Source organism: Amblyraja radiata, chromosome 6 (genome assembly GCF_010909765.2).
Source record: "Amblyraja radiata isolate CabotCenter1 chromosome 6, sAmbRad1.1.pri, whole genome shotgun sequence".
Lineage (NCBI taxonomy): Eukaryota > Metazoa > Chordata > Chondrichthyes > Rajiformes > Rajidae > Amblyraja > Amblyraja radiata.
Genome location: NC_045961.1, coordinates 54,663,200 through 54,735,288, shown reverse-complemented (window position 1 = coordinate 54,735,288; position 72,089 = coordinate 54,663,200). Strand labels below are relative to the sequence as shown.

The 72,089-nt window shown below is 44.4% G+C and overlaps 2 protein-coding genes across 5 annotated transcripts in view; one reads left to right on the top strand and one right to left on the bottom strand.

Moving 5' to 3' along the window:
• The window catches only part of stard13 (StAR related lipid transfer domain containing 13), a 363,098-nt gene extending 352,634 nt beyond the window's left edge, over positions 1–10,464 (top strand). For all 4 annotated transcript variants that reach the window (XM_033022887.1, XM_033022886.1, XM_033022889.1 and 1 more), the window contains 6 exons: positions 1,725–1,935; positions 3,445–3,559; positions 4,831–5,052; positions 6,238–6,455; positions 7,946–8,122; positions 9,159–10,464. In XM_033022887.1, coding sequence (XP_032878778.1) covers positions 1,725–1,935; positions 3,445–3,559; positions 4,831–5,052; positions 6,238–6,455; positions 7,946–8,122; positions 9,159–9,276 — 1,061 coding nt within the window. In that variant the 3' untranslated portion in view covers positions 9,277–10,464. The remainder of the gene's footprint in view (positions 1–1,724; positions 1,936–3,444; positions 3,560–4,830; positions 5,053–6,237; positions 6,456–7,945; positions 8,123–9,158) is intronic.
• Positions 10,465–18,295: 7,831 nt separating this feature from the next.
• kl (klotho) lies at positions 18,296–59,709 on the bottom strand. Its single transcript, XM_033022890.1, has 5 exons — positions 58,558–59,709; positions 32,701–33,217; positions 31,637–31,905; positions 20,800–21,940; positions 18,296–19,004 (listed from the first exon to the last, which is right to left on the bottom strand). The coding sequence occupies exons 1-5, from the start codon at positions 59,275–59,277 to the stop codon at positions 18,694–18,696; spliced, it is 2,958 nt and encodes a 985-aa protein (XP_032878781.1). The 5' UTR covers positions 59,278–59,709; the 3' UTR covers positions 18,296–18,693.
• Between the last annotated feature and the right edge of the window lie 12,380 nt (positions 59,710–72,089).

Sequence of the window (72,089 nt, the reverse complement as noted above, 5' to 3'; positions counted from 1 at the left end):
CTGTAGTCCGCAGAACTGCAGTCCGAAGAAGGGTCTCGACCCGAAATGTCGCCAATTTCTTCTCTCCATAGATACTGCCTCACCCGCTGAGTTAGGTCAACGTCTCTGGATAGGTGGTGTTTTGGTTCGGGACCTTTCAGAGTCTAGGTCTGCAGTACATCTCGAACGGTGTGGTGAAATGATGGGCTCCACCCTCGTTCAATGTTCAGTAAAGAATGATCCTCATTGAAGAATATGCTCCCTGCCTCGATTTATACCATTATCCAGATGTAATGTAAACAGACCATGTTCTCCAGAGATGCCGTTCTTTCAGCACGGGTTATTGATAGGGGACGATCAGCCATGATCACAATGAATGGCGGTGCTGGCTCGAAGGGCCGAATGGCCTCCTGCACCTATTTTCTATGTTTTCTAGGGTGCTGCCTGACCCGCTGAGTTACCTTAGCACTTTGTTTTCTTTTGTATACCAGTATCTGCAATTTCTTGTGTCTACAAGGCACAGAGGTATCTTATTATTAACAATGCCTTCATCAATCACACAAATTGATCCCCAACGCCCACCTCGGTCTCTCCATGACCTCCGTGACATTCGACTTGCAGCCATTGTAGAGTTAGCACAGGGTTTATAAACAACCAAACTTCTGCTGCAAAACCTGCCCATCAAATTTATGTGACCCTTCATAAAGAGCTGACCCCAGAGTTCGGATCGAGGCAGCCCACTGCATCTAAGTGCTTTTACAAGTGTGCTGTAACATAGGGAGGCACAATGGCGCGGCGCCAGAGATCATGGTTCGATCCTGACCGCAGGGAATATCTGCGAGGTGTTTGCACGTTCTCCCTGTGACTGTGAATTTCCTTCAGTTTCCTCCCACATCCCAACGACATGTGGGTGTGTAGATTATTTGGACTCTAAAATTGCCCCTGGTGTGTAGGGAGTGGATGGGAAAGTGGGACAACGTAGAATTCGTATCAATGGGTAGACTCGAGGAACTGCTGATGCTGGATCTTGAGTCGAACGCAAAGTGGTGGAATAACTTACTGGGTCAGCCAGCATCTGTGGAGGACATGGAAGGGTGACATTTAGGGTCGGGGAATTTAGTCTGAAGAAGGGTCCTGAACTGAAATATCGCCATCCATGTCCTCCACAGATGCTGCCGGACTTGCTGAGTTACTCCAGCACTTTGTGTTCTGGTGTGAACCAGCGTGGACACAGTGGGCCGAAGGGCCTGTTTTCATGCTGTATCTTTCAATCAAACACCAGGACTCTGTTCCTTGGAGCACGGGAGGATGAGTGGTGATCTTATAGAGGTGTACAAAATCATGAGAGGAATCGAGGTTAGACGCACAGAGTCTCTTGCCCCGAGTCGGGGAATTGAGAACCAGTGGACATAGGTTTCAGATGGGGGGGGCGGGAGAAGATTTAATACCCCTCGGGTAACTTTTTCACTCAAGGGGGTTGGTGTATGGAACGAGCTGCCAGAGGAGTTAGTTGATGCAGATATTATCGCAACGTTTAATAAACATTTGGACAGATACATGGATATGATATTTTTAGAGAGATATATGGGCAGGTGGGACTAGTGTAGATGGGACATGTTGGTCGGTGTGGCCGGTTTCCACACTGCATGACTCTATGACTATGACTCTATGACTGACTCAAACAAATTTTGTTCTTCTCAAGCAGTCTTTCTTCTCTAACAATGTCTGTTGGCTTTGCCGTGCAGATGTCCCCAGAGAGCAGAGGCTCCAGGCGGTGCAGGCAGCCAGCATGCTGATGGCCGATGAAAACCGTGAGGTCCTGCAGACACTTCTCTGTTTCCTCAGCGACGTTACGTCCGTAACTGAAAACCAAATGACTGCCATGAACCTTGCCGTCTGCCTTGCTCCTTCCCTCTTCCACCTCAACTTGCTAAAGAAAGGATGCGCCTCGCCAAGGTAGGCCTCTCACATCCTGGATACCACAAGTAAAATCGGAAATTAGGCATTTGACATGCAGTTACTTTTTCCGCGGTTTAATAACAGCGACTGGGGCTAGATATTCTTTCACCCAGTGAGCTCCAGAGGGACATGTAATTAATGGTCTGATCTTAAGCAGGAATTGCAGGGTGTATAGATTTGTTCCATGTGTTTCCTATGCATCATGAGTATGGCACAGTGGTCAGCAGGGATGCAGAGTGATATCAAGTGCAATGCAATGAACATATTGATGCCACTCGGGCATGCATTGCCTGCGAGCACCATACCCCACTCGCGCAGAAGCAAGAAACTGTCAATCGGTCTTCTTTTGCATTATAGAGTTAAAGGGTCATACAGCACGGAAACAAGCCCTTTGGCCCAACTTGCCCATGCCAACCAAGATGCCCCATCTAACCAAGTCCCATTTGCCCACGATTGGCCCATATCCTTCCAAACGTTTCCTATCCATTTACCTGTCCCAATGTTATTGTACCTGCCTCAACCACCTCCTCTGTCAGCTCATTCCATGTAACCACCACCTGTTATCTGGCTGCAAAATCCAACACATTGATCCTCCTGCAGGCTTATCCAATGGGATGTGTGCCTCAACCTGTGCCCCCTACCAACCACCCTGAGATTCAACTGTCCCCTATCCCACCCCTTCTTAGACTTCCAACAATCACACACCTGAGTAAAACAGCAATGTTATATAGGGAGAAAGAACACAAAGTGCTGGAGTAACTCAGCGGGTCAGGCAGCATCTTTGGAGAATGTTGAGTTCCTCCAGTACTTTTCTTTTGGTCAAGGTTCCAACATCTGCAGGTCTTTGAGTGTGCATTATATAGGGATGTGCAAACAAACTGCTTTAACACCTAGTTCTCAACATTTCATGCAATTAATGTTTGGGAATCATTGCTAAATTTCACAACAGTTTAATTTCCTTAGGAGATCTGCACAGGCAAATAAGCAGGTTGGACCAAAATACTTGTCAGGGTAAATTAATGTAATGTGTTGGAAGTAGTAGACACAGGAACTGCAGATGCTGGTTTACCAAAAAAGAGACAAGTTCTGGAGTGGGTCAGGTAGTATCTCTGGAGAACATGGATAGGTGACATTGTGTGAGCCATAATGCCGCCTAATCATTGTCTCCAGAGATGCTGCCTGATCCGTTGAGTTACTCCAGCACGTTGTCTGTTGGAACTAGCAGCCTTGTCTTGGTAAATTGGTACCTTTTTGTAATTTATTTTATGAGTTGGGATATAAAATAGCTTTATCATCCTCACTTCTAATACTATAGCAGCGTCTGACACCCACAAATCATTCTCCATAATTAGCTAATTAGTCTGACGCTGCCTGAGTGACTTACTGAGTAAAAACCAGAAGGCCCCCTAATTGGCAAACAATATTTTTAGGTGTTCTTTGTGTGTGCCTAATCTTTTCCGGTTATCTTTGATTGAGAGCTAACTTTTCCCTGTTTGATTGTAATAGGGTAATGCAGCGCAAGTATGCAACAGGGAAACCTGATCAGAAAGATTTGAACGAAAACTTGGCAGCAACTCAGGGCTTGGCACAGATGATTGCAGAGTGCAACAAAATTTTCCAGGTGAGTCGGTTCTCAGTCCCTAAACTGAAGAATGTTAAATCTGTGACACTTTGGAGAATAAATGTTGATAACAGTTATCTTGAATGACCTGCATAATTAATATACAAGTGACGTAAAGTGCTGGAGGAATTCAGGCAGCATCTCTGGAGAACATGGATAGGTAATGTTTCTGGTCAGGTCCTTTTGACTGAAAAGTCACCTATCCATGTTCTCCCAGAATTACTGTTACACCAACACTTTGTGTCCTTTTTGTAAACTAGCATCTGCAATTCCTTGTTTCTACCATAAATGTTATAAAGGTTTAGGTTTATTATTATTGTGTGTGCTGGAGTACAAAGCCTTGTTTTGCATGATAACTAGTCAAATAAAATATAACATATTGTAAACAATTCAATAATAAGTAAGGAAGTACGCAGTATAATGCAAGAGGATGTGAATCTTAGAATTGAACGATGTTGCTCCAATTACGTAGACCTCTGGAGAAACAGTATCTGGGATACTGTGTACGGATCTGATATCCTTGCCCGAAGATGGATACGCTTGCGATGAAGGATGTGCAAGCAAGGTTCACCCGATTAAATCTTGGATATGGGAATTTGTTCATTGAGGACAGATTAGGTAGACACCAGGTCCATACACCTGAATAATGAGAACTGGATTCATAGAACACTGAAGAAGGGTCTCGACCCGAAACGTCGCCTATTTCCTTCGCTCCATAGATGCTGCCTCAACCGCTGAGTTTCTCCAGCAATTTTGTCTACCTTTGATTTTCCAGCATCTGCAGTTCCTTCTTAAACAGCAGAGGAACAGGCTCTTTGGCCCACAATGTCCGTGCTAAACACGATGCCAGATTCAAGTTAAACTAACGATGTAGAAACAGGAACGTGCAGATTCTGGTCTACAAAAAAAGACACAAAGTGCTGGAGTAATAACGTGTCAGGCAACATCCCTGTCTTTTTTTCTGCCCCAAGGTAAACTAATCTCCTCTGACTGCACATGATTTACAACGCTCCATATCTTGCACATCCATGTTTCATTCAAACATGTAATCCTAGGGCTATTACAGATCCATCACCAATTTTCTAACATCCTTAGTTCCAGACCATTTCTGGATTATCCATTTTGTCGGACCAATAGAGATCACTGCCTCAACTACCTCTTCCGGCAGCTTGTTCCATACACCCACCCCCCTTTGTGTAGAAAATTACCCCTCAGATTTCTATTGAATCTTTTCCCCTTCGCCTTAAACCTATGTTCTCTTCTTGGAATAGATCCCTCAGGATGTGATGACACAATCACGGAACTCCTACATTGAAGCTGATGCACACCCTTTGACTCTGGAGGAACTGGGCAAGCACCTGGAAGATGAGGGGGCAAACTACCAGACGTACCTGGAGAATCTAATACAGAACCTTCACAAAGAAGCCAGAGAGAAATTTAAAGGCTGGATTTCATGTTCATGCCTTGACAACATTGAACTTGCTTATAAGAAGGTATGTAAATTCTTCAATTAATTTCAATAATTTTTTGATTGTGTAAATACCTTTTTGACACCTAGTAGTGCCGCTGTCTCACAGCGCCAGAGACCCTGGTTCGATCCTGACCTCGGGTGCTGTCCGTGTGGGGTTTGCACGTTCTTCCTGTGACTGCGTAGGTTTCCTCCAGGTGCTCCAGGATCCTCCCACATCCTAAAGACGTGCAGGTTTGTAGTTCAATTGGCCTCTGTAAATTGCCCCTAGGATGTGGGGCGTGGATAACATAAAACTAGTGTGAACGGGTGATCGACACTCAGTGTGTAATCGATGGGCCGAAGGGTCTATTTCCATGTTGTATCTCTAAACTAAACTAAACTCTTCATATATTCAGAGTCTCAATATTTTCAATAGTGTTATACTCAGCAGTGTTAGCACATGTTTTTAAATACCACATCCTCACCAATCATGTGGCCCGTGGGGTGACATTCCATCCCTTGTTTGAGGCGTGTCCCCACCGGAATCTGCCTCTCAATGTCCAGCAGCGGAAGGACCTGAGTCTGTGGTTCTCACCCATAAATTGGCAATTGCTCAGTCAGTGCATTGGAATGTCTCAAGGTAGAAGCAAGGAACCACTGTTGCTGTGTTACAAAAACAGACACAAAGTGCAGGAGTAACTCACCAGGTCAGGGAGCATCTCTGAAGAACAAGGATAGGTGCGGCTTTCTGTCAGGATCCTTCTTCAGACTGATTGTTGGCATGGAGTTTAAGATGCCTTTGGACAGGCACATGGAAGTGCAAGGAATAGAGGATATGGATCACATCCATGCAGATGAGAGTTTAACGGCATCATGTTCAGCACAAACATTGTGAGCTGAAGAGCCCATTCCTGTTCTCTACTATTCTATGTTCGATGTTCTTGAGTGTTCACAAAGTGTTGGAGGAACTCATCGGATCAGGCAGCATCTGTGAAGGGAATGAATTGAAGAGTTGCGAATTGTGAAGCCAGAGGAAAGAATATGGGGTGGGTGGAGGGGGGGGGGGAGAGGGGAATTCTGAAGAAGGGTCCTGACCCGAAACGTCACCCATCCATGTTCTCCAGAGCTGCTGCTTGACCCACTGAGTTACTGCAGCACTTTGTGTCTGTCATTGGACTGTCTCCCTGCGTGTATGTAAGTAATGCATCGGTGTGTTTCCTCTGCACAGGTTGGTGATGGTCACCCTCTCCGCCTGTGGAAGGTGTCGATTGAGGTGGAGGCTCCCCCCTCGGTCGTGCTAAGCCGGGTGCTGAGAGAGCGGCACCTTTGGGACGATGACCTCCTCCAGTGGAAGATCATCGAGAGCCTGGACAAGCAGACAGAAGTCTTCCAGTATGTCCTGAACAGCATGGCCCCTCATCCCAGCAGAGACTTTGTCACTCTGAGGTGAGCTTTTATTATAAAAGCAACGCTTGCCAGACATTAGCCTATGAAAATGAGTCATGCGCCAATAATCTATCTCCAGTTGCAATATTACGTGATGGATTGTACAGGGTCTTGGTGAGACCACACCTGGAGTATTGCGTACAGTTTTGGCCTCCTAATCTGAGGAGGGACATTCTTGCCATAGAGGGAGTAAAGAGAAGGTTCACCAGACTGATTCCTGGGATGTCAGGACTTTCATATGAAGAAAGTCCGGATGGACTCGGCTTGTACTCGCTAGAATTTTGAAGATTGAGGGGGGATCTTATAGAAACTTACAAAATTCTTAAGGGGTTGGACAGGCTAGATGCAGGAAGATTGTTCCCGATGTTGGGGAAGTCCAGAACAAGGGGTCACAGTTTAAGGATAAAGGGGAAATCTTTTAGGACCGAGATGAGAAAAACTTTTTTCACACAGAGTGGTGAATCTCTGGGATTCTCTGCCACAGAATGTAGTTGAGGCCAGTTCATTGGCTATATTTAAGAGGGAGTTAGATGTGGCCCTTGTGGCTAAATGGATCAGGGGGTATGGAGAGAAGGCAGGTACAGGATACTGAGTTGGATGATCAGCCATGATCATATTGAATGGCGGTGCAGGCTCGAAGGGCCGAATAGCCTACTCCTGCACCTATTTTCTATGTTTCTAACCCATAAGGAAAACTTAAAAGTAAGAACAATCTGAACATTTCTATCATAGGTGCAAACTAGACAATATCACACAGCTTGCACTGTATGCAGCGGTTTAGTTTTCCAACTTCAAATCAAAGAATAGTTTAGCTTGGAGATGCAGTGTTGGAACTGGCCTTTCGGCCCACTGAATCCGTGCCGATCAGCCATCATCTGTAAACTAGTTCTATGCTACCTACTAAGGACAATTTTCAGAAGCCAATTAACCTACACATCTGCACTTGTTTGGAATGTGGGAGGAAACCAGAGCAACTGAAGAAAACCTAAGCGATCACAGGGAGAATGTAGAAACTCTTGGATACATGGATATGCAGGGCGTGGAGGGGTAAGGACCATGTGCAGGCAGATGAGGTTATTTTAACTTGTCATCATGTTCGACATAGACATTGTGGGCCAAAAAGTCTGTACCTGTGCTGTAATGTTTTGTGTTCTATGGATGGTGGTGATAGGGAACGAGTTGCCAGAGGAGGTGGGTGAGGCAGGTACTATCACAACTTTTATAAGGTACGTCAATGGGCCTGTTTCCACGTTAAATTAAAATAAACTAAATACCCCACTTGTTACCTGTTCTAATACTATAGATAAGTTTAGGTAACGCCAGGCAGTAACAGAGGGGAAAACCCGTGGCACAGGCGTTGATGAATATTCGTGGGTAGCTACCTTCGCTGCTATGTTTTGCCAAGACTTCAAGTTTCAGGCCTCTCATTCTACTTTTCTACATTTGATTAAGAAGGGAATAACCTTCCTCATCTCTGATTTTTGTTTCAGAACGTGGCGGACGGATTTACCGAAAGGAACCAGTGCCCTGGTAGCCATCTCTATAGAGCATGACGAGGCACCCCTGGTGGGCGGAGTGCGGGCCATGGTCATGGACAGTCAGTGTCTGATTGAGCCATGTGGCTCTGGGAAATCCAGAATGACTCAAATCAGCCGAGTTGATCTGAGGTAAATAAAATCCTATGCTCATGGTGTTTTTAATACGTGTTTTACACATTGTACCTTTACTACTTCAACAAATGGCCAGTAACGTTTTGGGACTATGCTTGTCCTTGAAGAGCTACCATATTATTTACAGTTTGGACAGGTACATGGATAGGATAGGTTTAGAGGGATAAGGGCCAAACTTGGGCAGGTGGGACTAGTGTAGATGGGGCATCTAGATCAGCATGGGCAAATTGGGCCGAAGGGCCTGTTTCAATGCTGTATGACTGTGACTCTAAAATAGTAAGACACGATCCAAGAATCAGATACTAACAGCTGAAAACGAGAGTTCATTGAGTTACACAGCACAGAAACAGCTGGTAGACATTTTGCATCACAGCGCCAGAGACCCGGGTTCGATCCTGTCCTCGGGTGCTGTCTGTATGGAGTTTGCACATTCTCCCAGTGACCGCGTGGGTTTCCTCCAGATGCTGCGGTTTCCTCCCATGGGTTTGGAGGTTAGTTGGCTTTTGTAAGTTGCTCCTAGTGTGTAGGTTCAAATGACAATAAACGGTATTGTATTGTAGGATAGAATTAGTATGCAGGTGATCGATGGTTAGTGTTTACACGGTGGGCCGAAGGGCCTGTTCCGCGAAACTAACCTAAACTAAACGCTTCTGAAGAAGGACCCCATCAGTCTGAAGAATGGTCCCGACCTGAAACATCACCAGTCCATGTTCTCCAGAGATGCTGCCTGACCCACTGAGTTACTCATGTACTCTGTGTTCCACACAAGATTCTGGCATCTGCAGTTCCTTGTGTGTACTGTATGCTCTATGCCCAGATGTGAATGCACACTTATCTCAGATTGCTGATGTCCATTCGCACTGATATCCAAAAATCTGATGAAATATCTCGACCCGAAACGTGGCCTAACCATGTCCTCCAGCGATGTTGAGTTACTCCAGCACATTGTGTTATTTTGTGTGTAAACCAGCATCTACAGTTCTTTGTTTCTACATCTAAAAGTATGTGTGTGTGCGTGTGTTTTGTTTTAAAGGGGTCGGACTCCAGAATGGTACAACAAAGCCTTTGGATATCTCTGTGCCGCAGACGTTGCTCGAATTAGGAACTCATTTCAACCTATCAATGCAGAAGGGCCAGAAACCAAGATCTGAAAAGGCAAAGACTCCGGGAGGAAAATGGATGTCATTTGACAGGATACGTACACAAGGAAATGGAGAAAGGGACGATGAAGTGATTCACACTAATGATGGATCGTCTGGTGAATAGATTTGTAAAATTATCAAGCGACTCGCCTGCTAGAAATCTCGCAGTGCTATACGGTTGCCATGGTATTCCTCGGGATTATTGACACAGTGGTGTTGAACTACATTGTATGTGGTGAACGTGCCAACATCGCCTCTTTGTCTGTGATTCGAGCTCTTAAAATCCCTGAGCCCGTTGCTGAATCGGTTTCTAAAAGATCACGCCAACCAGAGCTGTTAGGAAAGCTATTGTTTCAACATTTCTTTTTCGTTTTTAATTTATCCATGTGGGCACAGTGGGCTCTAGGTCGAGGACGTTGTAATGGGGCTCCTAAATAATAAAATCCACTAAACTACACACGATTTTAATCTGTGCCTTGCACAGCTTTGAGGAATAGATGCTTCTGAGAAGCATTTTCATTTATATAGATATATGTGCATAATAAATATATATATATATATGTAGATAATAAAGATATCTATGAAGAATAAGCATAAATATATATAAAACTGTATCCAGATTTTAAGTCTTTAACAATCAGCTGTTGTGCTGGCTAATGAGCTGATGTTCCTGTCATTATGAACCCAATATCTTGCCATTGAATTTGATGCAGCATTTTCTGTACATGCCTGATGCGAGGCCAATTTGGCTGTGACCTTTATCAAGGTCAGATTTGCATTTGATACGTTGCCGTTGACTACCTGTCATGAAAATAGTCTGAAGAAGGGTCCTGACCCGAAATGTCGCCCATCCAGATTCTCCAGAGATGCTGCCTGACCCGCTGAGTTACTCCAGCACTTTTGTGTTCTTCAGAACCATCAACAGACCTAGAAGTAATGTGCATGTACAAATAGAGTAGACTGTTTCACTAAGTCCCTCCTTTCCAATATGCTGCACGCACGCACGCACACACACACACACACACACACACACACACACACACACACACACACACACACACACACACACACACACACACACACATAAATGCACACACATAAATGCACACACATAAATGCACACACATATCTAAACACACACATATCTAAACACACACATATCTAAATGCACACACATATAAATACACACATATATAAATACACACGTGTTTATATATATGTGTGTGTGTGTCCATATATGTTTGTGTGTGTATATTACACGCGCGCACACATTTTTATAAGTATGCACACACGCATTTATATTGGAAGCTTGTTAAGAACATTTCTGGGGAGGATATAGTATTAATTATATTCCATAATTTTACTGGGCATGTTTTAAAAACACATTATAATTTTCCCGATATTTTCCTACGCAATATTCAAGGTGCAGTTACTCTTAAATGATTGTGAAGAAATTTGTCATGTACTTGTATAATCCGTCATGAGTGTAGTCACTTTATATGTGCATGTGTCAAGTAAATATACCTTCATTTGTACATGGCCATATTGTAAACATAGTATTATATCACTGATTGGGATTCAGAATGACAAGGAATTTTATTTAAAGATGTAACTATTTATACCTCATTTTTACCTCATTTGCTGGATTTTTTTTGTTGACTGTAAATATGATATCTAATATTTGGAGTGAGAAATTCTGATAGTTTAAAAAAAAAGTGTGTGGTTAATGTTTTCATTGTTTCTTGTACAAAATTTATTTTTCTTTGTCATATTATGAAATGCACTAATAAAGATTACATCATAAGTAAGTGGTTCGTGGATGTAAGGAAAATGTTTACTGGGGAGATGCATTAGCTGAGATCCCTTTTTGATACTGTCTTCAAATGCCCCGTGATGCAAATTGTCGCTTAACTTGTCTTATGTTCGTTATTATATACTAGAGGGCATAGTTTTAATGTGAGGGGGGCAACATTTGAATGACGTGTGGGGCAAATTTTTTTTTTTAAGAGAGTGGTGGGTTCCTGTAACGTGCTGCCGGTGGGGTGGTGGTGGAAGCAGATTCGATAGAAGTGTTTAAGGGGCCTATGGATAGGCACATGGGAATTGAGGGATATGGATACAAGGTATTTTCTACTTGCACATCTTGGCAACTCATGATGCCAAGAGTTGGTCAGCACAGACGTTGTGGGCGAAATGGCCATTTCTTGTGCTGTACAGTTCTAGGTTCCATGTATATTATAAATTCAGCTTCAACTGGGATGGAAATAACTGGGGAAAAGAAAGAATACAAGGTAATAGGTGAAGTAGGCGACTTGGGCAAGGAGTGTGAGGAGATAGAGGTCGGAAGGCGATGATTGATGTACATTTGATGTACACTTAGAAAGTGAAGCAATGGGAAAAGCACGTCTAAAATGGTAGATAGGAAGCAAGTCACTGATCAGGTGTTCTCGGTCATTCAACACAAAGTGCTGGAGCAACTCAGCGAGTCAGGCAGCATCCCTGGTGATAGGTGATATTTCAGAACAGGACCCTTTATCAGCAGTCTGGTGAAAGGTCCTGACCAGAAACGTCACCTATGAATGTCCTCCAGAAATGCTGCCTGGCCTGCTGAGTTGCTCCAGCACTTTGAGTTCAACACAAGATTCCAGCATCTGCCATTCCATGTGTCTCCTGTTCCCTGCCATTAGTGGCTTCTCTTCCAATTAGACTGTTACAGAAGAAAGCAAAACTTTAAAAAAACAAAGGACTGAATAGAAAAAAACTGATCTGAAAGGTTGCATTAGAACATAGAGTAGTGCAGCACAACAAGAGACCCAATGTCTGTACCAAACATCAGTTCAGTTTAGTTTTAGTATTTTGTCACATGTACAGTGAAAGGCTATTTTTGCGTGCTATCCAGTCAGCAGAAAGACAATCCATGATTACAATTGAGCACTTTACAGTGTATAGATACATGATAGAGGAATAACATTTAGTGCAAGGTAAAGCCAGCATAGTCTGATCAAGGATAGTCTGAAGGTCACCAAAGAGGTAGATAGTAGTTCAGCACTGCTCTCTGGTTGCGGTAGGATGATTCAGTTGCCTGATAACAGCTGGGAAGAAACTGCCACTGAATCTGGAGGTGTATGTTTTCACACTTCTTTACCTTTTGCCTGATGGGAGAGGGTAGAAGAGGAAGTGGCCAGGGTGCGACTCGTCCTTGATTATGCAGTGCCAAGTATAAATGGAGTCAATAGAAGGGAGGTTGGTTTGTGGTGGTCTGGGCTGCGTCCACAATTCGCTGCAATTTCTTGCAGTCTTGATGTCAAGATAAACTGATCTCTGCCTGCACATGATCCATATCCATCCATTCCTTGCGTATCGGTGTACCTATCTAAAAGCCTCTTAAATATCTCTATCATATTTGCCTCCACCACCTCCATCTCTGATGCAGCATATTTGTGAATCTCAGGGCTTTGCAATCTGCTTGACCATGAAAGTTCATTTGCAGTATGGCCATCATTGTAATGTTGGAAATGTCACAGGCAGATTACACGCAGAAAGACACCACGTAACAATGAAGTGCTTCACTTAGTGCGGCATAAATAATGGCCATAGTACAGAGATGTTACTCAGTAGTTAGTACTTTGGACAAATAAAGTGCTGGAGGAATCAGAGGTCAGGCAGATCTGTGGAGGTAATGGATAGACGACATAACGGGTCTGGTCTGGGGCCTTTATAGAACTAATGTGAAAAGGTGATTGATGGACGGTGTGGATTCGGTGGGCTGAAGGGTCTGTTTCCATGCACTATCTTTGATAAATATTTTGGATCTTTAGACAGCAGGGAAACAGGCTCTTCGGCTCACCGAGTCCGCACCAACCAGCGATTACCCCGTACAACAGCACTATCCTACGCACTAGAGAAAATATTACTGAAGCCAATTAACCGACAAAACTGTACGTCTTTGGAATGTGGGAGAAAACTGGAGCACCGGAAGAAAACCCATGTTGTCGCAGGGAGAACGTTCAAAGTCAACATATATAGGGTGTTGGTGAGACCACACCTGGAGTATTGCGTACAGTTCTGGTCTCCTAATCTGAGGAAAGACATTCTTGCCATTGAGGGAGTACAGAGAAGGTTCACCAGACTGATTCCTGGGATGGCAGGACTTTCATATGAAGAAAGGCTGGATAGACTCGGCTTGTACTCACTAGAATTTAGAAGATTGAGGGGGGATCTTATAGAAACTTACAACATTTTTAAGGGGTTGGACAGGCTAGATGCAGGAATATTGTTCCCGATGTTGGGGAAGTCCAGAACAAGGGGTCACAGTTTAAGGATAAGGGGGAAGTCTTTTAGGACCGAGATGAGAAAAACATTTTTCACACAGCGAGTGGTGAATCTCTGGAAATCTCTGCCACAGAAGGTAGTTGAGGCCAGTTCATTGGCTATATTTAAGAGGGAGTTAGATGTGGCCCTTCTGGCTAAGGGGATCAGTGGGTATGGAGAGAAGGCAGGTACGGGATACTGAGTTGGATGATCAGCCATGATCATATTGAATGGGAGTGCAGGCTCGGGGCCGAATGGCCTACTCCTGCACCTATTTTATATGTTTCTATAGCACTCGTAGACAGGATCAAACTTGGATCACTGGCGCTGTGAGGCAGCAACTCTACAGCTGTGCCACGTAATTTTAGTTTTAAATGCCTGCTACAATGCCTACAGCTCTACCACATGCCCATGGTATCCCAATGTCGCAAGTTTCTAACAATGTCAAAGAAATAAATCAGGAGAACAAATCGCAGAAGGAATTACTGCAGTTTTTTATTCCAGGCACCACTCAACCATTTTGCCACATGCAACTTTAACAGAGCAACATTTCTTGCACTATTTATTTACAAACAACACAATTGTTACAATGTACAGCTACTGGGCAGTCAAATAAATATGCACTTCTAAAAATAAATGCCAAGCTCGCTTACAACATTTTAAATACCCTGCTGTGCAAGGACCGTTAGCCTTCATCTAGCTTCCAGACATTGCTGAGAGCTGTGATTTTCTGGGGCCATCTCCCTCTTCACATTGCATCCTTACGTCAGCTGTGTATCTTTTACCAAAGAAACACTCTTGTTGCGGAAGTTAGAAAAAGAGGATGATGACGAATAAATACCAGTTGCTTTGCAAATGTCTGTGTTATGCTTCATTTCAAACGTAACACAGAGTAGTGGTGGAGGCTGATACGACAGTGGCATTGATGAGGCTTTTGGATAGACACATAGATATGCAGGAAATGGAGGGATATCGATTATGTGCAGGAAGATAAGAGTTGGTCCTGGCATCATGTTTGGTTCAGACATTTAGGGAAGAATCGGTCATTTTTCTGTATAATTGCAATGGTCAACCTAATTAAGGGAACGTTTAAAAAAAGTTGTGCTGCTTTCTCCCAATTCGATTAGGTTCAAATGTAAGAATTTGAGGGGCAGCCATCAGATGTATTCCATCACATTACTGCCAACAGAAGGGACGTCCCAAAATCTCTTCATCCAACAAACTTGAGCTTGAACTTGAGCTTTACTAAGTGGGAAGGCAAGTTGGAAATTGGGAAACTCTCCTGATCACAGGTTGACTGTGCTTTGCCGTGCTGGATGCCAATACCTGCATCTGCCTGCACACGTTCCATATATAACCATATAACAATTACAGCACGGAAACAGGCCATCTCGACCCTTCTAGTCCGTGCCGAACACGTATTCTCCCCTAGTCCCATATACCTGCGCTCAGACCATAACCCTCCATTCCTTTCCCGTCCATATAACTATCCAATTTATTTTTAAATGATAAAAACGAACCTGCCCCCACCACCTTCCCTGGAAGCTCATTCCACACAGCCACCACTCTCTGAGTAAAGAAGTTCCCCCTCATGTTACCCCTAAACTTCTGTCCCTTAATTCTCAAGTCATGTCCCCTTGTTTGAATCTTCCCTACTCTCAGTGGGAAAAGCTTATCCACGTCAACTCTGTCTATCCCTCTCATCATTTTAAAGACCTCTATCAAGTCCCCCCTTAACCTTCTGCGCTCCAAAGAATAAAGCCCTAACTTGTTCAACCTTTCTCTGTAACTTAGTTGCTGAAACCCAGGCAACATTCTAGTAAATCTCCTCTGTACTCTCTCTATTTTGTTGACATCCTTCCTATAATTAGGCGACCAAAATTGTACCCCATACTCCAGAATTGGCCTCACCAATGCCTTGTACAATTTTAACATTACATCCCAACTTCTATACTCAATGCTCTGATTTATAAAGGCCAGCACACCAAAAGCTTTCTTTACCACCATATCTACATGAGATTCCACTTTCAAGGAACTGTGCACAGTTATTCCCAGATCCCTCTGTTCACCTGCATTCTTCAATTCCCTACCATTTACCATGTACGTCCTATTTTGATTTGTCCTGCCAAGATGTAGCACCTCACACTTATCAGCATTAAACTCCATATCCTTCCATTTTCTGCATATCCATGTGCCTATCCACCACTCCCATTACCCCAATTTGAAAGGATGACAGCAACGTTGGTACTTGAGTCTGAACCCACCTTTCTTGACATTCGCTCCATTGTTTTAGTTATAAGATACAACATGGAAACAGGCCCCTCGGCCCACCAAATCCACGCCAACCAATGATCACCCCAACACTAGTTCTATCCCACACACTAGAGATAATTTACAGAAGCCAATCAACCTACAAAGCCGCACGTCTTCAGAGTGTGGGAGGAAACCCACGCGGTCACAGGGAGAACGTACAAATTCCGTGCAGGCAGCACCCATAGTCAGCATGGAACCCGGGTCTCGGGCGCTGTGAGGCAGCAATTCTACTGTTCTGTCACCCTTAGATAAGAGATGAAAGGTAGATTGTTCTTGGTAATTGTAATCCTGCAATGTGGTTTCAAATTAAGTTTATAATTGTCAGATTTAATTCAAACTTTGAATTTGGGGAGATGAGTGGTCATTCACTTGAGGATACATTCATTAGAAGAATAGTGGAACAAGGAACTGCAGCTGCTGGTTTATTTAAAAAAAGACACAAAGTGCCTGAGTAACTCAGTGGGTTAGGCAGTACCTCTGGAGAACATGGATGGGTGATGTTTCGGGTCAGGACCCTTCTTCAGACTGATTGTGTGTGTGTGTGGTGGGGGTGGGGGGATGGGGGGGGAGTTTGAAGAGAGGAAGGGCTAGATAATAGGTTGAAACGCATATGGCTGTGGAAGTGAATCCAGGTCAGTACATGGTGGGACATCAGCAGGAATCACAGAGGGGGAGCAGTGAGAGAAGGTGTCACATAACTCGTTTGCCTGATATAGTACCGAGACTTGAAGATTATAAGATATCTACATCTTACCTCCATTCCTGTCCTGGATTTAGTTGGTCAGGTAGCATACATGCAGAGAATGGACAGACGATGATTTAGGTGGGGACCCATCCATTCCCTCCACAGATCCTGCCTAACTTGCTGAGTTCCTCCAGCACATTATGTTTTGCTCAACATCTGTAGATCCTTGTGTCTCCTGTCCTGAGTTCATTGATTTTAACCAGAGAATTAATTTGAAGCCAGAGTTAGCCCAGTAAGAAGATTATTGATTGACTGATGGAAGATACAGCACGGAAAGAGGCCCTTCGGCCCACTAGTCCACGCTAACACTAGTTCTATGTTATCCCACTTCCACATCCACTGCCCACACAATGGTGCAACTTTACAGAGGCCAATTAACTTACAAACTCTTACGTCTTTGGAATGTGGGAGCAAATGCACACGGTGACACGGAGCATGTGCAAACTCCTCACAGACAGCATCTGAGGTCAGGATCGAACCCGGGTCTCATTGAAAGTGGTGAGACAGCAGCTCTACCTGCTGCTCCACAGTGCCACCCTACTGAGACTGCCAGTACTTGCTTTGTGCAGTTGGTGGAGTAACGTTAAGTCTACATCACAGTGTAACACCACGACATTGAATCAACATTTCACGACTTTTAACGACTTCTCTTGTTCAAGAGACAAGAATTAGGGGAGATGTAAAATATGTCACAGGTACATGGATAGGAAAGATTTAGAGGGATATGGGCCAAACCCGGGTAAATGGGACTAGCTTAGATAGGGCATCTTGGACGGCATGGACGAGTTGGGCCAATGGGTCTGTTTCCATGCTGTATGACTATGATTAGGTTCATTTGTGCATGTACCAAAGCTATTGCAGTGTGTGGTTGTTTGGGGGAATTATTCGGAGTGTCTTCATAGAATTCATAGAGAACTCATGGAATAGTACAATAGCAACATAATGGAATGTTGGTCTTCATAGCAAGAGAATTTCAGTATAGGTTCTTCTGCAGTTGTATATGGCTCTGGTGAGACCACATCTGGAGTATTGTGTACAGTTTTGGTCTCCTAATTTGAGGAAGGACATCCTTGTGATTGAGGCAGTGCAGCGTAGGTTCACGAGATTGATCCCTGGGATGGTGGGACTGTCATATGAGGAAAGATTGAAAAGACTAAGCTTGTATTTACTGGAGTTTAGAAGGATGAGGGGAGATCTTATAGAAACATATAAAACTATAAAAGGACTGGACAAGCTAGATGCAGGAAAAATGTTCCTAATGTTGGGCGAGTCCAGAACCAGGGGCCACAGTCTTAGAATAAAGGGGAGGTCATTTAAGACTGAGGTGAGAAAAAACTTTTTCACCCAGAGAGTTGTGAATTTGTGGAATTCCCTCCCTGCCACAGGGGCAGTGGAGGCCAAATCACTGGATGGATTTAAGAGAGAGTTAGATCGCGCTCTAGGGGCTGGTGGAATCAAGGGATATGGGGAGAAGGCAGGCACGGGTTATTGATTGGGGACGATCAGCCATGATCACAATGAATGGGGGTGCTGGCTCGAAGGGCCGAATGGTCTCCTCCTGCACCTATTTTCTATGTTTCTATGTAACAGGAACGGGCCCTTCAGCCCACAATGTTCATGGCGAACATGATGCCTAGTTAAACTGACCTCTGCCTGTACATGATCCATACCCCACCATTCCCTGCACTTCCATGTGCCCCATCTAAAAGCCTCTTAAACACCACTATCAGACCTATTCCACCACCACCTCTGTCAGCCATAGGCACCCGCCAGCCTCAGTGTAAAAAAACCTGTCCCTCACATCTCCATTGAACCTTTCCCCCCTCTCACCTCAATATTCCTCCTCTCACCTTACCTGCAGACTCGAGTGGGGTGATCGTTGTACAGGCACAGTCATGTAGCTAAAACCTTGAGATGGGAATACTTTTAAGAAAATCAAAGGTTGCAACCCCAAACTAGTACCAAGCAGCTCACTAAACAGAGCACTATTTAAATATCACTCTTTTTGTAAACACACAAATGGCTAATTTCTCCACATTTCCTTAAAATAAATGTGATTACTTATATTTTCTGCATCTTTTTGAAGAATAATAAATAATCAAAAATATTGTTGCTGTAAAAACACTTAAAGTGCAGAATGTGAAAACTAACAGCTGTTTCCTCAGGTAGAAAGGATTGCAGCCTTGATGGCATTTGGCGCGGGGTGATGTTGATGCAGGGAATCCCCCGTTATCAACAATCAACTTGTAATATTCAACGGACAGCTTTGCAGCTTGATTGGAGTTGTAGAGGCCATAGTTTGGCTCATCAATATCTCTTAAAGCCCATGCAAAATAGCCATGGATATTTACTCCGTCCAGTTTTAAGGCTGTGTAAGGAATCAAACAAAAAACAAAATAAACGTCATGAGGTCTGTAACTATGCCTGAATTCTGGTCCATTGTCTAGTTTAGAGATACTGCATGGAAACAGGCCCTTCGACCCATCGAGTCCATGCTGACCATCGATCATCTATTCACATTAGTTCTATGTTATCCCACTTTCTCATCCACTCCTGCTCAGGGCAATGCACCTCAATATATGTAATTACCTGCAGGCTTTTGAATTGACTTTCTCATGCATCCCCCTTACACTAGGGACAATTTACAGAGGCCAACTAACCTACCAACCCACACGTCTTTGGACTGTGGGAGGAAACTGGAGAGGAAACCCATGCAGTCACAGGGAGAACGTGCAAACTCGATGCAGACAGCACCCTTGGTCTGTCCTCCACATTCTCCACCCTATCTATGCCTCTCATAATTTTATATACTTCTATAAGGTCTCCCCTCAATCTTTAACATTGCACAGTAAACAATTCAAGTCTGTCTAACCTCTTGTAACCAATACCCTCTAATACAGGCAGCACCCCCTCCAAAGCCTCCACATTCTTCATGTATGGGGCCGACCAGAACTGCACACAATATTCCAAGTGTTGCCTAACCATCAGGTCTGAAGAAGGGTTTAGGCCCGAAACGTTGCCTATCTCCTTCGCCCCATAGATCCTGCTGCACCCACTGAGTTTCTCCAGCATTTTTGTGTACCTTAGGTCTTCCTGACTCTTATCCTCAGAGGAGGAAGAGTCAATCTTATACGATATAAGACATAATCTTATACGCAATGATTAATTGACAATTGTTGTCAAAAGGTTTATAGGGAAGAGTGATCGTAATATAGTAACATTTTACATTGTGTTTGTTTTCAACCTGAAATCCAGGTCTGAAATATAGGTCTATAAGCTATGAATGAATGATTAGTGTGAGCTGGCTGTGGATGGCAGTGGCTGAATGGGAAAAATAAGGTACAACAGGTTATTGCCTGTAAAGAAATAACACATAGTTTGTTGGAAAATTTGTATTTCTTTAAGGCTCAATGTGGCTGAGAGGAGAAATTGATGATGATATAGAAATCCAAGAGAGAGTTTCCAAAAGTTGACAAATAGCAGTACACCTGAGAAACAAAGGTAAGATAGAAGATGAGACGAAACACGCAAGAAACAGCATCAGACAAATAGAAATGGGGGAATTTACGATGACGATAAAGAAAAGGAAGATCAATTATTCTGTAGGAAAGACACAAAGTGCTGGAGTAACTCAACAGGTCAGGCAGTGTCCCTGCAGAACATGGATTGGTGACGCTTCAGGTCAGGCACCCATCTCCAGTCTCAAAGATCACCTATCAATGTTATCCCGAGATGCTGTCTGTTCCTGATGTTGGGGAAGTCCAGAACAAGGGGTCCCAGTTTAAGGATAAGGGGTAAATCTTTTAGGACCGAGATGAGAAAAAAAATTTTCACACAGAGAGTGGTGAATCTGTGGAATTCTCTGCCACAGAAGGTAGTTGAGGCCAGTTCATTGGCTATATTTAAGAGGGAGTTAGATGTGGCCCTTGTGGCTAAAGGGATCAGGGGGTATGGAGAGAAGGCAGGTACAGGATACTGAGTTGGATGATCAGCCATGATCATATTGAATGGCGGTGCAGGCTCAAAGGGCCGAATGGCCTACTCCTGCACCTTTTTTCTATGTTTCTATGTTTCTATGACCCGCTGAGTTATTCCAACACTTTGTGTTTTTGTTTGTGTACCAGCATCTGCAGTTGCTTGTGTCCACCTTAAAAAGGGCCTACCTTTTAAAACTTCGTTAATGTAACTCTGGATGTAGTAGACTCGCAGCTTGTCCTTGGAGGGAGAATCATCATCAATTCCGTTCGAGGTGATGTAGATGGGAACGTTGCCATATTTTGATTTTATCCACCTCAATAGTTTCCGTAAACCCCACGGTACAACTGCTTTTCCGTCTGGCGATGCCAGCCAAGTGGCGTCCTTCAGGTGTTGCACTTTGAGCTCAGAGCCATCCTGAGGATTGGTGTTCTCCTCCAGATGGACAAGGTGTGTGGTGTAGTGATTCAGGGCCACAAAGTCCATGGAGCCTCGTACCAACTCTCTCTCTTGGCGGGTGAAGTGGGGCAGGTAGGTGTCGCGCCAGATCAGGTGTTGCCTTTGACTCCGGCCGTCCCTCATGACCAAAGGATAGTCCCCGTTGCCCAGAATGGGTTCTGCGAACCAGCCGATGTCAAACTCCAAGGTGCTGGCAGCCGCTTCAATGTCGTCGCGGGAGAACGGGTCGGCAGGGTCAACCCAATCAGCGTGAAGAGAGACGGAGACCTCTCCTCCCTGCGTCTTGCGGAATTCGTTGTTGTAGAGGTGCCAAACTAGGGCGTGGGCCTTGATTAAGTTGTGGCCCACGATGGTGAAGTTGGCTCTGTACCTCTCCAAGTGCTTGATGTCATTTGGTTCACTCATGGTTATCCAGAGTCTCACCTTGTCTCCCAGCTGCGTGAAACAAAACCGGGCGTACTCCACAAATGCCTTCATAGTCGCTGTGTTCATCCAGCCCCCCTTGGCCTCCAAGGCTGAGGGGAGCTGCTGGTCCTCCAGGGTTGGATGGTACAACACCACCACCGGAGTCACGTTAGCCCGAAGGAGCTCACTGATGTAGCATTTGTAATAACGAAGGTTTGCACGGATGTCCTGTGTAGACTCTCCCGTGGTCAGGAGGAGGGACCAGTTGAGGGAGAACTGGTAGTGGGTGGCGTGTGTATCTTGCAACAAGTGGATCTCTTGTCTGATGGAGGTGTAGTCAGTGCACTGGGCTTTGCGAATCGGGCCAATGACACCTTTAATTTTCACCAGCTTCCCCGTGCCATTAATATCCCATTGGTAAATATTACGATCTATAAACTGAGGAGTTGTAGGCGACATTTCCACCTGAAAATTGAAGACAAAGTGAAGACAAAGAAAGTGTTTTTATCTAGAATTTCATCTGAATTATTGAAAAGATTAACAACATTAACAGGACTGACCCTTCGATTATGTTTAATCGGACTTTACCGTGCACTAAAGGTTATTCCCTTTATCATGTATCTGCACACTGTGGGCGGCTTGAACGTAATCATGTATAGTTTTTCCACTAACCGAATCGCGCGCAACAAAAGCTTTGCACTGTACCTTGGTACACGTAACAATAAACTAAACTAAACAGTGGCGCAGCTAGTAGAGCTGCTGCCTCATAGCGCCAGAGATCCGGGTTCAATCCTGACCTCAGCTGCTGTGTGTGTGGAATTTGTACATTCTCCCTGTGGCTTTCCTCCAGGTGCCGCGGTTTCCTCCCACATCACAAAGACGTGCGAGTTTGTAGGTTAACTAGAACTAGAATATAAGTGGCCCTCTGCAAATTGCCCACAGTGTGTAGGGAGTGGATGAGAAAGTGGGATAACATGCCACAAGTGTGACAGGTGCACGGCGTGGACTCAGTAGGCTGAAGGGCCTGTCTTCATGTTGATCCGATCCAACCCATTGTTGACTCATATCCTCTGGGCACTCAGAACAGGCCTGTCCAGCAAGGCTCACGTCGCCACAATGAATTTAATGTCAAGTCAAAAGTGTTTAATTGAACTGAAACGGAACAATGAAATCCTTACTTGCAGCACCAGCAGCATAACAGATCTGTAAACACAGTACACATAGATATGAAGAAAGAAATGAAGAAACACCATTATTATTGCAAAGAGCACAAAGTCCCTAGTGCAACCAAGATAGTCTGTAGTTCAAGGTTTAGTTGGTGTTAGTAGTGTTTTAAGAGACATGGTTGTTGGGAAGAAGCTGTTCTTAACCTGGAGGTCACTGTGAAATGAGTGAAATGAGAGCATGGCCAGGATGGTGTGGGTCTCTGATGATGCTGGCTGCCTTTTTGAGGCAGCGTCTCCTGTAAATCCCTTTGATGCTGGGGGAAACAGGAGTGTGGGGCAGAGTGTGGTGGGATGGTCAGTACCTGTGATTGACACGGGCAGTGTGTGGTGGGGTAGTCAATGCACAAACACTGGGCAGTGGCCACCACTTTTTGTAATCTCCTTTGTTGCTGGAATTTGAGTTACTAAACCAGCCCATGATGCAACCAGTTAACCATATAACCATGTAACAATTATAGCACGGAAACAGGCCATCTCGGCCCTTCTAGTCCGTGACGAACACTTATTCTCCCCTAGTCCCATCTACCTGCACTCAGACCATAACCCTCCATTCCTTTCCCGTCCATATAACTATCCAATTTATTTTTAAATTATAAAATCGAACCTGCCTCCACCACCTCCACTGGAAGCTCATTCCACACAGCCACCACTCTCTCAGTAAAGAAGTTTCCCCTCATTTTACCCCTAAACTTCTGTCCCTTAATTCTCAAGTCATGTCCCCTTGTTTGAATCTTCCCTACTCTCAGTGGGAAAAGCTTATCCACGTCAACTCTGTCTATCCCTCTCATCATTTTAAAGACCTCTATCAAGTCCCCCCTTAACCTTCTGCGCTCCAAAGAATAAAGACCTAACTTGTTCAACCTTTCTCTGTAACTTAGTTGCTGAACCCCAGGCAACATTCTAGTAAATCTCCTCTGTACTCCCTCTATTTTGTTGACATCCTTCCTATAATTAGGCGACCAAAATTGTACACCATACTCCAGAATTGGCCTCACCAATACCTTGTACAATTTTAACATTACATCCCAACTTCTATACTCAATGCTCTGATTTATAAAGGCCAGCACACCAAAAGCTTTCTTTACCACCCTATCTACATGAGATTCCACCTTCAGTGTACTGTGCACAGTTATTCCTAGATCCCTCTGTTCAACTGCATTCCTCAATTCACTACCATTTACTATGTACGTCCTATTTTGATTTGTCCTGCCAAGATGTAGCACCTCACACTTATCAGCATTAAACTCCATCTGCCATCTTTCAGCCCACTCTTCCAAATGGCCTAAATCTCTCTGTAGACTTAGAAAATCTACTTCATTATCCACAACACCACCTATCTTAGTATCATCTGCATACTTACTAATCCAATTTACCACACCATCGTCCAGATCATTGATGTACATGACAAACAACAGTGGACCCAACACAGATCCCTGTGGCACCCCACTAGTCACTGACCTCCAACCTGACAAACAGCCATCCACCATTACTCTCTGGCATCTCCCATTCAGCCACTGTTGAATCCATCTTGCTACTCCACCATTAATACCCAACAATTGAACCTTTTTAACCAACCTTCCATGAGGAACCTTGTCAAAGGCCTTACTGAAGTCCATATATACAACATCCACTGCTTTACCCTCATCAATTTCCCGAGTAACCTCTTCAAAAAATTCAAGAAGATTAGTCAAACATGACCTTCCAGGCACAAATCCATGTTGACTGTTCCTAATCAGACCCTGTTTATCCAGATGTTTATATATATAATCTCTAAGTATCCTTTCCATTAATTTGCCCATCACTGATGTCAAACTAACAGGTCTATAATTGCTAGGTTTACTCTTAGAACCCTTTTTAAACAATGGAACAACATGCGCAGTACGCCAATCCTCCGGCACTATTCCCGTTTCTAATGACATTTGAAATATTTCTGTCATAGCCCCTGCTATTTCTACACTAACTTCCCTCAATGTCCCAGGGAATATCCTGTCCGGACCTGGAGACTTATCCATTTTTATATTTTTCAAAAGTGTCAGTACTTCCTCTTCTTTGAATCTCATAGTTTCCATAGCTACTCTACTTGTTTCCCTTACCTCACATAATTCAATATCCTTCTCCTTGGTGAATACCGAAGAAAATAAATTGTTCAATATCTCCCCCATCTCTTTTGGCTCTGCAGATAGCTGTCCACTCTGACTCTCTAATGGACCAATTTTATCCCTCATTATCCTTTTGCTATTAATATAGCTGTAGAAACCCTTTGGATTTACTTTCACCTTACTTGCCAAAGCAACCTCATATCTTCTTTTAGCTTTTCTAATTTCTTTCTTAAGATTCTTTTTACATGCTTTATACTCCTCAAGCACCTCATTTACTCCATGCTGCCTATAATTATTGTAGATCTCTCTCTTTTTCCGAACCGTCCAATTTCCCTTGAAAACCATGGCTCTTTCCAATTTTTACTATTTCCTTTCAACCGAACAGGGACATAAAGATTCTGTACTCTTAAAATGTCACCTTTAAATGTCCTCCATTTCTCTTCCACATCTTTCCCATAAAACAAAATGTCCCAATTCACTCCTTTTAAATCCTTTCGCATCTCCTCAAAGTTAGCCTTTCTCCAATCAAAAATCTCAACCCTAGGTTCAGTTCTGACCCTCTCCATAATTATATTGAAACTAATGGTATTGTGATCACTGGACCCGAACTGTTCCCCAACACATACCTCTGCCACCTGACCCGTCTCATTTCCTAACAGGAGGTCCAGCACCGCCCCTTCTCTAGTAGGTACCTCTATGTTTTGCTGCAAAAAACTATCCTGCACACATTTTACAAACTCCAAACCATCCAGCCCATTTACAGAATGTGTTTCCCAGTCTATGTGTGGAAAATTGAAATCTCCCACAATCACTACCTTGTGCTTACTACTAATATCTGTGATCTCCTTACATATTTGCTCTTCCAATTCTCGCTCCCCATTTAGCGGTCTATAATACACCCCTATAAGTGTTGCTACCCCTTTCCCATTTCTCAGTTCCACCCAAATAGCCTCCCTAGACGAGCCCTCTAATCTATCCTGCCAAAGCACTGCTGTAATATCTTCCCTGACAAGCAATGCAACACCTCCACCTCTTGCCCCTCCAATTCTATCACACCTGAAGCAACAAAATCCTGGAATATTTAGTTTCCAATCACAGCCCTCCTGCACCCATGTTTCACTGATCGCCACAACATCATACTTCCAGGTGTCAATCCAGTTATTGTACTCTCTACTGCAATGAATGAGAAAATAATGTTTTGGACTGAATGATGTGAACCAATCTCACATTTAAGGATTGCTGGCAGGAATATCAAAGCCAAAGTACTCAAAGGAAGAAGTGAGCAACGGGGATCAGGTGGACCAAGGAGAGTTCAGATATCAGTGGACACTCATGGATCTACCTGATGCATTCTTTACAAAGAAGTGATTTTCTTGTTGACTGGACTTCCATCCTGGTGGGAGACATAAAATACAAGTCAGTTATTGAAAAGGACCAAGTGAACAAGATGGGACTTCCACTGCTCCATGTCCAGGCATTGTGCGATGGCAGCAGAATGGACATTGGCCATCTTATTTACAAGTAGAAAAATTTATAATTTAGCAATCCATTGTTAAACTCAATTTTCATACTGCAATGCTAAAGTGTCACCTTAAATCTTTGACGTCCAATGTGTCTGATCAGCATTTTGGTTTAAACCTTTGTTCTTACACATTGCAGCAAAATTTGTGAAGAATGACTGCATTGTGTTGCAGCCTGACAGGTTTGCATTGGAAAGGGTCACGTGCACTCTGGTTCACACTGAGCGATAAAGTCATCATAGGACCATAAGACCATCAGACGTAGGAACAGAATTAGGCCATTCAGCCCATCTAGTCTACTCTGCCATTCGATCATGCCTGATCTTTTTTTTTCTTCTCAACTTCATTCTCCTGCATTCTCCCCATAACCTTTAACACCCTTACTAAACAAGAAACTGTCAAATTCCACTTTAAAAATAGCCAATGATTTGGCCTCCACTGCCATCTGTGGCATTGAATTACACAGATTCACCACCCTCTGACTAAATAAATTCCTCCTCGTCTTAATTCTAATGGTCCTTTTATTTTGAGGCTGTGCCCTCTGGTCTTAGACTCTCCCACTAGTGGAAACATCCTCTGCACATCAACTCTATTTACACCTTTCCTTATTCCGTGTTTCATTGAAATCCTCCCTCATCCTTCTAGCGAGTACAGACCTTGTACCTTGTAGCTTCCCAAGAGTCCACCATGGACTATACTGGAAGTTGGACAATTTTATACTAGACAATTTTTATATTTATCAAGCCAATTAACCTACAAACCTGTACGTCTTTGGAATGTGGGAGGAAGATCTCGGAGAAAACCCACGCAGGTCACGGGGAGAACGTACAAACTCCGTACAGACAGCACCAGTAATCGGGATCGAACCCAGGCCTCCAATGCTGCGCTTTGCTGTAAGGCAGCAACTCTACTGCTGCGCCACCGTGACTGCCCAGAGCCATCAAACTCTCAACAAATGTTAACCCAAACATCCCCGGGATCATTCACGAACGTTAGCATTCATTTGGAGAGAACTAGAATATAAATGCCAGGGTGTAATGCTGAGGCTTTATAAGGCGCTGGTCAGGACCACATTTGGAATATTGTGAGCGGTTTTGAGCCCCATATCTGAGGAGGGATGTGCTGGCATTGGAGAGTCCAGAGGAGGCTTACGAGAATTATCCCACGGATGATTGGGTTATATATCAGGCTCCTGAACACTACAAACACCAACTAACCTATGAACTACGAACTGTCTTGGTTGCACTAGGAACTTCGGGCTTTTGTTTTACACTGACATTGTTTTATTTTACTTAATTGAACTTTTTCCGTTTATTGTGTTATCTATGAGTACTGTGTTTATAGACTTGTTATGTTGCTGCAAGTGAGAATGTCAATGTTCCATTTTCGGTAAAATTGACAATTAAATATTAACAATCTCAGTGGAAAAATATCCATTCTCGAGTGATGCCCAAAGTTATCTGAAACTAAAATTCAAGTGAAAACAAATAGAGATTTATTATAAACTATTTTTTAGAAAATATGTAGTCAACTATGGACTGCAGAATTTTTAAAATTGTTATAACTTAAAGAACATTAACTAGTTATATCGTGAATTAATTTTTAACCTGCTTCATACTGAATGCAATTTCTAATCTTTTGGTGATATCTAGATCAAAAATAAACACGCTACAAGCACATATTGAGGACACATAGAAGAATATCTGCCAAGAATATCTTCATCCAAAGTAATTAAGTCATCATCTATGACTGTTGTGATAATGAAGGTGGCCACTAGAGGGAAATTAAATGCAGGGCAGGGGGGGACATGTTCTATCATAAAAGAAGCAAAATTCAAGCAGCAAAAGCAAGAAGCAAATGACTCAGCAGGTCAGGCAAAATCTCTGAAGAACATGGATAGGCGACCTTTTGGGTCGGGACCCTTCTTTACCCTTTTGTATACTGTCATCTGCAGTTCTTTGTTTCTACACCCCTCCACTGTACTTTAAAAACAAATGTCCAACCTTTCACTCCACAGATGCTGCTTGACCCACCTCCAGCCCTACAGCCCAATTTTGCATCAAAAATGAATTATTTTAAGAGATAATCTGCAAATCGATTAGGCTCTGATTAGCTGTTCCAATGTTGAGTACAAAACGGGCGCAGCGGTAGAGTTGCAGCCTTTCAGCGCCAGAAACCCAGGTTCGATCCTGACCACGGGTGCTGTCTGTACGTTGTTTGCATGTTCTCCCCGTGACCTGCGTAGGTTTTTTCTGGATGCTCCAGTTTCCTCCCACACTCCAAAGGCATGCAGGTTTGTACGTTAATTGGCTTCGGTGAAGATTGTAAATTGTCCCTAGTGTGTGGGATAGTGCTAGTGTATGGGGTGATCGTTGGTCAGCACAGACTCGGTGGGCTGAAGGGCCTGTTTCCACACTGTATCTCTAAACTAAACTAAACTAAAACATGGAACATAGCACACTACAGTACAGGAACAGGCCCTTTGGCCCACAATGTCGGTGCCGAACATGATACTATGTTATACTAATCTCCTTTGGCTGCCTGTGATCCATATCCCTCCATTCCCAGCGTATCCACATGCCTAAAAGCCTCTTAAAATACGTTCAATATTTTTTGTTCTTGTTAGAATATGTGCTCTCTCTCAGAGTACCATGTGACATCTTGGGACCCTTTTGCCATTCCATGCTTTTTTATGACATGTGTTATAACTGCTTAGTTTAGTGATACAGCGTGGAAACAGGCCCTTTGGCCCACCAAAGAAAGCTAACTCAATGCTAGCATTTATTTCAAGAGGGCTTGTATACAAAACAGCGAAGTAATGCTGAGGCTCTATAAGGCGCTGGTAGGTCACATTTGGAATATTGTGAGCAATTTTGGGCGCCATATCTGAGGAAGGATGTGCTGGCGCTGGAGAGAGTCCAGAGGAGGTTTACAAGAATGATCCCAGGAATGATTAGATGAGAGTTTGTCGGCACTGGGCCTGTACTCGCTGGAGTTTATAAAAATGCTGTTTGATTAGTACAGGTGTCAGAGGTTACGGGGAGAAGGCAGGAGAATAGGGTTAGGAGGGAGAGATAGATCAGTCATGATAGAATGGTGGAATTGACTTGATGGGCTAATTCTATTCCTATCACATGACCTTATGACAAGTCCATGCCAGCCAGCGATCACCCATCATACTAGTTCTATGTTATCCCACTTTCTCATCCACTCCCTATATACACGGGGAAACTAACAGTGGTCAATTAACCCGCATGTCTTTGTGAAGTCGGAGGAAACTGCAGCACCCAGAGGAAACCAACACGGCCACACACAGAACGAGCAAACTCCACACAGACAGCACATGAAGTCAGGATCGAATGTGGTCAGAATAACATTTGGAGGGTCCAGACCCGAAACATCATCTATCCATGTTCTCCACAGATACTGCCTAACCCGTTGAGTCACTCCAGCACTTTGTGTCTTTTCTTATACATTCCTTCTACAGGTTGAACGTGTGGCTCCAAACACCAGTTGAATATGATGGTTTACTTAACATAGGACAACCAACCTTGCTCCTCACAAATTCTTACTGATGAGGAGATTGAGGGATTTGGTTTGGCAACAAACACTCTATCAAACTTCTGTGGGTGCACAGTAGAGACCACACCGTCTGGTTGCATCTTGACCTGGTTCGGCAACGCAGACACCCAGGAATGAAGGAGATTTCAGAGAGGAGTGGACACTGCCCGGTCCATCATGGGTACTGATTCCCCCCCCCCCCCCCACCATTGAAGGAAGCACTGCCCCAAAAAGGCAGCTAACATCATCAAAGACCCACACCACCCTGACGCATACTCTCAATTCACTTACACCAAGAGGAAGAAGGTACAGGAAAATGAAAGCTGCGACATCTAGGTTCAAGAACAGCTTCTCCCCAACAACAAATGGGTATAAGAACACTGCAATCGTGAATTGTAAACCATAAGAACACAATACACACACTAACCTCAGCAACTATGATCTGCTATGACCTATGTTTAGATTGTACTACGGACTTCGGTTTTGCTCCATTATGGTCAGATTACCTCATAATACTGATAATTACTATTAGATTGCTCTCATTTAATTCCTGCCATGGGGAAGAAGGTAGAGGAGTCTGAAAACCGTGACCTCCAGGTTCAGGAACAGCTTCTTCTCAACAACCATCTGGTTATTGAACACTACAAACTCCAACTGAACTCCCGACTGTGAACTGCCTGGTTTGCACTAGAGAATTTAGGCTTTGTTTTGATTTTTACATGATATGAAGTTGTTTATTTATTGAATGTTTTTACTGTTTGCTTATTGTGTTATTTATTGACTTTACCAACCTGTTGTGCTGCTGCAAGTAAGAGTTTTACTGTGTCGACGGTACATAGAGCAATAAAACACTCTTGACTCATGGTGACTTACTTCCCTTTGTCACATCTCTGACACATTCACACGCAATGGATTAGCCAATATTTAAATTAAAACAAGCTACTTTCTCGAAATGTGTTTTAGTCCAGCTAGGGAACACAACTTGTGATTCCATCTGGTCTCCTGCTCTTCAACCATATTCTAATCCAGACTCGTAAACCGCAAACCCATCCGCCAATCGTCCCCCCCCCCCACCTGTATCACCTGCCAGGCTTTGTCCCACCCCCACCACTCTTTTCCAGCTTTCTCCCCCCACTCCATCAATCTTAGGAAGGGTTCCAATCGCACATCACACAAACCAATCTCCCTTCCATTGATTCTATCTACACTTCACGCTTTGTGGGCAAGACCACCAGTATATTCAAGGGCCAGTCTCACCCAGATCACTCCTTCCTCTTCCCTCTCCTATCAGGCAAGAGGTACAAAAGTTTTAAAAGGCATTCCTCCAGATTCAAGGACATTTTTTTCCCAGCTGCTGTCAGGCAACAGAACCGTCCTGCCACCAGCTAGAGAGGGCTCGACCTCCCATCCCCTCTTCAGAGACCTTTGAACTGTCATTAATCAGACTTCATCTCGCACTAAACGGTGCATCCTTCATCCCTTATCTGTACACTGTTGACGGCTTGCTAGTAATCCTATGTAGTCTTTTCTTTGACTGGATAGCACGCAACAAAATCCTTTTCCCTGTACCCCGACAATAATAAACTAATCCTAAACAATCCAAAATGTCATCTGTCCATTCCCTCCACTGATGCTGCCTGACCAACTGAGTTCTTCCAGCACTTTGTGTTTTGCTCATGAATCCAGCATCTGCAGTTCCTTGTTCCTTCACGTATCTTGTTTATCAAGTAAGGACCTCAATATAAAAAGCAATACCTGTATGACATCTTCAGAAATACCCCAGATAAAACTCTGGGGGAAGGTTCCCATGATGGGCTTGTTTTCTGGGACTGGTGGAAACCCATTGTCTTGGATCACTTGACGATAGAACAAAGCAGATGACTTTGGCAACCTCTCCTTTCTCTTGCTTTGGAAGTCAATGTAGAACAATCCTCGGCATTTGCTGTAGCCAACGTCCCATTCAAACCCATCTATCAACGACCAGGCAGTGTATCCTATAACATCAACTCCATCATACTTAATGGCTGTGAAAACACAAGGACAAAATGTTAATGGCGAAATTGTGCACAGGAATTCACTGGTGGCACAGTGGCGCAGGGGATAGAGCTGATGCCTCGCAGCACTAGAGACCATGGTTCGATCCTGACTGTGGATGCTGTCTGTAAGGAGTTTGTACGTTCTTCCTGTGACCGTGTGGGTCCCTCCGGGTGCTCCAGTTTCCTCCCACATCGCAAAGACGTGCGGCTTTATAGGTTAATTGGCCTCTGTAAATTGCCACTGGTGTGTAGGGACTGGATGAGAAAGTGGGATAATATAGAATAAGTGTGAACGGATGATTGATGGTCGGCATGGACTTGAGGGGTCGAAGGGCCTGTTTCCGTGATGTATGACCATGGCTTTTTTAATGGACTTAATCTCCTTTCAAAAATAAATAACTTGATCTTTTGATTAGCTCGAGACCTATTCTTAACACAATTTGTGAATCTTTTAGAAACCTCTGTGCTGGCCAATGTAAACAAAGTTTTATAACTGTAACTAATCCAATAACAACGTTTTGACACACTTTTACCTAAAAGATCAATGTTTAAAATTTTAGGGTTGATTTTTAAATATTTGCATTTTAAAATGTAACAAAATAAAGTAGGCTTCATTATTTCTTGAATAAGTAAACATTATTATCTTCTAAAAAAAGGCACACGGTTCTGGAGTCTTTCCGCTGGCTGGATAGCATGCAACAACAATCTTTTCACTGTACCTTGGTACGTATGACAAAAATAAACTAATAATATTAATAATAATAATAATAATAATAAATTGACCTTTCAACACGTCCATGAGGAAGTTCTTTAAGGCGTACATGTTATAAACGTCTGCTGTTTTTGTGTTACTGCTGCTGTCATCCCAGCCATTCTCGACAATTAGTATTTTTGAATTGTTGTATTCGATTTGAATCCAAGAGAGAAGTTGCCTCAGTTGGTATTTCTTTGATTGGTTGAACAGCAGCTTTGAGTCCAATAGTCGGAAGCTCAGAGGTCCAAATGAAAGAGCAAAGAAATCTGCGGTGTTCTTTATTTTCAATTTTTCTGCATCGTCGAATGCTGGCAGCAACGATTTGAGGTTGTCTTTCATGCAGGTTGGATAATCGCCGTCCACGAATATCGGCTTGGCGAACCAGCCCAGTACTGAGTTGATGGAGCACTGACATAGATGCACTGTTTCCGGATTAATGTCGCCATTCCTTGGCCCAACCCAGTGGGAAGCCAAAGCAATTGACACGTAACCTTGCTGAGACTGACGGAAACGGTCATTGTAGATGTGCCACGTCTTGGCATGGGCCTAGAAGTTGACATATTAAAGGTATTGTTAAAGAAATTTATAAAGAGTGAATTCGTCAATTCCCTGGTCAATTCGTCCCTTCCCACCCAAACCACCCCCTCCCCCGGTACTTTCCCTTGCAACCGCAGGAAATGCTACACCTGTCGCTTAACCCCCCCCTCCTCGACTACATCCAAGGACCTAAGCAGTCTTTCCAGGTGAGGCAGAGGTTCGCCTGCAACTCCTCCAACCTCATCTACTGCATCCGCTGTTCCAGGTGTCAACTGCTTTACATAGGTGAGACCAAGCGCAGGCTTGGCGATCGCTTCGCCCAACACCTCCACTCAGTTCGCAATAACCAACCTGATCTCCCGGTGGCCCAGCACTTCAACTCCCCCTCCCATTCCGAATCAGACTTTTCTGTCCTGGGCCTCCTCCATGGCCATAGTGAGTCACACCACAAATTGGAGGAGCAGCACCTCATATTTCATTTGGGTAGTTTACACCCCAGCGGTATGAACATTGACTTCTCCAATTTCAGGTAGTCCTTGCTTTCTCCCTCCTTCCCCTCCCCGTCCCAGCTCTCCCACAGCCTACTGTATCCGCCTCTTCCTTTCTTTTTCCCGCCCCCCCCCCCCCCTCCACATCAGTCTGAAGAAGGGTCTCGAACCGAAACATCGCCTATTCCTTCGCTCCCATAGATGCTGCCTCACCCGTTGAGTTTCTCCAGCATTATTGCCTACCTTCGATTTTTCCAGTTTCTGCAGTTCTTTCTTAAATATAAAGAGTGAATGATGATTATAAATCTCAAGACTTTTGGACAGTTCTATGGTAAGGAAGGGTTTCCAGGTGTAGGGTAGAGAGCATATTCTGCCGACGCCGGAGTACCATCACCCGGCGAGAACATCGGGCGCCGTGGCGGCGACTGTGGAGGCCTCAATAGGCCCGACTATGTGTGGACAAGAGGATGGGGACTGGACTTTGTGCCTTCCCCCACAGTGGGAATCACTGTGGGGGGATGTTTTGGTGTTGAATTTCTTTATGAATACTGTGTTGTATTTTTATTAGTGTGCTGCAAGGACATCAGAATTTCCCCTGAATAAGGGGATTAATAAAGTAATCAATCAATCAATCAATCAATCAATCAATCAATCAATCAATCAATCAATCAATCAATCAATATTAACTGGTTGCATCATGGCCTGGTTCAGCGACATGAACGCCCAAGGAACGAAAAAGATTGCAAAAAGCGAAGAACACTAGCCGGTCTATCACAGGTACTGACCTCCCCACCACACACTGCCCAGTCCATCATGGGTATTGACCTCCCTACCATTTAAGGGATCTACAGGAGTCGATCCCCCAGAGCAGCAGCCAGCATCTCAGAGACCCACATCAGCCTGGCATCACTCTCATTTCGCTCCTGGCCACACTCTCATTTCAGGAGCAGCTTCTTCCCTACCATCGGGCTATTAAACACTAACTTACATATAAGCTCCAGACTACATAGACATGGGGGCATTGTTTTTATCTTTGTCTTTGTATGTATGTTTATACAGACACACAAACACACAATGATCCTGACTACAAATGCAATCTGTATGGTTTGTACGTTCTCCCTGTGACCACGTGGGTTTTCTTTGGGTGCTCCGGCTTCCTCTCACACTCCAAAGACGTACAGGTTTGTAGGTTAATTGGCTTCGGCAATATTGTCCCTATATTGTAGGATAGTGCTACTGTATAGGGATCCTACGGACTTATCAGGCTGAAGGGCCTGTTTCCACACTGCATCTCTAAAGTCTAAATCCGACAATAGTATACGAGTGAAATCGACCCAAGCTCAAATGCAACAGGTAGAGCAAAGAGAAAACTACCAGAGAGCAGACTATAGCTTTTCAACAGTTCCAGATACAAAGTCCAATGGCCACAATTGGGTAGAGGTGAATCAGACAGTGCCCTAGTTTATGGAAGGACTGTTCAGAAGCCTGATAACAGAGGGGAAGAAACTGTTCCTGAGTCTGGTGGTGCTTCTGTATCTTCAGCCAGATGGGAGCAGGGAGAAGAAGGAATGACTGGAGTGAAAAAGGCCCTTGATTAATAAATGATGAAGATGTAAGTTTATCATTACACAGATCAGCAACAAAACCCCTGATGAATTCTGACAGTTACTTAACTGCTTATTAAATTAAAGAAATTCAACAAATTGCTTATGACTTCTACCTGGGTTGTTTTAGAAACCAAAGCGACAATTTCCAGATCATTTCATCATTAAGCCAGTGTAAATATTAACCCACATAAATGTACATGCACTTTTCACAACATTGCAGAATCACTCCAGTCACTTGCTTTACTCCAAGTGTAATAGAGCTTCAATGTATAATAAAATTGTTTACAAAGGCTGATTCAGTGGAGCTAAATATCCTGTGTAATTTCAGCATCACAGCCCGGGAGCAAAGTATTTATGTTCCATATCTCATTAAATTATAGAAATAGTCTATTTATATTTAACCTGTTGCATCATTTCCTCCTGTGGCGGATAATTCCACTGTCATTGCATAAAGTAAAAAACATTATTGTCCCACATTTATTCATTATAGAAAACTAATCAAACACAATTTAAGTACGTTTCATCATGAGTTACTTCCAGAACAAACAATCTTTTGCTTGTAAATACAGATCCACCACCGATTTTCCAGCACTCTTGGTTCCTGAGCCTTGGCGTGTTATCCGTTTTGCAGTACCAACAGAGGTCATGGCCTTGAGGGAGCCAAGATACCGATCCGCAAAGTCGGCCGCGGAAGTCAGTTATGGGAATGGATCAGCCGGCTCTGGCTGGGCCGGAGTTCCAGAGCCCCGGCCGCACGGGGCAGATTCGACCCGCCGATCGGCACGGACGTCCAATGAGGTCGAGATCGGCCGCCTCACCTGGCATCGGCGCCATATTTTCAGATGGAAATATGCCCAAGAAGACATCCACTCCATCATGGGTACTGACCTCCACACCATTGAAGGGATCTACAGGAGGAGCTGCCTCAAAAAGGCAGCCAGCACACCATCCTGTCCACGCTCTCATTCCCATGACCTCCAGGTTCAAGAACAGCTTCTTCCAGGCTCTTAAACACTTCAGAACATTAAATAAACGATGAACAATTAATTGTCTTGGTTGCATTCAGGACTTCAGGCTTTTTGCACTAATATTGACTTTCATTGACTTTTTTTCATTATGTTATTTATGAGCACTGTGTTTACAGGTCAGTTATGCTGATGCAAATAAGAATTTGATTATTCCATTGTCCAATTATATGACTATCAAACATTCTTGCCATCTCTCAATCTTTGGCTTTTGACATCTTGTGACCATGAACAGTTGAAAAGTTGCAATCATAGGGTTAAGACTAGACTTAAAAGGATACACATGGAAACATGCCCTTCAGCCCACCAAGTCTGCGCCGACCAGCGATCACCCAATACTAACTATCCTACACACTAGGGACAATATACAGTTTACAGAAGCCAATTAACCTACAATCCTATACATTTTTCGAGTGTATAAACAACTCCAAGTTTGCGGATGACACAAAGCTGGGTGGCAGTGTGAGCTGCGAGGAGGATGCTATGAGGCTGCAGGGTGACTTGGATAGGTTGGGTGAGTGGGCAGATGAATGGCATATGCAGTATAATGTGGATAAATGTGAGGTTATCCACTTTGCTGGCAAGACCAGGAAGGCAGATTATTATCTGAGTAGTGTCAGATTAGGAAATGGGGAGATGCAACGAGACCTGGGTGTACTTGTACATCAGTCACTGAAAGTAAGCTTGCAGGTGCAGCAGGCAATGAAGAAAGCTAATGGTATGTTGGCATTCATAGCAAGAGGATTTGAGTATAGGAGCAGGGAGGTTCTACTGCAGTTGTACAGGGTCTTGGTGAGACCACACCTGGAGTATTGCGTACAGTTTTGGTCTCCTAATCTGAGGAAAGACATTCTTGCCACAGAGGGAGAGCAGAGAAGGTTCACCAGACTGATTCCTGGGATGTCAGGACTTTCATATGAAGAAAGACTGGATAGACTCGGCTTGTACTCGCTAGAATTTAGAAGATTGAGGGGGGATCTTATAGAAACTTACAAAATTCTTAAGGGGTTGGACAGGCTAGATGCAGGAAGATTGTTCCCGATGTTGGGGAAGTCCAGAACAAGGGGTCACAGTTTAAGGATAAGGGCCGAGATGAGAAAAACTTTTTTCATACAGAGAGTGGTGAATCTGTGGAATTCTCTGCCACAGAAGGTAGTTGAGGCCAGTTCATTGGCTATATTTAAGAGGGAGTTAGATGCAACCCTTGTGGCTAAAGGGATCTGGGGGTATGGAGTGAAGGCAGGTACAGGATACTGAGTTGGATGATCAGCCATGATCATATTGAATGGCAGTGCAGGCTCGAAGGGCCGAATGGCCTACTTCTGCACCTATTTTCTATATTTCTATGTTTCTTATGACATGTTGACCTTCATTGTGGGAGGATTTGAGTTTAGGAGCAAGGAGGTCCTACTGCAATTGTACAGGGCCCTGGTGAGACCGCACCTGGAGTATTGTGTGCAATTTTAGTCTTCTAATTTGAGGATGGACATTCTTGCTATTGAGGGAGTGCAGCGTAGGTTCACCAGGTTAATTCCCGGGACGGCGGGACTGACATATGATTAAAGAATGGGTCGTCTGGGCTTGTATTCACTGGAATTTAGGATGAGAGGGGATCTTATAGAAACATAAAATTCTTAAAGGATTGGGCAGTCTAGATGCAGGAAAAATGTTCCCAATGTTGGGGGAGTCCAGAACCAGGAGTCACAATTTAAGAATATGATGTAGGCAATTTAGGACTGAGATGAGGAAAAACCTTTTCACCCAGAGAGTTGTAAATCTGTGGAATTCTCTATCACAAAACAAAATTTCGTTTGAGTCTCACTGAGGCTCAAATGACAATAAATTTGTATTGTATTGTATTGTATTGTATTGTATTGTATTGTATTGTATTGTATTGTATTGTATTGTAGAAGGCAACAGAGGCCAATTCACTGAATGTTTTCAAGAGAGAGTTATATTTAGCTCTTTGGGCTAAAGGAATCAAGGGATATGGGGAGAAAACAGGAACGGGATACTGATTTTAGATGATCAGCCATGATCATATCGAATGGTCGTGCTGGCTCGAAGGGATGAATAGCCTACTGCTGCACCTATGTTTCTATGTTTCTTTGACTGTGGGAGGAAACCGGAGCACCAGGAGAAAATCCACGTGGTCAAAAGATGATTTTAAACTGGCCAACTTTACAGCAGCTTTAGTCATTCTTAAGACCTTGTAGAGACTTCAGTTGACACAGGATATTTGCAGACACTTAGTGCCGCATGTCTTCACGATAATCAAGAATGTGTACACTCAGTGGCCATATGCTGCGAAAAGTGAGCTACCCGTCAGAAAATCCATCTCTTGTTTAAACATCAAAAGGTGTTTCCTCTTCACTGCTCACGTTTTATTTTAAATGGATGGAAAATTGTACACTTGGCAACAGCAAATGTCCCTTCATGCCTGCAGCTTTAAACATGGTGGAGGCACGGTGGTGCAGCGGTAGAATTGCTGCCTCACAGCGCCAGAGACCCGGGTTTGATCCTGACCACGAGTGCTGTCTGTACAGAGTCTGGTAATCCCTTTTGAGCCTGGATAGTGTATAATGATCACACCAGAGGCACTACATAAATGCACATTGTAGTTGAATTCCCTTTCAAATACTTTCTCCATGTGACCACGTGGGTTTTCTCCGGATATTTTGGTTTCCTCCCACACTCCCAAAGACGTACTGATTTGTAGGTTAATTGGCTTTGATAAGAATTGTAAATTATCCCTAGTGTGTCGGATAGTGTTAGTGTACAGGGTGATTGCTGGTCAGCACGGACTCAGTGGGCTGAAGGGCCTGTTTCTTCACTGTATCTCGAAACTAAGCCTTTACTTAAATGATGATACAAGCTCTTCAAGAACTTTAATCTGAAACATAATTCTTCTTTTTAATTCTTGTTCCATACGTTAAGATTGACATGACAGAATGAGTTCAATCTCTCCCAGTGAACAGGGAATGAGATTCAGAAGGGTCTCGACCTGAATCGTTGCCTATTTCCTTCGCTCCATAAATGCTGCCTCACCCGCTGAGTTTCTCCAGCATTTTTGTCTGCCAAAGAAAAATATTAACTAGTTTCGAGTTTAGCAATACAGTATGGAAACAGACCCTTCAGCCCACCAAGGCCTCGCCAACCATCGATCACCCATTCACACTAGTTCTGTGTTACCTTTCTTATACACTCCCTACATACTATGAGCAATTTACAGAGTCCAATTAACCTACAAATCCGCACGTCTTTGGGATGTGGGAGGAAACCAGAGCACCCAGAGGAATCCCAGGCAGTCACAGGACTATTCGATTGTATAGTCATGTATAGTCTTTCCACTGACTGGTTAGAACGCAATAAAAAAGCATTTCACTGCAACTTAGTACACGTGACAGTAAACTAAACTAAACTAGGCATGGTTATTGGTGCTGTCAGCTCCTTATGTGCCTGGCGTCATTTATCTTTCAATTATCCTGTTGTGAAGTGCCATGGGCACAAGTACAATGTTAAAAATGCAAGTTATTGTTGTATTAGCTGACTGTAAATTAAATCAGGCTGGATTTACAACACTTCAAAAGTGTGATGCCTTGTTGGGAAAGACAGTCCTGACGTCAATTCCCACGTCACTATGATTAAGTCAGTATGTTCTGAGTACATATCTAATGGCCCATCAGGAATTAATGAACCTTTTTAATAGGATCGCTGAAGGTGACATCAGTACAATTCAATCAGGTGAAGTTAATCTTGAATGGTCTATCAGCACAGAATGTTTATATTTTAACCAGCAAAATCCTCTCAAAATCCTCCAACAGGTGAGGAGAAATAGTGCCGCAGGTGGTGTAGCAGCTGCCTCACAGTGCCAGAGACCCCTGTTTGATCCTGACCTTGGGTGCTGTCTGAGTGTGTGGAGTTTGCACATTATCCCTGTGACCGCGTGGGTTTCCTCCAGGTGCTCCGGTTTCCTCCCACATCCCAAAGACGTGCTGGTTTGTAGGTTAGCTGACCTCTGTAAATTGCCCCTAGTGTGTAGCAAGTGGATGCAAAAGTGGGATAACATAGAACTAGTGTGAACGGGTGATCGATGGTCCATGTGGAGTTGGTGGGGGAAGAGCCTGTTTCCATGCCGTACCTTTCAATTCAATTCATGCTTGTAAATAATTAAACATTTTGAGAAGAGCACCAATTTCCTGTTACTAAATAAGAAGTCACCCAATTAATCTATAATTGTATTAATGGTAATACATGCAAGATAAACATTGTGGAGAAAGAAGAGCATTCATTCTAACCAAAACCATGCATGGAAAGAAATACCATTTGAATGCAATTAAGAGTTGCGAAAGATAGAAACATAGAAAATAGGTGCAGGAGCAGGCCACTGCCTGCTGCACCTGCATGCCTACTTTCAATGACTGGTGTACCATGACACCCAGGTCTCGCTGCATCTCCCCTTTTCCTAATCGGCCACCATTCAGATAATAGTCTACTTTCCTGTTCTTGCCACCAAAGTGGATAGCCTCACATTTATCCACATTATACTGCATCTGCCATGCATTTGCCCGCTCCGCCAACCTGTCCAAGTCACCTTGCAGCCTCCTAGCATCCTCCTCACAGCTAACACTGCCCCCCAGCTTCGTGTCATCCGCAAACTTGGAGATGTTGCATTCAATTCCCTCATCCAAATCATTAATATATATTGTAAATAGCTGGGGTGCCAACACTGAGCCTTGTGGTACCCCACTAGTCACTGCCTGCCATTCTGAAAAGGACCTGTTTACTCCTACTCTTTGCTTCCTGTCTGCCAGCCAGTTCTCTATCCACATCAATACTGAACCCCCAATACCGTGTGCTTTAAGTTTGCATACTAATCTCTTATGTGGGACCTTGTCGAAACGACACCAAGTAAATGACCACTGCTGCTCCTACAGGCTACAATGGTTGAATGGTTCTTTATTGTCACATATGCACTGCACAGCAAAGTTCTTGCACCTATCACCATATTTTGGCGTAATTTACAAAAGAAAAAGTCCAAAGTCTACAGTCCAGTCCATATGCTGCATGTATTGGATCCAGGTAAGGCCAGCCAGGTAAAGCCCAGGCTGCTGCAGGGCCTCCTCTGTCACCCTCGACCGGCTCAGCCCGCGAACCATTGTCCCTCTCCTCGCCCAACTGCCTCTGTTTCCCGAAGTGCGCTCCCTGCAGCCGACCTTGAAGGAGCTGGAGGCAATACTCCGTTCCCTCTCCTACCGGCCCACTCTGACGTCACCACCAGCTCACTCCTCCTCGACTCTCCTGTCTTCAGGGCCGAGCTCAGCGGCTTCCCAACTTTCCCTGAGGCCCACTAGGTTCTTCTTCTTTCTTTCTTTCTTCTGCCGCCGCACATGGAACATCAAAAATATGATGCCAACGCTTTGTTTGAAGAAGGTTGATGCCAGCTCTGGCTGGGAGGCCTAGCTCACAAATCAAGAAACGGATGGATAAACCATGGTCAGATGGACCCAGGCAGAACATAGAACAGGGAACAATACAGCACAGGAACACACCCTTCAGCCCACAATGTCCGTGCCAAACATGATGCCAAGTTAAACTAATCTCCTCTATCTGTAACTACCTCCACCGCCACCTTCAGCAGCAGTCAAAGCCTTTAGAACATAGGACAGTGCAGCACAGGAACAGGCCATTCGGCCCACAATGTCCATGCGTATATGATTATATGGTTAAACTAATCTCATCCTGCATTCAAATTCACTTGGACCATCTCCGACATCTCCATACCATTCCTAGATCTCACCATCTCCATCTCAGGAAACAGATTATTGACCGACATCCCATTCGACACCCCAACTATATCATAGTCATTAATAGCTATCTGCACATTCAACTCATCCACCTTATTACGAATGCTCCTTGCATTGAGGCACAAAGCCTTCAGGCTTGTTTTTATAACACTCTTACCCCTTATACTATTATGCTGAAAAGTGGCCCTTTTTGATTTTTGCCCTGGATTTGCCGGCCTGCCACTTTTACTTTTCACCTTGCTACCTATCGCTTCTACCCTCATTTTACACCCCTCTGTCTCTACGCTTACACATTTAAGAAACCCTTTCCCTTTAACTCCATCCTCCACTATCCCATTCGACACCCCACCCCCCTTATTCAGTTTAAAACCACCCGTGTAGCAGTGGCAAACCTGCCTGCCAGAATGCTGGTCCCACACCTGTCCTCAGCCACACGTTCAGGTCCCGTATCTCCCTGTTCCTGCTCTCGCCAGCACGAGGAACTGGAAGCAAACCAGAGATAACAACCCTGGAGGTCCTGCTTTTCAGCATTTTTCCGAGCTCTCTAAAGTCACGCTGCAGAATATTCATCCCCTTCTTTCCGACATCGTTTGTGCCGACATGCACTACCACTTCCGGATGTTCACCTTCGCCCTTGAGGATTTTCTGCACTCTGTCCGTGACATCCTGGATCCTGGCACCAGGAAGGCAGCACACCATCCTCGCATCCCGTCTGTTGCCGCAGAAACCCCTGTCCGTACCTCTCACAATGGAGTCTCCCACTACAATGGCGTTGCCTGCCTTAGGCCTTTTTGGTTTTGGCTCAACAGCCCTATTCGCATCGCAAGCCAGTCCGCCGCTCAGTGTAAAAACGTCTTCTGTCCCGACAGCTTCTAAGTGGGTGAACCTGTTCACAAGAGGTACAACACCCGGGACGTTGGCATTCCATGCTTCCCTCCCTTTCTCACTGTCTCCCACCTTCTCTAACTTCAAATAGCCCTTGCTCTCTCTCTCTCCTTCCCCTCCCTCTTCCCAGTCCTCTCACTAGACCCACTATCTCTGCCTACTTTCTTTCTTTGTCCTATCCCCTCCCCTGACATCAGTCTGAAGAAGGGTCTCGACCCGCAACGTCGCCAATTCCTACTCTCCATTGATGCTGCCCCGCCCGCTGAGTTTCTCCAGCATTTTGTGTCTACCTTAAACTAATCTCAACCTGCACGTAATCAATATTCCTCCATTCCATATAAATCCTTTGCCTCTCTGAAAGCCTCTTAAACGCCACTGTCGTATCTGCCTCCACCAACACCCCTAGCAGCGCGTTCCAGGCACTCACCACACTCTGTGTAAAAACTCTCTTTCCCCTGCACACATCCTTTAGACGTTGCCCCTCTCACCATAAGCTATGCCCTAGACTCGTTGAGTTTATTGGTTAGTTTATTGTCAGGTGTACCGAGACTTTAGGCTGTGCACACCATACGCAAGAAGAAGAAGGTGTACCGAGGTACAGTGAAGAGCTTTTTTGTTGCGTGCTATCCAGTCAGCAGAAAGACTTTACATGATTACAATCAAGCCGTCCAAAGTTGCTCAATGTTAACTGGTTAATTCATGTAGTTTACCAAACAATAATGTGTAAAATTAACATGCCTAACGCAGAGAGTCACGCAATGACTCTCACAGAGTGGTTGATCAATGATGTGAAATTTACAAAAGGTACATAATTGTGGGACAAAATCCAATAACTACAGCAATGTAATTGATCCACAATAACCACACTCCCCCGCCCCTCTACTGCTGTCCTTAAGCAAAGAAAAATGCACTAAATTTTTATTTCAGAGTTTATGAAGAATAATAATAGTTATTTAGACTTGAACGAAACTCTGCAGAAAAGCTGAGACTTGAGTCGGTTCGTGTCTCCCAGCAGAATTCAATTCAATAGATTGAATTTATTGCAACGGACTGTTCCAGCTGCTACGTTCAGGCAAACACCTCAGTTGCCATGCTGTGAGAACGGAGAGGTTGAGAAGGAGTTTCTTCCCAGAGGCCATTAGGACTGTAAACTCCTATCTCACCAGGGACTAACTTTACTGAACCACTCTACTGCTTTTTTTTTTTAAATTGCTGTTTTTTCCCCTTTTTCCTTCCGCCCACAATATTTAATATGTAAAATAATATGTGATTCTGTTCCATTCTGTTTGTAGTTTGTTTGGTTGTTTGTTTGTTTGTCTTTTTGCACAAAGTCCGCGAGCATTGCCACTTTTCATTTCACTACACATCTCGTATGTGTATGTGACGAATAAACTTGACTTGACTTGACTTGTCTGAAGAAGGGTCCTGACCTGTAACTTTGTCAGTCCATGCTCGCCACAGACGATGGAACAGTGGGTGGCACGGCAGCAGAGCGGAAGAGTTATGCCCCTGTCCCACTTAGGAAACCTGAACAGAAACCTCTGGAGATTTTGCGCCCCACTCAAGGTTTCCGTGCGGTTCCCGGAGGTTTTTGTCAGTCTCCCTACCTGCTTCCACTACCTGCAACCTCCGACAACCACCTGCAACCTCCGGGAACCGCACGGAAACCTTGGGTGGGGCGCAAAGTCTCCAGAGGTTTCCGTTCAGGTTTCCTAAGTGGGACAGGGGCATTTTTACTGCCTTACAGCGCCAGGGACCTGGGTTTGATCCTGACCTCAGATGCTGTCTGTACAGAGTTTGCACGTTCTCCACGTGATGTGTGTGTTTCCTCTCGGTGCTCCGGTTTCCTCCCATACGCCAGATATACCGGTTTATAGGTTAATTGGCTTCTGTAAATTGTAAATTGTCCCTAGTGTGTAAGATAGTGTTAGTATACAGGGTGGTCGCTGGTTGGCATGGACGGTGGGCCAAAGGGCCTGTTTCCGCACTGTATCTCTAAAGTCTAAAGATGCTGCCTGACCCGCTGAGTCCCTCCAGCACTTTGTGTTATGTTTGGATATTTAGATATTACATATAGTGCCTGCAGCCATAATATTCATATAGATTCTGAATAGTTGGACCCCAAACAATGATCTCCCACTTTTCACCGCTACTAACCAGCTTTCCTCGCCAGCAGCCCTCCAATGAGTGGCAAGTAAGAAAGTTAATCAAACGTCATTACAGTAGAAGCAGATGCTGGTTCACTAAATAAGACAAAGTGCTGGAGTAACTCAGCGGGTCAGGCAGCATCCCTGGGGAACATGGGTAGGTGACGTTGCAGGTCGGGACACTTCTTCAATCTGACTGTAGAGGGGAGAAAGCTGGAAGAGAGGATAGGCAGAACAAAGCCTGGCAGGTAATCGATAGATACAGGTGAGGAGGGATTTTTGATAAGCAGATGGTTGGCCAGAGATGAAAAGACAGAAGGTGTGAAACAAAAGGATTGAAGAGTTTTGAATTGTGAAGCTAGAGGAAGGAATGTAGGTGGAAGAGGAGGGGGAGAGGAGAAATAGCTGTGAGAGGTAGGAATTTTATCATAAACATATGGCACAGCTGGTAGGGCCTTGGATTAGCATCTGACCTAGTAGATTGGATCTCCAACTGTCCAATGACCTCCATCAGAGTTTATGGTCTAAATCTCAGAGGTGGATCTCACACCTATAGTGTAATGCATCAGAGATGACTGCGCTGCCCCTGAGCCTTGTGAGTGGAGCAGGGAATTACAAACAGCGAGGTCTGATGTGCAGGCATGAGATAACAAACTTGGTAATATATCTTTCATGGTGAAATATGGTGAAGGATGTCAACAAAATAGAGAGAGTACAGAGGAGATTTACTAGAATGTTGCCTGGGTTTCAACAACTAAGTTACAGAGATAGGTTGAATAAGTTAGGTCTTTATTCTCTGGAGCGCAGAAGGTTAAGGGGGGACTTGATAGAGGTCTTTAAAATGATGAGAGGGATAGACAGAGTTGATGTGATCAAGCTTTTCCCTTTGAGAATAGGGAAGATTCAAACAAGAGGACATGATTTCAGAATTAAGGGACAGAAGTTTAGGGGTAACATGAGGGGGAACTTCTTTACTCAGAGAGTGGTAGCGGTGTGGAATGAGCTTCCAGTGGAAGTGGTGGCGGCAGGTTCGTTGGTATCATTTAAGAATAAATTGGATAGGCATATGGATGAGAAGGGAATGGAGGGTTATGGTATGAGTGCAGGCAGGTGGGACTAAGGGAAAAAAAATTGTTCGGCGCGGACTTGTAGGGCCGAGATGGCCTGTTTCCGTGCTGTAATTGTTATATGTTATATGGTTATATGGAAATGACTGTTAGACAGATCCCTGTTCACGTTTGGCCTTTCCCCATTTCCTTATGTTTGCAGTGCTCTGTGATTTCAGATAGGAAAGCAACATTAGTCTCCACATTGAAATTGAGCATGGAAACAGGCCCTTCGACCCACCAAGTCCACACCGACTAGTGATCACCCGCTCACACTATTTCTATGTTATCCCACTTTCTTATCCATTCCCTACACACTAGGGGCAATTTACAGAGGCCAAATAACCTCACAAACCCACATGCCTTTGGGGTGCGTGAGGAAACCAGAGCACCCGGAGGAAACCCACATGGTCACAGGCAGAAAATGCAAACTCCGCACAGAGTGCACCCAAGGATCGAACTCGGGACTCTGGCACTGTGAGGCAGCAACTCTACCAGCATGTACACGTGTTCACTAACGATAAATAGCTCCATCTCACCAACACCTTTATTGATTCTCCTCATTGTTGCTTGTCTGACATCCAGCCCTAGATAAATACAGGTTGCCTTTAATTAATTGCACTCTGTTTAGTCCTACCAATAGTCATTTCTAAATTTCCGACAGTCATAGAATCATACATCACAAGAAGACATGCAAGATTGGCGTTTAATTGTCCCTAGTGTGTAGGATGCGGATGAGAAAGTCCATGCTGACCAAGATTCTAAACTGATCCCATGTGCCCGTATTTGGTCCATAATCCCTCGAAACCTTTGCTATCCATGTACGTGCCTCAACTACTTCCTATGGCAGCTCGTTCCATATACCCACCACCCTCATCTCCCCTCTCCCATCACGCAAGAGGTACTGAAGTGTGAAAACACACACCTCCAGATTCAGGGACAGTTTCTTCCCAGCAGTTATCAGGCAACCTAATCAGCCTATTAACAACTAGCGAGCAGTCCTGAGCTACTATACACCTCATTAGACACCCTCAGACTATGTTTAATCAGACTTCACTGGAATTTATCTTGCACTAAACATTATACCCTTCATCATGTATCTGAAAACTGTGGAGGCAATTTAAACACAGTAATATTTTTAGTGAAGCACATTTAATTCTCAGGGGTTATGTCTACAGAGGTTATAATTCACAAAGGATTTCCAAAACACAAGCACAAACATTACTTAGATTATGGTGGCACAGTGGCACAGCTGGTTGAGCCGCTGCCTCACAGTGGCAGAGACCCACGTTCAATCCTGACATCGGGTGCTGTAAGTGTGGAGTTTTCATGTTCAACCTGTGACCGCGAGGGTTTTCTCCGGGTGCTCCGATTTCCTCTCATGTCCTAAAGATGTGCGAGTTTGTAGGTTAATTGGCCCCTATAAAATGGCCCCGAATGTGTGGGGAATGTGAAATAGCATAGAACCAAAGTGAATGGATGATCGATGGTCGGCATGGACTCAGTGGGCCAAAGAGCCTGAAGAAAGGCCTTGTCGCGAAACGTCACCCATTCCTTCTCTCCAGATATGTTGCCTGTCCCTCTGAGTTACTCCAGCATTTTGTGTCTATTTTCGATTGAAACCATCACCTGCAGTTCTCTCCTACACAAGCCTGTTTCCCTGTTGTATATCTAAACAAACATGAACGTTACTCGTTTTAGTTTAGCTTAGTGATATATTGTGGAAACAGGCCGCTCAGCCCACTGGGTTTGTGCCAAACTGTGATCACTCATACACAATAGCACTATCCTACACACTAGGGCAATTTACAGAGGAGCATTTAACCTACAGACTTGCATGTCTTTGGAGTGTGGGAGGAAACTGGAGCACCCAGAGAAAACCCACGCGGTCACAGGGAGAACGTACAAACTCCGTACAGACAAGCACCCTTAGTCAGGACCAAACCCGAGGCTCTGGGGCTGTAAGGCAGCAGCCCCAACACTGCAGCACAACCCTGGAATATCATTCAATGCATTGCAGACGAACAGGCTGCCCGTCAAGCATAGATGCTGAGTGGATTCCCGCTCTTTTCTCTCTAGTTCCTGAACACTCTCATTTGTATCCTAGTGTTTACACTGTTTGTCTACTAGTTTAGTTTAGCTTAGTTTAGAGATGCAGCGTGGAAACAGGCCCTTCAGGCCACCGAGTCCACACCAACCAGCGATCCCCGCACTCTAACACTATCCTACCCTTGGGACAATTTTACATTTCTACCAAGCCAATTAACCTATAAACCGAGACGTATTTGGAGTGTGGGAGGAAACGGAAGATTCAGAGAAAACCCACGCAGGTCATGGGGAGAATGTACATACTCCGTACAGGCAGCATCAGTAGTCAGGATCGAACTCGGGTCTCTGGTGCTGTAAGGCAGTAGGTCTATCACTGCGCCACCATACTGCCAGTTGACATCATCTGTATGTGATGATTTGAAATACATTGACCAGTTCCAGTGAATGTATTATTTAATTAAGTCATTTTAAAGTGGGCCTTATTTTTCTTTTACTGACCTCATGATCTTGATAAGGTCCTTGTGGAATTTATGATTCTTGTTTTTATCAGTTCCAGGAGAGTGATAATTGTAAGGTAATCGTTGTCAGTATGGTCTCCATTGATACGATGATGGGCAAAGAGCACTGGTCAGAAGCTTATCTTAATTCATGATAAGCCTTTGTACTCGAGGTCAGATTCTGCTACTGTCCTGGAAAATTGAGGTTAGCAATAGGTTTAGGTTTAATGTTGGCCCGGTGAAAGCTTTATTTTGCATGTTGTCCAATCAGATCAGATAACACTATAGATAAATACAATAAAGCAAAATGCAAATACGATAGGTGGAGCAAATGAGCAGAAACAGAGGGCAGAATAAGACCAGGGTCATAGATTCAGAATGAGAAAACATACCTTGAAAAAGGAGATGAGGAGGAATTTCTTTAGTAGAGGGTCGTGAATCTGAGGAATTCATTGCAACAAAAGGCTGTGGAGGCCGTCAATAGATATTTTTAAGGTGAACATTGATAAATTCTTGATTAGTACGGGTGTCAGGGGTAATGGGGAGAAGGCAGGAGAATGGGGTTGAGGGGGAAAGATAGATCAGCCACGATTGAACGACGGAGTACTCGATTCTGCTACTATAACTTATGAACATAGTTTTCAGCATTGTAGCGCATCAGCTCCATAAACAAAGTCCAATTTATTCATTGGGGTAGAGGTGAATCGGACAGTATCCGAGCTTATGGAAGGACCATTCAGAACCCGGATAACAGAGGGGATGAAACTATTCCTGAGAGTGGTGATGCTCGCTTTCCAGATTCTGCATTTTCTAACCGATGGGAGTGCGAATAAGAAGGAATGACCGGGGTGGGACAAGTCCTTGAGTATGTTGGCAGATTTCCCAAGGCAATGTGGTGTAGATGGAGTCAATGGTAGAGTCTGGCAATCCCTTTTGAGTCCGGAAAGTGAATAACCATCACACGAGAGGCACTACATTAATGCACATTGTAGTTGTATTCCCTTTCAAATACGTTCTCCCTGTGACCGCGTGGGTTTTCTCCGGGTGCTCCAGTTTCCTCCCACGTTCCGAAGACGTTTTGTAGGTTAATTGGCCTGTAAATTGTCCCTAGCATGTAGGATATAACTAGCGTACGGGTGATTAGTGGTCAGCGCCTACTCGATGGGCCTGTTTCCACACTGTTTCTCTGATCTAAACAAAACGACACGCTCCTTTTTAACATTCATTTGAGCTGAACTTCAGTCGCCAGCTATTCTTACACCACAAAAACCCTTTTAGTACTGGCACTGAAATATCAGTGTAGATGTAAGAGCAAGATTGATCCAGGGGAGAGGTTTCCAATTTATAACTCCCTTATTCAGAGATTAAGGGTTTGAGGTAACTTTCCAATTCACAGATGCAAGCCATTGAGCCAAAGCTGAGTGAAGTAAGCAGTGGGAGATAAATAATCTTTGTTTATTGTTCCAAGGTTATCTATGTTCGCAATTAATGCAAGATTGCTCCAAGCAAGACTGTTCAATTTACCACCTTCTACTCTGTCTTCAGTAGCAATCTAATGGCCATTGGAACAAACAAAACTGAGGACATTTTATACAAAGGAGTCATGTTTTTTTAATGGTTTCATTTTATTGTTTTATTGCCATTTGTCCCGAAACGGAACAATGAAATTCGTACTTGCAGTAGCACAATAGAATTGTAAACATAGTATTCTATAATCACCAGAATAAACAACAAAAATAATTCAGTATATATCAATTAAATAGATGGACAAATAAATAGACAATAGTAGTGTAAAGCCAAAACTATTTTCCCCAAGTCTATATAGTTTGGAGCATATTTGGAGGTAGTAGTGTTTAATAGCCTGATGGTTGTAGGGAAGAAGCTGCTCCTGAACCTGGATGTTACAGTTTTCAGGCTCCTTTACCTTCTACCCAATGGCAGGAGTGAAATGAGAAGAAAAATCTTGAAACCAGAAATCTTAAAGAGAATTGGGCTGCAAAATTACAATGTATTTTTAGAAATGTTATTCAGATTTAATGAAATGTTTTATAAACTCAGAATTTAAGTTTGATAAGTGGTGATGAAAATCTTTCCTAGTTACATCCTCAAAAATTTCCAGAAGATTAGTCAAGCATGATTTCCCCTTCGCATATCCATGCTGACTCGGACCGATCCTGCTACTGCTTTCCAAAAGTGTCGCAATTTCATCTTTTATAATTGACTCCAGCATCTTCCCCACCACCAATGTCAGGCTAACTGGTCTATAATTCCCTGTTTTCTCTCACCCGCCTTTCCTGAATCTGATCCTGAATAGAACATTGAAAAATGATCACCAATGCATCCATGATTTCTAAAGCCAACTCCTTAAGTACCCTGGGACGCAGACCATCAGGCCCTGGGGATTTATCAGCCTTCAGTCCCATCAGTCTACCCAACACCATTTCCTGCCTAATGTGAATTTCCTTCAGTCCCGCCGTCACCATAAGTCCTCTGGACACTAGTACATCTGGGAGATTGTTTGTGTCTTTCTTAGTGAAGATGGATCCAAAGTATCTGTTCAACTAGTCTGCCATTTCCTTTGTCACCATAATAAATTCATCTGTTTCTGTCATCAAGGGACCCACATTTGTCTTAACTATTTTTTTCCTCTTCACATACCTAAAGAAGCTTTTACTATCCTCCTTTATATTCTTGGCTGGCTTATCTTCGTACCTCATCGTTTCTCACCGTATTGTCTTTTTAGTTATCTTCTGTTGCTCTTTAAAAGTTTCCCAATCCTCTGGCTTCCCGTTCATCTTTGCTATGTTATACTTCTTTCTTTTATTTTTATACTGTCCTTGACTTCCCTTGTCAGCCACGGTCGCCCCTTAGTCCCCTTGGAATCTTTCTTCCTCTTTGGAATGAACTGATCCTGCACCTTCTGTATTATACCAGAAATACCTGCCATTTTTGTTCCACTGTCACATCTTTCCAGTCAACTTTGGCCAGCTCCTCTCTCATGCCTCCATAGTCCCCTTTGCTCAACTGTAATACTGACACTTACGATTTTCCCTTCTTACTCTCAAATTGTAGATTAAAACATCATATTATGGTCACTACCTCCTAATGCAGGGGTCGGCAACCTGAATGCAGCCCGTAACCCAAAATCATCTGGCCCACAGGCGTAGTTTTTTCTCTGTATTCATCCGGCCCGCAGATTTCCGTCATCTCCGGTACCTGCCGGGCAAAGATCATAGAGCGGAGCCGATACTCCACTCCTGCGTAATCCAATGCACTGAGGTGCAGTACGTAACGGCCGCCATCTTAGTTGTACAGAGCCCTAGTTAGACCACACCTGGAGTATTGTGTGCAGCGTAGGTTTACAAGATTAATTCCCGGGATGGCGGGACTGTCATATGCTGAGAGAATGGAGCAGCTAGGCTTGTACACTCTGGAGTTTAGAAGGATGAGAGGATATCTCATTGAAACATATAAGATTGTTAAGGGCTTGGACACGCTAGAGGCAGGAAACATGGTCCCGATGTTGGGGGAGTCCAGAACCAGGGTCCACAGTTTAAGAATAAGGAATAAGCCATTTAGAACGGAGATGAGAAAACACTTTTTCTCACAGAGAGTGGTGAGTCTGTGAATTCTCTACCTCAGAGGGTGGTGGAGGCAGATTCTCAGGATGCTTTCAAGAGAGCGCTAAATAGGGCTCTTAAAAATAGCGGAGTCAGGTGATATGGGGAGAAGGCAGGAATGGGGTACTGATTGGGGATGATCAGCCATGATCACATTGAATGGCGGTGCTGGCTCAAAGGGCCGAATGGCCTACTTCTGCACCTATTGTCTATTGTCTATTGTCTATTGTCTAATGCTCAACCCGATTTCCGGTTTCATTAACATACCACTCGCCAATGGAAAAGGAACAACCCGGTGATATTGACTTAAGATCTTGCTGCTTAAAAAATGCAAAGATATAAAAAGTCATACTGTACCTCTAAAATTCATAGCAGATTATTATTTTAAATTTCAAGATCTGGATGATTCTTTTTGTAAGCATTGAACTACCATGGTGTTTGGGGTTAAGCGGCTGGAATCTCTCCATCTCTCTCTCTCTCGTTCTTTCTCGCTCTCTCACTCCCCTCTCTGCCTCCCTCCCCTCCCTCTCTCTCTCTCTCTCTCTCTCTCCCTCCCTCTCACTCTCCCTCTCTCGCACGCTCTCACTCCCCTCTCTCTCTCTCCCCCTCACCCCCTCATATCTCTCTCTATCTATCTCTCTATCTCTCTCTCTCTCTCTCTCTCACTCACTTTACTCGGCATTCCCGGAATCATTTAGCGTTTTGCAAAGACAACTGCATCTGCAGTTCCTTCCTATTGAAGAAGAACCCTGGCCCGAAACAACTCCTAGTCCATTCCCTCCACAGATGCCGCCTAGCACGCTGAGTTCCTCCAGCACTCCAGTTTTTTTATTTAATTCTGAACTTGAAGATAGACACATAAAGCTGGAGTAACTCAGCGGGACAGGCAGCATCTTTGGAGAGAAGGAATGGGTGATGTTTCGTGTCGAGACCCTTCTTCAGCATTATGCGTTACCCGTGCATAAAATTTGATCACACCCGCGCATGTCCACTTGTGTGTGAGTAAGTGTGAATCGGCGTGAGCTAATGCCAGCGTGCACGCCCGAGAGACAGGAAGTGTCCGCGCTGCTTTGCCTCTGGTCTTTATTCCCAGTAAGCAGTGGCCCCCCAGCTGAACCCAGCTCCAAAATAAACTCCAAATGTGAAACCTGAAACGATGCAACTTGATACAAATCCACATAAAAAACTTGAGGGAATCCGCAAGCAACGAACAACTCACTTATCTTCAACGAAAGACACTTTAAAAAATAATGAATATTTGCCCCATTCTTTCTCACCTGTTGATGTATAAATCTCCACATTATTGTGCAAACTGGACGTTAGTTGTTTGGTCTCATTATCAGGGGTATTACGAAATGGACTCAAAACGCGATGAAACACTCGCCATTAACTGATGGAAGCCTGTGAGAGGATTTGAGTTTCGGAGCAAAGAGGTCCTTCTGCAGTTGTACAGAGCCCTAGTGAGACCACACCTGGAGTATTGTGTGCAGTTTTGGTCTCCAAATTTGAGGAAGGACATTCTTGCAATTGAGGGAGTGCAGCGTAGGTTCACGAGGTTAATTCCTGGGATGGCAGGACTGTCATATGTTGATAGAAGGGAGCGGCTGGTTATCGTATACTGTGGAATTTAGAAGGATGAGAGGGTATCTTATTGAAACATATAAGATTATTAAGGGATTGGACACGCTAGAGGCGGGAAACATGTTCCCAATGTTGGGGGAGTCCAGAACCAGTTGCCACGGTTTAAGAATAAGGGGTAGGCCATTTAGAACGGAAAAACCTTTTCACCCAGAGTCGTCAATCTATGGAATTCTCTACTTCAGGAGGCAAATTCTCTGGATGCTTTCAAAAGTTAGATAGAGCTCTTAAAGATAGCAGAGTCAGAGGATATGGTGAGAAGGCAGGAACAGGGTACTGATTGTGGATGATCAGCCATGATCACATTGATTGGCGGTGCTGGCTAGTAGGGCCGAATGTCCTACTCCTGCACCTATTGTCTATTGTCTTTCTTGGGGTCCAGTATCAACCTGATTTTCCCAGTCTACCTGCATGTTGATATCTCCCATAACCACCGTAGCATTACCTTTGCTACATGCCAATTTTAAGTCTTGAATCAACTTGCACCCTATATCCAGGCTACTGTTTGGGGGCCTGTAGATAAATCCCATTAGGGAATTAGTACTCCCATCAAAGTAATTTGCTCCGTATCATATCACCTTAAATCATGCATTTTAATTTATGTATAAAATGTCCCTGGATCTCGGTACATGTGACAATAATAAACCTAAACCTATTGGTTTATTATAATGACATTTCACTTGCAGTGAAAAGTCCGATTCTGAAGAAGGGTCCCGAGCTGAAACATCACCTGTCCATGCTCTCCAGAGATGCTGCCTGTCCTGCTGTGTTACTCCAGCACTTTATGTGCATTTGTGTAAACAAGCATCTACAGTTCCTCGTTTCTCAAGTGTGTTTTATTGTCATATGTCTCGAAACAGAACAATTAAATTCTTACTTGCAGCAGCAGCACAATGGTTATGTACACGTAGTACTTTGTAAACAAAAAAAGTTCAGTTTATATATATATATATATATATATATATATATGCATACATATATACATATATACTTATATATATATATGCATAAATATGTATATATAGATACATAGAGATATATAAACCTTTTCTCCTCCAGTATATATATATATATATATATATAAATATATAAATACTGGAGGCGAGAAAAGGTCTATTTTTTTTTGTCTGATTTTTTTCACATATATATATTTTAAAAAACCAATAATAGTGCCAAGATAATAAACAACACCCCCAGGACAATGTAGTTTAGAGATCTGGAAAAGTTTTGTTTTGCATGCTATCCAAAACCATCAGATATATCGTACATAAATACAAGCAAGTCAAACTCAAATACAACAGGTAGAGCAATGGGCAGATGCAGAGTGCAGAATATAGTTCTCAATACCAATACCAATTCATCCATTGATGTAATTTAATTGCATTGCTCCAACTATCCAGTTTAGATGAAGTTTCCTTTTGCATAACATTCATGAAACAAGCCAGAAGAGTGATGAGTATATCATCATTTTGTTCCATGTAACAAGAGAGAATAATCCATTCCAGAGCTCTTCATTATTCGCATAGACTGCCAATCCCTGAGCAGTGACTTACTTTCTCATTCCTAGAGTTTATATGCTTCCCGTCCAGAAACATTACTTATCCGTGTTCTCCAGAGATGCTGCCTGACCCGCAGAGTTTACTCCAGCACTTTGTGTTTTTCCCTGGTAGAGCAGCATCTGCGGTCCCTTATTTTTACATGAACATGCCTACACTGTGCAGACCTTTATTTCAGTTTACTTTAGAGACACAGCATGGAAACAGCTCACCGAGTCCCCACCGACCATCCACTCCGTACACACTCGAGGCAATTTACAGAGGACAATTAACTGCAAGCCTGTACGCCTTTGGGATGTGGGAGGAAATGGGAGCACCCAGAGAAAACCCCCGTGGTCACAGGGAGAACGTACAAATTCAATGTACAGACAGCAGCCGGGGTCAGGATTGAGCCAATGTCTCTGGGGCTGTGATATAGCGGCTCCACTGTGCTGCTGCTTCTTCTTCTTGCGTATGGCATGCAGTAGAGAAGTGGTTGGCAGACAGGAAACAAAGAGTAGGGATTAACCCTTTCAGAATGGCAGGCAGTCTGGGACCGCAGCTATTTACAATATACATCAATGATTTGGATGAAGGGATTCAAAGTAACATTAGCAAATTTGCAGATGACACAAAGCTGGGTGGCAGTGTGAACTGTGAGGAGGATGCCATGAGAGTGCAGGGTGACTTGGACAGGTTGGGGGAGTGGGCAGATGCATGGCAGATGAAGTTTAATGCAGATAAATGTGTGGTTATCCACTGGTAGCAAAAACAGGAAGGCAGATTACTATCTAAATGGCATCGTTGGGAAAAGGGGAAGTACAACGGGATCTGGGGGTCCTTGTACATTAGTCTATGAAAGTAAGCATGCAGGTACAGCAGGCAGTGAAGAAAGCGAATGGCATGTTGGCCTTTATAACAAGAGGAGTCGAGTATAGGAGCAAAGAGGTCCTTCTGCAAAGAGGTCCTTCTAGGTTTACAAGGTTTATTCCCAGGATGGCGGGACTGTCATATGCCGAGAGAATGGAGCAGCTGGGCTTGTACACTCTAGAGTTTAGAAGGATGAGAGGGTATCTCATTGAAACATATAAGATTGTTAAGGGGTTGAGGCAGGAAACATGTTCCCGATGTTGGGGGAGTCCAGAACCAGGAGCCACAGTTTAAGAATAAGGAGTAAGCCATTTCGACGAGGAGATGAGGAAACACTTTTTCTCACAGAGAGTGGCGAGTGTGGAATTCTCTGCCGCAGAGGGCAGTGGAGGCGGGTTCTCTGGATGCTTTCAAGAGAGAGCTAGATAGGGCTCTTAAAAATAGTGGAGTCAGGGGATATGGAGAGAAGGCAGGAACGGGGTACTGATTGGGGATGATCAGCCATGATCACATTGAATGGCGGTGCTGGCTCGAAGGGCCGGATGGCCTACTCTTGCACCTATTGTCTATTGTCTATTGGTCTATTGTTCTATTTGATCTTATTTGATTGTGCACACCAGGTTGATTGCATTCGTCGAAACAGGGCAGACCACGTGAAGGTTGCAATCTCCCACCCCAACTGTGCCGCTAATGGCGGGGATGAAAGATCACATGCTCCAGCATGACCTGACCTGGACTGCCCACTTGGTGGCATCACCCAGCTCCCACTAGCTCTCTCCCTGATCCAGTGACAGGCCAGTCCCCTTCCGCCTCTATTCCTTCCTCTGGCTTCACATTTCACACCTCTTCCCCCCTTATCTCACACTCCCCCCCCCCTCACCTGGATCCAACTATCACTGGCCACGCTTGGCACTATCTGTGCATTTTTCTGAATGAAGAAGGGGTCCCGACCTAAAATGTCACCCATTCATGTTCTCCAAATATGCTGCCTGACCTGTTGACTTACTCCAGCATGTTGTGGCGTTTTTTAAATGATTGTTTGAAAGATACAACATGGACATATGCCCTTCACCCACCAAGTCCACGCCAGCAATCCATCACCCGTTCACATAGTTCTGTGTTATCCCACTTTCTCATCCACTAGGTGCAGTTTACAGAGGGCAAATTAATCGGCAAACCCCCACGTCTTTGGCGTGTGGGAGGAAATCGAAGCACCTGGAGAAAACCCACACGATCACAGGGAGAACGTGCAAACTTCACACAGACAGGAACCGAGGTCAGGATCTAGCCCGGGCTTCTGGCGCTGTGAGGCAACAGCTCTACCAGCCTCTTCTTCTTCTTGCGTATGGCGTGCACAGCCTAAAGTTGTAGGTCAACTTGTTCTATTTGATCTTGTTTGTGCACGTCGAGTTGATTGCATTAGTCGAAACTGGGTGGACCACGTGAAGGTTGCAATCTCCCACCCCCTCTACCAGCTACATCGCCCCTACTGTGATATTTTCTATCATAAGACAAAATGCATTTCCCCGGTACAGCTTCTGGTCAATTTAAAAGCTAAACACAACGTGCTAGAGGAACTCTAGCTGGCCCGGCAGCATCTGTGGAGGGATTGGACTGGGAGAGGGAGGGAGGGAGAGAGGGTGGGAGAGAGAGAGGGTGGGTGTTGATACGTTTTGGGTCAGGACCCTTCATCAGAGTTCGATTGAACATATGGTTTCTGGCTCAATGTGTAGGAAGGAATTGCAGTTGCTGGTTTACACCGAAGATAGACACAAAATACTAGAGCAACTGAGCGGGTCAGCCAGCATCTCTGGAGAGCATGGATAGGGACAAAGTCCCCGAGTAACTCAGCGGGTCAGCCAGCATCTCTGGAGAAAAGGAATTGTGACTTTTCGGGTCGAAACTCTTCTTCAGACCCGCTGAGTTATTCCAGCATTTTGTGTTTATCTTTGTGTTGAACCTCGATACAAGTCTCCATCGACATGCGCGGTCATTTGATACCTGCTGGCAAAAGTTTCCAGGACTAAATATAATGCAGAGTCCCGGACATCGTTGAGCCGAAAGGAGGTTCTTACCTTAATCAGGTTGTGTGCCGCTGTGTAGGGTGCAGTGAGAGTGCCCTGAATGCCAGGAGCGAGTTGCCCCGTGCCATACCCTTGCCAAGCCAACGCATAAGGGTTGTCTATGGTGATCCAATACTTCACCCGGTCTCCAAAGGCACTGAAACAGAACTCCGCGTATTGACTGAAGAGGTCCACCAAGGTTTCGTTGATCCAACCTCCATGAAGGTCTTGGAGAGTTTGGGGCAAATCCCAGTGGTATAGAGTCACTATGGGCTCCACGCCAACATCTCGGAGCCTTTGGAGCAGATGGGTGTAATGGCTCAGTCCAGCTTCGTTGAGGTTTGACACCAGACCATCTGGAAAGACCCTGGACCAGGCGATGGAGAAGCGGTAGTGTGTGACACCCAAGGACTTAATGGCAGATACATCCCCCTCTACGTTATTGTAGCTGTCGCTGGCCACGTCTCCGTTGCAACGGAGTTGCTGGTGACTGAAGGTATCCCATATAGACGGACCTTTCCCATCTTGTCTCCAGCCACCTTCTGTCTGGTAGGCTGATGTCCCCACCGACCAGATGAAGTCCTCGGGGAAGGTGTCGTGCAGGAAGAGGTTGTCTTCAGGGTAAGGCAGGTTCGCAAACTTGGCCCACGTCTCCTCTCCTGTCCCACCATCCCCGCTCACGACCAGCAACCACGGACAAAGGAAGAGCCAGGAGAAGTTTGGTGGCTTCATGCTGTTGCCCGGCGCTTGGTAGAAGACATGGTTCTGGTCTCAGTGGAGGGATGTGACACACACATGCCCACATCACAACTCGTACAGGTTTATTGTGAGACTCATCAGTACAAGCCAGGGACATCTATTAATAATTACCCTCCTGAGTAAACTCAATCAACAGCCCGCGGGCACAGAACCAGGGAGGGGAGAGAGAGGGGGGAAGCCAAGTGAATGGCCCGAAGTATCCTGCAAGTTCAAGAGAGGCAGCGGCAGACGAATATGTCATGTCCATTCAGAAATAGTAGTCATTATTTCTGATTGTGTGTTCGCGAAGGAGGTGCCGCAGAAGCTGGTGTCATCTTCCTTATGTGCGTCACTGAAACTTTCCACAACACGATCTGTTGGAAGAAAGTAACGGGTGAGAAAGCAGAAGTTTATGAGCAGGTCAGATATGACAGCTCTGCCCCCCCCCCCCCCCTCCCTCCCTCTCTCCCTCCGACCCCCTTCCTCTCCCTCTCCCCTCTCTCTCTCCCTCCCTCTCCCACTCTCCCCCTTGCGTTTCTCTCCCCCTTCTCTCTCATCTCTCTTCCCCTCTCTCATCCCCTCCCCTCTACCCCCCTTTCTCCTCTCTCCCCCTCGCCCTCTATCCCCCCCCCCCCCCCCCCCCCCTCTCCTCATATTCCCCTCTCTGTGTGCGGGGTGCTCAAAACCGCGCTGCATCAAAGCTATCTCTGTGTTAGGGAGAACCCCCCCCCCCCCCCCCAGATTGACTGTTCAGGTGGACAGATTCACTCCCCTTGCTTCCCCTTTCCCCAGAACCCCCCTCCCCACCACACCACCGCCTCCATGGTTTATTCGAACGGACACTTTGAGATCCTCGACCTGGGAAGTGACCGGCGCTTCGAGCGGCGACTGCAAAGCACGGATGATAGTGCGCGCTGTTTGACCCATCAATTTCAGCCGAACCAGCATCTCACTGAGACTCAAGGAACTGCACAGAGTGTCAAAACGCAAAGTGTTGGAGAAACTCAGCAGCTCAGGCAGCATCCGTGGAGGGAATGGACAGGCAACTTTTCGGGTGGGAACCCTTCTTCACACCGATATCGGTCTGATATTTAAACATCTCCTTTCATTACCAGGCTTTAGAATCTTACTCCCCCCCCCCCCCCCCCCAGTCCCACACCTTCCCAATTTACCACTATGATGGTCAGCATCTATGGAGAGAGAGAGTGAGTTAATTGTTGTATCATAGCGCTGGACAACATTGAAACAGCCTCAATTGTATCTACGTCTCCAGGTTCCCCTGGCAGCCCATTCCAGATATGGACTGCCCCCTGAGTGAAAAAAATGCCCCCTGAGTGAAAAAAAAAATGCCGCTGAGTGAAAAAAAAAATGCCCCCTGAGATCCCTCTTAAATCTCTCCTCCTCACATTATGCCCACGCCCTCTAGTTTTGATAATCCTCTAGCCTGGAAAATAGATAGTGAGTGTTCACTTTATCCATGCCGCTCATGATCTTATACACGGCAATATGTTATTCACTTTATCATGTATCATCTGTACACTGTGGATGGCTCTATTGTAATTATGTATTGTCTTTCCGCTGACTTGTTAGCATGCAAAAAAAAGCTTTTCACTGTAACTCCGTACACGTGACAATAAATTAAATTACATTTTAGTTTAGTTTAGTTGAGAGATATAGCGCTGAAACAGGCCCTTTGGCCAACCAAGTCCACACCGACCAGCGATTCCCACACATTAACACTGCCCTAAGCACACTAGGGACAATTGACATTTATACCAAACAAATTAATCTACAAACCTGTACGTCTTTGGAGTGTAGGAGGAAACCGAAGACCTTGGAGAAAAACCACGCGGTCGGGGAGAATGTACAAACTCCATACAGACAGCACTAGTAATCAAGATCGAACCTGGGTCTCCGGCGCTGCAAGCGCTCTAAGGCAGCAACTCAACTGCTGTGCCACCGTGTCACCCAAACTAAACTATAAGGGGACCTTTCAGCCTCCTATGCTCCAAAGAAAAAGAGCTTGGGGGGGAAATAGATAGGGCGTTTGAACAGTCTTTATGCCAAATTAGGGGGAAAAGTCTGAAGTCCTGACCAAAACGTCACCGAAACATGTTCTCCACAGATGCTGCCTGACCTGCTGAGTTACTCCAGCGCTTTGTATTTTGCTCAAGTTTCCAGCATCTGCAATTCCTTGTGACTCAAGACCTAATATGGTTGACTCTAATTTGCAAGGAGGGGTGAACAGTAATTAGTGGCATTGCCAGCAATATCCATATCTTGCAAGTGGATGAAAAAAATAGCCATTGGACTTTTTTGCTATCAGCCACAGGGCGCATTGTCCTAACTCATTATTATTAGAGCACTGTTGCAAACAGAAGATCCTACGGTGTTTTGTGTGTCGGGACTAACAGTATATCATCTTCACAACCGACCTTTACAATTAACACAAGAAAACTCAGGTATTTGTCTGAGGAAGGGCCTTGACCTGAAACATCGCCTGTCCATTCCCTCCACAGATGCTGCCTGACCTGCCGAATTCCTCCGGCACTTGGTATTTTGCTCAGGATTCTAGCATCTGCAGGGCCTGGTGTCTCCTCCGTTATTTATCCATCAGTTCTATACTGCGCCACACCATTAAAAGCGAGAAGATGATCCAGAGACATCAGTGAACAGAAGTAGATGTTCTGTGTAGGAAAGAACTGCAGATGCCTGGTTAAACCAAAGATAGAAACAAAATGGTGGAGTAACTCAGCGGGACAGAAGGAATGGTGACGTTCACCCATTCCTTCTCTCCAGAGATGCTGCCTGTCCCGCTGAGTTACTCCAGCATTTTGAGTCTATCTTCAGAGTAGATGTTCTATCGTGCAGGATTACTGAATCAGGTTAATCTTGGTTTACACATGATGCAAGTGGGGTTAAACCAGTGGTTCCCAACCTTTTTTAGCTCATGGCCCCCTTGGGATCTTTTAATTTTTCTGTGACCCCCCCCCCCCCCCCCCCCGACATTATTAGTGGAAAAAAAGTACTTCAATATTATAATACCTTCCATAAAAATATCAGTGTCTATTAATTGCACATACATTCTCTTTTATTCTATTACACAAACATCAAAAATATTTCAACTACATAGATTTAAATTTATTAGAACTGAAATTTAGGAGGTAGCTCTGTGGCCCCCTTCATTGAACCTGTGGCCCCCTAAATCCCAAAAAATTTCTGTGCCCCCCCTGAAATTTGTCATGGCCCCAGGTTAGGAATCACTGGGTTAAACAACCGGTTTCTATACTATATGACTCTTAGACTCTATAATTCTATGATGGCCAAGTAGCTTTCAATCTACCAACAGAGGAGATATTGGAGAAACAAGGAACTGCAGATGCTGGCTTTCATAAAGTGCTGGAATAACTCAGTGGGCTAGACAGCATCTCTGGAGAACATGGATAGGTGTCATTTTAAGTCAGGATCCTTCATCAGACAGTTCTATTTGTATTGGCAATGCTGTCTTTGCTGACCCAAAAGGTGCCATTATGCGTATTAATACTAATTAAAAATTAAGCTACATTTACCAACAATTTTCTTTCATTTGTTATCTTCTGTTTAATTTGTGACCAATCAACTTTTAATTTATTAAATTAACAATATTGCAAAGCATAGAAATTAAAATTCTAAAATTCTGAAAATCTAGTGTGCCCTGTCACAAAAAAGCGTTAGTTATTGTCATGTGTACCGAAATACAGTGACAAAGTTTGCTTTCCGTGCTGTCCAGTCAAACATTTTTGTTTTTACCTCAAAGATACAGCATGGAAACTGGACCTTCGACCTACGAGTCCACACTGACCAGAAATCACCCGTACACTAGTTCTATCCTACACACTAGCAAAAACTACAGAGACCAATTAACCTGCACATCCTAACGACAAAGCTGCACGTCGTTCGGATGTGTGAGGAAACTGGAGCAGCTGGAGAAAGCTCCCATAGTTACAGGGAGAAAGTACAAACTCCGTACAGACAGCACCCGTAGTCAGGATCAAATCCGGATCTCTGGTGCTGCAGCGACTCTACCGCTGTGCCACTGTGCCGCCTGTCCTACTGTGCCACCCCCTTGTACCATACTTGAGTATAACCAGGCTACACACAAGTGCAACAGGTAGTGCAAAGTGAAAAATAGCGTGCAGATTGTAACATTACAGCTAGAGAAAGTGCAGGTAGAAAAAATAAGTGCAAAGCCCATAATGAGGTAGGTTGGGAGATTGGGACTTCATCCATAGCTTATAAGAGATCTGTTCAGTTTAATTTAGAGACACGGTGTGGAAACAGGCCCTTTGGCACACAAATCCATACTGACATTCGATCACCCATTCTCACTAGTTTTCTGTTATTCCAGCTTCTCATCCACTCCCTATGCATTAGGGTCAATTTACAGAGGCCCATTAACTTACAAACACGCACGTCAATGGGATGTGCAAGGAAACTGGAGCACCCAGGGGAAACCCATGCGGTCACAGGGAGAATGTGCAGACTCCACACAGACAGCAGCTGAGGTGAGGATCGAACTCGGACCTCTCGAGCTGTAAGGCAGCAACTCTACCGCTGCACCACTGTGCCGCTAAGGGCAGGAATGAAAGATCACATCCTCCAGCATGTTCTGGCCTGGATTGCCCACTTGGTGGCATCACCCAGCTCCCATTAGGTCTCTCCCTGCCCAGTCCCCTTCCACCTCTATTCCTTCCTCCGGCTTCACATTTCACACCTCTTCCCCCCTTCGCACACTTTTTGCCTTTTCATCTCTGGCCTTTGTCCAACCATCTCACAAGCAAACCCCCCTCACTTGTATCGACCTATCAATCGCCAGGCTTGATCCTGCCCCCCCCTCTCTTCCAGGTTTCTCCCCCCTACTACCATCAGTCTGAAGATGGGTCCCGACCGTGAAAAGTCACCTATCCATATTCTTCAGAGTTGCTGCGTTACATGCTGAGCTACTCCAGCACTTTTTGGTAATACAGTATCTGCAGTTCCTTGTATCTTCATTCCATGAAGTGGGTACTTTGTAAGGATGGCTGGTGTGAAGATGCATCCTCTGAAGGGTTGTCTTCCTGATGCCTTCTACTAGTGACAAGATGGGGAAATGAGACAAATATATGGATGGCAGTCAAGCCTGGAAAAGTAGCTATTGGAATGTATCTAGAAATTGGAAGTTTGTTTGTTATGATTAATAATGGTTTGCAATTAAGATGCATCTCATCCAATGACTCTGCATTTCAATTGCTTTCACTTTTGCCCGAGGCACTGATCTCCAATGCTCTGTATTGCATTTGGAATCAGATTCAGATTCAGATTAGTTTATTATCATATACGACAGGGAACAATGAAATCCCTTGTACGCATGAAGCTCGCAGAGTGAACAGTATACATAAATAATGATAAATACAACAATAACTAGAGCAAAAACATATGTCCCACCCCCGTCATTCGTTCTTTAACCTGCTCCCGTCCACAGAAGGTACAGAAACCTGAAAGCGCACACCCCCAGACTCAGGAACAGTCTGCAGGCATGGGTTTTCTCTGGGTGCTCCGGTTTCTTCCAACACTCTAAACACGCTCAGGTTTGTAGGTTAATTAGCTTCCGTGAATTGTCCCTAGTGTGTAGGATAGTGCTAGTGTATGGTTGATCGCTGGTCAGCACAGACTCGGTGGGGTGAAGGACCCTGCACACTAACACTACCCCACACACACTAGGGGCAATTTGCAATTTTACCAATGTAAATTAACCCACAAACTTGTATGTCTTTGGAGTGTGCGTGAAAACCGGAGCGCCAGGAAAAAAAGCCACGGGGGTCACGGGGAGAACATACAAACTCCGTAAAGACAGCACCTGTGGTCAGGATCGAACCCGGGTCTCTGATATTGTGAGGCAGCAACTCTATCACTGCACCATCGCACCTCCAGTACATTGTGCTTTCTCTTTGTTGAATGTTGAATAGCGTCTATGCTTGAGCCTGCTGCGTGCATCAGGGAGAGTGCGCGGTCACTAAGTTATCCTTCATATTAAAGATCGCTTCACCTAAAGTCAGCATTTCCCGATTACCTCTTTATTTCAATCAACCTATCCATCTTTTGAAATCTCAATTGTCCGTTTTGCATCAGTTCCCTTCAACCCATCATGAGACAATTTTAATGTCCAAAACGTTATATTAATACAATGCTTTTGGAAGAATCCCTGTGGTCTAGCGGGTGATTTTCAGGAATATACTTAGTCACGGAGTACATTTGAATCACCAAGGTTCTAATTCAGATTATAAGCTATAAATGCATGAACATCTATTGTATCTGCTGCTCAAGATCAGTGAAGCAGAATAACTAAATGAATCACAATTATGAGTCATGCAGTCTGTTCTCCTGAAATTCTAGTTCTACATGAATCATTATTTGTGCTGAATACCCTACATAAGGATTCAAATGACTTTACTCATGATGATAATTGGTATTGTGCATAACACAATTAGTATATTGTAAAACTGACTATTTTGATTAGAACATATAGAACATACAACAGCAAAGCAAAGAAATGGGACCTTCAGCCCACAATGTCTGTGCCGAACATAATGCCAAGACCAGGATCTGCCTGCACATAATCCATATCCCTCCATTCCCTGCATATCCATATGCCCATGCAGAAGTCTCTCAAATGCCACTATCGTATCTGCCTCCACCAGCCCTGGCAACGCGTTCTGTGTACCTGCCACAGTCTGTGTAATAAACTTGCCCCGCACATCTCCTTTAAAAATCTGTGCCCTCTAGTATTTGATTTTTCCATCCTGGAAAATCAGTTCTGACTGTCCACCCTATCTATGCCTCTCATAATTTTATATACCTGTTAAATCTCGCCGCAACCTCTGGCATTCCAGAGAAAACAAGCTTTTGATCTGATTTTCCCCACTACCCAGCCAAAGGCACTAAGCATTAAGTGTGATGTCTATTTTTTATCGCAATACTCCCCATATCTTTCTTGGACTTTTGACAAAATGTAATGGCATCATTCGAGTCAGTGGGAAGAACAGTATCGCAGCTGGTAGAGCCGTTGCCTCACAGTGCCAGAGACTCGGGCTTGATCCTGACCTCGGGTGCTGTCTGTGTGGAATTTGCAAGTTCTCCCTGTGACCGCGTGAGCTCTGGTTTTCCTCCCACATCCCAAAGATGTGCAGGTTTGTAGGTTAGTTGTCCTCTGCAAACTGCTTATACTGTGTAGGGAGCGGATGAGAAAGTGGGATAAGATGGAACTAGTATGAATGGGTGATCGATGGTCAGTGTGGTCTGAAGGCCCTGTTTCCATGCTGTACCTGTGAACTAAAAAAAATCCCTTTCAATTCCTCTTCCCAATGCCAGAACCTTGTGAAACAGGTGCATTCATCTGACCTTTTCTACCTCAATATGCTCTGTATATGTTTAGAACACCTCTATGCGTGAAAGAAACAGGAGCAGAAAAGACAGCAGAAAGATGTAAATCCTGCACCTGAACATTTCTCAAATATTGTAATAACTATTATAATATAGTGACATAACCCAAAGTCCATAGACATGAAGGATATTAAAAAGAGAAATAGACATTGCCCGGTCCTTCACAGATACTGACCTCCCCACCATATACTGCCCGGTCCAGCACGGGTACTGACCTCCACACCACACACTGCTCGGTCCATCGAAGGGATCTACAGGAATCGCTGCCTCAAAAAGGCAGCCAGCATCATCAGAGACCCACACCACCCTGGCCACACACTCGTTTCACTCATAAACAAGGTAAAGGAGCCTGAAAACTGTAACCAGCAGGTTCAGGTCTAGCTTCTTCCCAACAACCACCAGGCTCTTGAACACTGCACAACACTAACCTCAGCAATTTTGAACATCTTTGGACCGTCTTTGGTTGCACTAAAGGTTGCAGTAAAGACTTTATTACAGTTAGTACGGACACCCTCAAACAAGGAAAGCAATATCACCCCAGGGGCCACATGAGTGACATGCAAAGAAAAAGGGAGGTGCTAACACTACTTGGTATAACACTAGCAATATTGAACGTATAGACGATCGTTCGTTCCCCCATGTGTCAGACAACGTTCTGCCATCGCTTGGGCACAGCCAGTGCCACATCTGTGCCTCTGCGGAGATCGTCCGCAGTGCATGCCTCTCCGCTGCGTCAGTACCATTGTCTGTACCTCTCCAAGGTTGCACTTGTCAGAGTTCGAGAGGCCCCACTTCTTCAGGTTGAGCCCGCAACGTCCCACTCCAGTGCGGAGGCAGTTTAGGGCTTTCCAGGTAGTATAAGGCAGGTGGTGTCCTGGTGCCATCTGTTGTTTGGTTTGGGTGATAAAGACGATAAGAATTTATTAAGATTTATGCACAGTTTTTGTTCTCATAGAGCTCATGTAGTCAAACAGCATGTAAACAGGCCCTTTGGCCCAATTCGACCATGCTGCCATCTAAGCTAGTCCATTTACCCGCATTTATGGCAAAGACAACTGATGGTTCAGCAATAGTTATGCCCCAGTTTGGTCAGTCATACAGCATGGAAACAGGCACTTCATGTCCATGCCGACCAAGATGCCTCATCTGCACTATCCCCATTTACCTGCATTTGGCCCATGTCGTTCTAAACCTTTAGTATCTATGTACCCGTCCAAGTGTCTTTTATATGCTGTTTTAGTTTAGTTTAGTTTAGTTTAGAGATACAGTGCGGAAACCGGCCCTTCTGCCCACTGAGCCCACGCGGACCAGCGATCCCTACACACCAACACTATCCTCCACACACTTGGGGCCATTTTACCAAGCCAATTAGCCTGTACATCTTTGGAGTGTGGAAGGAAACCGGGGCACCCTGGGAAAACCCACGCAGGTTACGGGGAGAACATACAAACTCCATACAGGTAGCACCCGTGGTCAGGATTGAACCCTCCAACCTATGTCCTCTGGTTCTTGATTTCCCTACTCTGGTAAAAGACTGTGCATTTATTCTATCAATTCAGCTCATGATCCTGTACACCACTATCAGAACATCCCGTAGGCTCCTGCACTCCAAGGAATAAAGTCCTAACCTGCCTCGCCTCTCCCTATAGGCTAGGACTTTATTCAAGATCAGGCCTCAAATCCAATTTCTCCCATTTTGGACAGTGCTTTAAAATACATGTTGTTGTCTGAGCCAATGAAGGAAGTGACTGGGATATGTTGCAATGGGTAAGATTGAAAGTCAGAGGGGACTGTAGAGTAAATCACACATACTCAAGGATCTGGTATAACAGTATTTATTGAGTAAACACACTGCAGCATGTTAATTCTACCATGCAGTAGTACCAACCAACAGTACATGTCGGGTTGCGATAATATGAATGGTGTGGTAATAGGTGGAGCGTATAATAATAGTGCACTACATTGGTTAGTAAGTAAAGTAACCAATCTACAGACTTTTCACACAGAGATTTGTGGGTATATGGTACGAGTTGCCAGAGGAGGTAGTTCTATTACAGCATTTAAAAGACACTTGGACAAGTACATGGATATGAACGGTTGAGAGGGATATGGGCCAAATGCAGGGAAACGGGGCTAGCGTAGATGGGGCATCTTGGTCGGCATGGACAAGTTGGCTGAAGGGCCAGTTTCGGTGCTGTATGACTGTGACTTAAGACTAAACTGGGCCAGAACCATCTGTTGTCCTTGCCATTTTCGATAGTTAGAAGGTGGCACAGTGCTGTAATGGTTGTGCTGCTGCCTCACAGCAGCAGAGACCCGGGTTTAATCCTGATCTCCGGTACTGTCCGTATGGAAATTGTACGTTCCCCCTGTGACCACGTGATTTTTCTCTGGGTGCTCTGGTTTCCTCTCGCATCCCAAAGGCATACAGGTTTGTAAATTAATTGGTTCTGCAAATTGCAAATTGCCCCTGGTGTGTAGGATGGGAAACTGGTCTAACATAGAACGAGTGTATGGGTGATGGTTGGTCAGCGTGAACTTCGTGGGTCGAAGGGTCTGTTTTCACGCTTTATCTCGAAACTAAACTAAACATAGCCTGATGGGCCTTTGTATTTGTTTATCTACCGATCCTCATATCCCTCTTAAGTCAGTGCTGTTCTTCCAGACCATGATGAACAAGGCTATCATTGACCTTCACAGGGTCAAGGACAACTGTGCCTTTTATGGAGCTACAACATCATCCATTTAGTAACTGCTCAAGGTCCAAGGCAATAATTCCCAAACATGACAGGGCTGCACTCCTCTCTTCATAAGTAATAGGAGCAGAATTATGCCACTTGGCCCATCAAGTCTACCGTTCCTTTGTTGTTCCTTCTAACTTTTCAAGTAATGGATTAGCTTGTTCTGGATAATCAATGAATGCTATAACCAAGGTAGAGGAACAGATTTTCCCTGTCCATACTACACCCAGCAATTCCAGATGGCAGCTCATCATCACCTTCTGAAGGCCAATTAAGGATGGGCAATGAAGTGTTTTTAGATTTAGAGATACAGCATGGCAACAGGCCCTTTGGCCCACTGTGTCCTCATCACCAATTCACACTAGTTCTATGTTATTCCACTTTCCCATCCTCTCCCTACACACCAGGGACAATTTACAGAGGCTAATTAACCTACAAACCTGCACATCTTTGGGATGTGAGAAGAAACTGGAGCACCCAGAGGAAACCCATGCGGTCACAAGGAGAACATGCAAACTCCACACGCCCAAGCTCAGGATCGAACAGGGGTCTCTGGCGCTGTGAGGCAGCGGCTCTACCAACTGCTCCACTGTGCTGCCCTAAATGCTGAAGCTCTTATCCCTAGAGTGAATAAAATAAATCCTGTCATGATTAGTGCTGAACAATTGAACAGATTGTTCAGCAGGTAGTTGAGGCAGGTACTATCGCAATGTTTAAGAAACCTTTGGACAGGTACATGGATAGAACAGGTTTAGAGCGATATGGGCTAAGTATGGGTAGGTGGGACTAGTGTAGATGGGACATGCTGGTCAGCATAGGCAAGTTGGGCCTGCTTCCACGCTGTTTCATTCCATGACCCAATGAATCTGCATCCATTTCAGTTTAATTTTTCCTATAGCGTGGGGGGGGGGGCAAAACCAAGACTTCTTATAATTTTGTAACCTTCGGTTGAATGTCTAAACAGTGTGATATGAATCCCAGATTTAACTTTGAACTTAATTAGCTACTGTACGTGCCTTATGATGCTGCACTTGTTCATACATTTCCTTTTGTGCTATTTGGGATTTAACAAGCTAGTTAACCATAAGCAATGTAATCATCACTTATCATTATATAGGCCAACCAGATACTCAGCTGCGTCATGCTGCAGTTCCTCATAGCCTGAGCATGAAGGATGGATGGGTGCACATTCTGTTCTTTAAAGTTCTCTTCTGCAGGAAATGACAGAGTGTTGTAGATGTAGCCCAGTCCATCGCGCAGATCAGAATTTCCACCATCGACTCCACTATGCTTCACGCTGCCTCAGAAAAGCAACCAACATAATTAAGGACCTTCCCCACCCCGGTCATTCCTTCTTCTCCCTGCTCTCGTCCGGCAGAAGATACAAAAGCTTGAAAGCGTGCACCACCAGACTCAGGAACAGCTTTTTCCTCTCTGCTATCAGGCTTCTGGACGGTCACTCCATAAGCTAGGGTACATTCCTAATCTTCCAACCTACCTCATTGTAGATATGGCACTTTTTTTCTGTAACTGTTGCGCTACAATACTGAGAAACTATGTTCTGCACTTTCGTATTTTTCCCTTCACTCTACACATGATATTTGTGCATGGCTTGATTGTATTCATGCATAGTCTAATTTGATTTGACTGAACAGCATGCAAACAAAAGCTTTTCACTGTTTCTCTGTACACGGGACAACAATAAACCAATACTACCAAAAGTTGAGACAACCAGTTATGTATTTCCAGAGTGTTTCATTTAACATACAGTGGCACAGCAGGAAAGTTGCTGTCACAAAGCATGATGGTCCCGGGTACTATCCTGACTACAAGTGCTGTCGACACCGAATTTGTACATTCTCCCTATGACTGCAGGGGTTTTCTCCAGGTGCTCCAGTTTCCTCCCACATTCCAACGTCATACAGGTTTGTAGGTTAATTGGTTTCTGTAAAATTGCCACATTGTATAGGATGCAAAACTGGGATAACATAGCACTAGTACACAGGTGATCGTTGGTTGGCGCAGACTCGGGGGGCTGAAGGGCCTGTTTCCATGCTGTATCTCTAAACTAAACTAAATCTTTTCACCCTTATCCATTTTTAAATGCTAGACCTGTTTATTCAGGATAGAGTTTTATCTATATGCAGACTTTACTGGACTTTACCTTGCACCAAACGTTATTCCCTTTATCCTGTATCTGTACACTGTAGACGGCTTGATTGTAATCATGTATCCTCTTTCCACTGACTGGATAGCACACAACAAAAAATCTTTTCATTGTAAATCGGTACATGTGACAATAATAATAACTAAACTAAACTAAACTAGTTTAGATTGGGCATTTGGTCGACATGGGCAAGTTGGGCTGAAGGGACTATTTACGTGCTGTATGACTTCAGTTTAGTTTAGTTTAGTTTAGTTTAGTTTAGTTTAGTTTAGTTTAGTTTAGTTTAGTTTAGTTTAGTTTAGTTTAGTTTAGTTTAGTTTAGTTTAGAGATACAACGCGGAAACAGGCCCTTCGGCCCACCAAGTCCGTGCCAACCAGCAATCCCCATACACCAGCACTATCCTACATCATAGGGACAATTTACATTATTTTACCAAAGC

Excerpts from the sequence above, each read along its gene's own strand:
- kl (XM_033022890.1), bottom strand. The coding sequence starts at position 59,277 with ATGAAGCCACCAAACTTCTCCTGGCTCTTCCTTTGTCCGTGGTTGCTG. Across the intron at positions 33,218-58,557 it reads CGGCACACAACCTGATTAAG|GCCCATGCCAAGACGTGGCA; the intron begins GTAAGAACCTCC and ends GTCAACTTCTAG. Across the intron at positions 19,005-20,799 it reads CATTAACGAAGTTTTAAAAG|CCTTAAAACTGGACGGAGTA; the intron begins GTAGGCCCTTTT and ends TTCCTTACACAG.